At 44.4% G+C, this 72,089-nt stretch overlaps 1 long non-coding RNA gene across 1 annotated transcript; it reads left to right on the top strand.

Annotated features, from left to right (window-relative positions):
• Positions 1 to 25,143: 25,143 nt before the first annotated feature.
• Positions 25,144 to 36,891, top strand: LOC125927858 (uncharacterized). Its single transcript, XR_007459474.1, has 3 exons — positions 25,144 to 25,496; positions 31,994 to 32,174; positions 35,891 to 36,891. It is a non-coding gene; the product is annotated as an uncharacterized LOC125927858 (long non-coding RNA).
• Positions 36,892 to 72,089: the final 35,198 nt, after the last annotated feature.

The following is a 72,089-nucleotide window of genomic DNA, read 5'->3' on the forward strand; positions in this document are numbered from 1 at the left end:
TCACTCCCTCCTCCCTGACACTCTTCCTGATCTGCCTTCTAGGACATCTTGCACCTGTCTTCCTGCCACCTTGCTCTACGTTCCCCCTCAGTTTCCTCTACTGCCTCCTCTCTCCACCCCTCCCTCCCCTGTTTCTGTTTGAGTGACTTAGCAGTCAGCCCCTGATTCTCCTCTCTTCTCCATCCATACTCACCTCTTAAAGATCTCATCTGGTCTCATGTAACACCATGTATATGCCAATAACTCAAATTTAGATCTCCAGCCTAGACCTGTCTTTCAAATGCCAGATTCACATCTGAAAGTCTATATCTCTCCCTGAAAGTCTAATTGACAGCTCAAACTCAACATATCCAACACTAAAACTCTGGAGCCTTCCTACAAATCCTTCTCCATCCACTGCCTTCCCCATCCATCTCCGCTGAGGGCAGCCTAGTTCCTTTTTTTTTTTTTTTTTTTAATGTTTATTTATTTTTGAGAGACACAGAGAGACAGAGCATGAGCAGGGGAGGGGGAGAGGCAGAGAGGGAGACACAGAATCGGAAGTGGTCTCCAGGCTCTGAGCTGTCAGCACAAAGCCCAACGTGGGGCTCGAACACATGAACTGTGAGATCATGACCTGAGCCGAAGTCCAGTGCTTAACCGACTGAGCCACCCAGGTGCCCTCAGCCTGGTCCTTTTAACCACTCAGAACCAAAACCTTAAAGGCATCCTTACTTGCTCTCTTATTCAAGTACCCCACATCCAGTCTAGCAGGAAATCCCATGGGCTCCTCCATCTTGTCAACTGAGAACTTGATGGACTAAGGGTCAGGTAGCTCTATAAAGAAGCCAGAAATTCAAAAGAAACTTTGCACAACATATTTGCTTGATTAACTCTGGTTCCTCAATCATATAACTTGTCTTTTGCTCACTGCTTTCGACTGTGATGAACACTGCATTAGCCAGCTGGAGTGTTTAACCATCATGTGCCTATTTTGATAAAGGACAGGAATTGTGCATCTGTTTCCTCCCAGTCATCAGCAAGTGGACGAAAAAGTTAGCTACTGGTGGACTGCACAGATGTTGACATCCGTTTCCTGGCCATTGTGGCCTTAGTGGTGTCACGACTGGTTTGGGAACGAGAGAGGTACCAGTCAAGGCACAGGGGCCGTATCTCTATTCCTTTTCATCTTCTGAAATGTCATCTTCTAATTGCTATTGGCTAAGAACCAAGGATACTCTCCTGGTAACAGATGATCACTTACTAGGAGAAAGAGCAGAAGAGATGTATCCTTTTATTCCAAGAGCTAAATATTTGCATGTGTGTGTGTGCGTGAGTCTATGTGTGAAGCTCTTGAAAACAACCTTCCAATTATGATATCTACTGACTTATACAAAATAATTTATGAAACTCTTTCACCTACGTGATTTCATTTGCTTCTTAGAGCTATCTGGAGATAAAGGCAGAACGGTTATTACTATCTCCATCTCATGTCTGATTCCCTTTACTCTGCTTTGCATTCTCTTTTCTACAGCATACATCACTTCTAACATAACACATAATGTGCTTGTTTTTCACATGGTTTGCATTTTTCTTTCTTCCACTAGAATAAGAGTAGAAATCTTTATTTACCTCACTCAGTACTATCAAATATCTGCAACGGTCCCCAAGCACATAGTAGGTCCTCAACAAATATTTGCTGAATGGATAGGAGTATGTCTGTCCAGCACACATCAATATCCATGTCCTCATCACCAGACTGTAACTTCCTCTGTGTCTCTGTCCTCTCTTCCTGCCGCATGGCATTCTTTTCCAAACATGCTTGCTGCCATCCTTTTTTTTTTTTTTTAATGTGTATTTATTTTGAGAGAGAAGGGGAAGGAGAGAGAATCCCAAGCAGGCTCTGTGCTGTCAGTGCAGAGCCTGGCATGGGGCTCGATCCCACGAACTGTGACATCATGACATGAGCCGAAATCTAGAGTCAGATGCTTAACCAACTGAGCCACCCAGGCAGTCCTGCCATTTTAATATCCAGATGTCAGTTAAAAGGCTTAGTGTTTCTGAATACATGATAAGTCAAGTACTACTCAGACAATGAAGGTTTGCATTCATTGCAATCAGTGCATCATTTCCCTATTTTCTTTTGGTTCTCAGGAAGCTTGGAACTGGATGTATTACTTAGCTCATCAATGCCATTTCTCTTTTATTCTGTGTGCCTGTGTGCTTTCCTTATAAACTCATCTCTTTTTTAAAAAGTAGGCATGAATATTAATGAGATAAGTTCAGATTAAAAACAGAGAAATTTCCTTAGACCAAACTGTGATGCCCAACACATAATCCTAAAAAAAAAAAAAACTTAAAAATTTACAGAATTCATAATACGTATCAGACTTACCATCCCTCTCTGTTCATCATACCTGACCCACTTCCCCCCAGTTTATGGGACTTACCGGACTCCTGAAGGTCCTGGGGTTTTAAGTAACAGGTCTAGATGTCAGGTAACATTTGAGACTTGATTGTGTGAAATAATCTTTTTAGACTTAAAGGGCCATGAGTGGGACAGGAGCTTACACTCTGGTAAATACAAGACCTTAAAAAGCCATCTAATCCACTGTTACCTCGTGCTGACCCACCCAGACACACATAGGTATACTCCCAACTAGAACATGTACACCTTCAGTATGTCCCTTTATCCTGGTTGCCCGAAGGAGGCACTTACCTTCAAATGATGCAGTGAATTGTAATGCATCCAGGTTGTACAACTCAGTGCTCGTTGAAAAGCCAAGATCTGGCAATGGCTGATGCGATGCCTACTGTCTCCCAGCCTTTGTTATGTAGATGAGTTTCCACTTTATTTTTGGTGTATCCGTTGAATCCTGAGTATTTTAATAGTTGTGAAGCTTCACTGAACTCAAGAAGAGCTTAAGATCCGAGATGTTAAATCGGCTTGGCAGTAATATCTAGCAGAAAATGAGGACCTCATTCCTAGTTCTTTTCCTCCCTAATAATGAGGAGCTGATTTTTACTATTAATGTGACTCTTACATGAGGAACTCTGCAGTGGTCCAGGGTAATTCATCCTTAATTAATGTGCCATCTTTTCAACCTGTCCCCATTTAATTATAAGAGCTGGTGAATATCGGACCCAAGGACTGGCTGGTGGTTGGAATAATAGAAGGAAAATATTAACTCTTGGCATTTATCAGGGTGGGAATTTTTTTCTCTTAGAAAATCTTAAGGATGCAAAAAGTTGTTTGCAAGTATTCAGAGTCCCGTGGGATACCTTCTACCTATACTCTGCTACTCTGATCACTGGCTTCTTAGAGACTTTTTATTAAGCATCCTCAGCCTTCATATTTTTATTTCTTTTATATGGGACCGTATGTGCATCACTTTTGAACCTTATACGGTAATCCTTTCTCATTTTATTTTTTCTTATTTTTAAATGTTTATTTATTTTTTGAGAGATAGAAAGAAACCGAGCGCAGCAGGAGAGAGGCAGAGAGAGAGAGGGAAACAGAATCCGAAGCAGGCTCCAGGCCCTGAACTGTCAGCACAGAGCCCAGTGCGGGGCTTGAACTCGCAAACTGCAAGGTCATGACCTGAGCCGAAATCAGACGCTTAACCAACTGAGCCACCCAAGCGCCCCTATCTTTTCTCATTTTAAAGGATTTTTTTAAAGTTGTAGTAAAATATGCATAACAGAATTTGCCACGTTAGCCATTTAAAAGTGTACCTTTCAGTGACAGTAAGCCTATTCATATTGTGTATGTGTATGACTGTCACCATCACCTGCCTCCAGAATGTTTTCATCCTCCCAAACTGAAGCTGTATCTGTTAAACAATAGCTCCTCGTTCCTATTTGCCTTTGCCCCTGGTAACCACTCTTGTGTTTTCTATCTCTATGAATTTGATGAGTCTAGGTATCTCGTAAAAGTAGAATCATTTAATATTTATCCTTTTACGGCTGGCTTATCTCACGTAGCATGAGGTCTTCAAGCTGTACCCATGTTGTAGAACGAGTGAGAATTTTACTCTGTTTCCACTGTGTGTGTGCATGTGTGTGTGTGTGTGTCGCATTTTGCTTACCCATCTTCTATCAATACATGTTTGGGTTATTCCCACCTTTCTGGTGATCATAAATAAGGCTGCTGTGGATTTAGTGTACAGATGTCTGTTCGAGTCCTGGCTTTCAGTTCTTCTGTGTGTGTACCTACAAGTGGAACCAATGGATCGTATGATCACGTCGTGTTTAATTGTTTGAGGCACTGTTTTCCACAGAAGCTGCACCATTTTGGACCCCCCACCAGAAGTGCCCCAGCCATTTCTCCACATCCTCCATGCTTAGTTTTTGTGTTATTTGTTAATAGCCATCCCAATGGGTGTGGAGTGTTATCTCTCTGTGGTTTCGATTTGCATTTATGTAAATAATGGATGATATTAAACACCTCTTCATGCATTTATCAGCCAGTTGTGTAACTTTTTTGGAGGAATGTCTATTCAAATCCTTGGCCAATTCTTTAAGCGGGTTCTTGTTGGGCTTGAGTTGTAGGAAGTTTACATTTTCTGACTATGGATACTTTGTCAGGTGGATGGTTTGCAAATTCCTCTTCCCATTCCTGGGGTTGCCTTTCCACAGTCAAGAGTGTCCTTTGAAGCACAGAGCTTTCTAGTTTTGATAAAGTCCTGTTCTTTCCTTACCTCTGCTTTTAGTATCACACCTGAAAAACCATTGCCAAATCCAGGGTCATGAAGCTTTTCTTCTGTCTTTTCTTCCGGGAGTTTTGTAGCTTTCCCCCCTCTTATATTTATTCCTTTCACCCATTTTGAGTTCATTTTTGCATATGACATAAGGTCACGCTCCAGCTGCATTCCCTTGCATGTGGATATCCAGTTTTCGCAGCATCGTTTGTTGAAAAAACTGCCCTTTCGTCCCCTTTGAATGGTCTTGGTGTCCTTGTCAAAAATCACTTGACCATATAGGCAAGGGTCATTTTAGAGTTTTAACATAACTTTTGGGAACATCCTGCCTCAGGAAGATCCATGGGCTTTGTGTTCAGAGAAACCTGGGTTTAAAGCCCTACTTTGCTACTTAGTTGCTAGACAAGCTTGGGTGAGGGATTCATCCTCCCAGAGATTAATTTTTCTCATCTGTAAAATGGGTACGGAAATGCCCGTGTCTTAGGGTTACTGTAAAGATTACATGAATTGAAGCATTTGGCATATGGTAAGTGCTTACTGAGTGATTGCTACAGTTACAGCCTTGCTAAGCTCTTATTTCCTGTTTGTATACCCAGTTGAACCAGTGTAGACTTGGGCAGGATGCCCTGCTTCAGTGTTACCATTCACACAGAAGAATACATCAACAGTCCGCACTGTTTACAAGATACCAGGACCCAGTTTTCCAGGAGGCATAGTTTATTAAAAGTTGCCAATCTTTTCCGTCTATAAACTGCTAAGTATGACTGGTGACTCCGACAGTTACAATTTGTCAACAACTGTTTCCAGTGTCTTTCCTTCATTTTAAGTGTTGCACGTTTCATTATGAATGGTGAGCTAAACATATCTATAACTTTGATAACTCAATTCACTTTGTTAGTAATGGCTTCCCCAGCAGTTATAACATAACAATAACCATGCTGAGGATAAATATTTCATAAAGAATCCATTGTTATTTATTTATCATTTATAACATGTGTTCCAAAAGCATTACAGAATATTTATTAAACATTTATGGATAATTTTATGCCACTACTAGCATGTGATATAAATACATTATTAATTCTCTTGAATTGTTGATGGATCGGGCTCAAAATAAAGCCAACTGGGGTTCTTGCCAATAAAGTGAAAGAAAAAGGGAGCAGTCTACTGTGTTTGAAACTTTCAGAGGCACGATCTTGTTCCCTCAGAAGGTTTATTTGTTAATTGTGGTTGGAGGTTCCAGAAACCTCTTAGCCATCCAGAACAAATGCATGCCGATGAGAAGGAGATTAAAGAAATCTCAGTTCTTGAGGCGGCCACTTCTTGGTCGCTGCTGCTTTGAAAACTGCCTACAATTGCACATTAAGCCCATCAGCTCAAATTCACTTCAGGCATTCTCGCTGTTTGGGGAACAGATTCCCTCAAAGCAGGAGTTAGGTATCAGGGCTGTTCTGCATTTCTTCTCTTTGACCTTGATCTCATCTCTGCAGCAGCTTCTGGAAACCCTCCCTTGTCTCTCTTATTAAGTAGCGATGCCAGAGTTGAAGCCTCCTTCCACCATTTCCCTGAAGTGAGGCTGTCCTCGCTTTATTTCTCAAGCTTTATTGAGATAGAACGGACATGCAACTAAGTTTAAGGTATAGGGTGTGATGATTTGATATACGTATAGACTGCAAAATGAGCACCACACAACAGTTCATTAACACATCCATCACTTCCCATAGCTGCCATTTTTTAAGATTTTAAAATTTATTTATTTTGAGAGAGAAAGAGAGGCAGCATGTGTGAGCAGCGTAGGGGCAGAGAGAGAGAGAGGCGGGGTGGGGGGAGAGAGAGAATCCCAAGCAGGCTTCATGCTGTCAGCACAGAGCCCCACGCGGGGCTCAAGCCCGTGAACCATGAGACTATGACCTGTACTGAAGCCAAGAGTCAGCTGCTTGACAGACTGAGCCATCCGAGTGCCCTCACATAGCTGCCTTTTGTGTGTGTGTGTGTGTGTGGTGAGAACTTTGAATATCTACTCTCTCATTAGCAAACTGCAAGTGTACAAGGCAATGTTAACTACAGTGGCCATGCAACGGTCGCATTGCATCCCCAGAGTGTATTCATTGTGTAACTGGAAGTTTGTACCCTTTGACCACCTCCACCCATCCCCCTCCCTACGTCTCACCCATGGCAAGCACTAATCTACCCTCTGTTTCTGTGACCTCAGTTTTGTTTTTGTTTTTGTTTTTTTAGATTCCACATATAAGTGAGCTCATACAGTCTTGGTCTCACTCTCGCTGACTTATTTCACTCAGTGCAATGCCCTCAAATTCCATCCATGCTGTTGCAAATGGCAGGATTTCCTTCTGTTCTGTGGCTGAATAACTTTCACTGGGTATATATACCAAGTTTTCGTCATCCATTCACCAGTTGGCAAGCACTGAGGCTGCTTCTGTCTTGGCTGTTGTGAAGAACGCTGTGATGGGGGCGCCTGGGTGGCTCAGTCGGTTAAGCGGCCGACTTCGGCTCAGGTCATGATCTCGCGGTCCGTGGGTTCGAGCCCCGCGTCAGGCTCTGTGCTGACAGCTCAGAGCCTGGAGCCTGTTTCGGATTCTGTGTCTCCCTCTATCTGACCCTCCCCCATTCATGCTCTGTCTCTCTCTGTCTCAAAAATAAATAAACGTTAAAAAAAATTAAAAAAAAAAAGAACGCTGTGATGAACACGGGGTGCAGATACCTCTTTGAGATAGTTATTTCATTTCCTTCAAACATAGACCCAGAAGTGGGATGTTCTGAGGAACCTCCATATTGCTTTTCGTAGTGGCTGAACCCATTCACATTCCCACCAACAGTGCACAGGGTTCCATTTTCTCTACAGTTTCACTGGTATCTATCTCTTGTCTTCTTGATGACAGCCATTCTAACAGGTGTAGGTGATAACTCATGATTTGTCAAAACCACATTTCCTGATGATGAGTGATGTCGGGCCCCTTTTTATGTACTCGTTGGCCATTTGTGTGTCTTCATTGTTGATGTTCTTTTAAATTGATCTTGCATTTCTGCTACCTTCCATTGGATTGGAGGGCTTGGGTGTGAGTTTGGTGCTATATAGACTGGGAATAAAACCATTATTCATTTTTTCTGATGCCTCTTTATCTGCTGCTGTGTTGGCGATCCCTCCTCCTCCTCCTCCTCCTTTTTCCTTCTTTTTCTTTCCCTCCTCCTCCTTCTTTTTCTTTCCCTTCTCCCCTTTCTTGCAACTATGCTCTCCCTCCTCTTGTTAAATGGGGAGATTTAGCTCTATAAAAAAGAGAAATGAGCCTTGGTAAGGTTTCCAAGGTCTTAGGCTAGCACAGGTGAACACATAGGAAGGAAGTATTGTTCTTCACTAGCTGGATGGGTAATGCAAAGAGCTTTGCTCTGTGACCTGTAAGAGAGCTGGTTAGACCTGTTGTATGGACTTGTTTAGGCTAATTTCTGACACCAGCTAATACTGACATTAGCCGGGCAGTTTTGACAAATAAAAACCAAAATGCCCAGCAGAGGCTGAAACGGACAGACACCCTCTGATCATGTTCACAGCCAAAGACCTGGCAGTGGTCATATGCGTACCAGATGGGAAACCTCCTATTTGTACTCAAGATTACTTTGCCACCTTAAAGACTTTAAATGCTGGGGTCAAAAGAATAATGTCAATGTGATTTTTCAGAGCAATGTTTGAAGATGAAATCAAATGTAGGGAGAGTTTCTCACAAGTCACAGAAAAGCATCTTCTGGGTACAGGAATCTGCACACCAACAGGTGCAATCTTCACATATGCCAGTTGGATCCCACACCACATAATTTTTTTTTTTAATATTTATTTATTGTTGAGAGACAGCACAAGCAGGGGAGGGGGACACAGAGGGAGACACAGAATCTGAAGTAGGCTCCAGGCTCTGAGCTGTCAGCACAGAGCCCAATGCGGGGCTTGAACTCACAAACCGTGAGATCATGACCTGAGCCAAAGTCGGGTGTTTGACTGGGCCACCCAGACACCCCATCCAGGCACCATATAATAAGCATCCTGCCATCAAGACTCAGCAGGCAGTGTGGAACATGGGTGCTAATGTCAAGAGTGCAGAAAGTTGATTAACTGTGTTCAGTTTTACGAGAAGATGGTGAATCCCCACTATGTGCTACATGTTGAAAACACAAAGACAAATGAGAAGGTCCTGTCTCCTCCGCAAGGAACTGGTTATCTAATCGATTTTTTTCAGTCTCCGGTATTTTATGGTAGATCCCAGGAACTCACAACTAAGATTTCAAACTTGAACAGCAATGTGAGTTGCTGGGAAGCCCAGACAAAGAACAGAAATCTGTCACTAAGCAGCCATCATTGGTCTCTCCAAAGCTAATCCTTAGATTAGTGTCCCCTTCATGGCTTAGCGGTTTTTTATATGTATTGCTTATATGGCATTTTATTTCAGGGCCTTGGTCACAGAACCTCGAATTAATTAAGATTTGGTTGGGGAGCCACTTAATTGCTTGTACTTAGGATGTGGAAATTCAAGGGACGGATGGAAATGACGAGGCAAGTTATACATAATGCATTCCCCATACCCCTCGCTGAGTGACCATTATACTGATGGGTGTTATTTAGTTTTTTTTTTTTTTTTAAATCAGCACACAGTGCCAAGAACCTGGCATTTTCAAATACTCATTAGTGCTATCCTCTGGGGCTTAAGATAGCAGTTATTAAGGAATGAAGTCTCGAGAGACAGAGTGAAACCACAGCGCCTAACAATGACAGAAGTTCAGGTGTATCAGCCCCTCATCACTTACGGAGGCATCGCATGGCTAAATTAGCTTTCAAAGTCTTACACCGAACATGCAAGGCCCACAAATGTCATGTGGTATATTCTCCGGAGGTTAAATTTAGGTTTTCCCTGGCTCCTGCTGACAATTTGAAAGAAAGGAAAATGTCAGTGGGTGTGGAGTTGAAGTTGAGGGTAGGAGGCTGCCAACGTGGAGCCCACTGAGGCTGACATGGAACGGTCTCTGGAAATCCAAGCCACGGAGCGCTTCGGCTCTCCCCCAGACTTACCCGGATCGCTCGTTAGGTCTCCAGTTTGCTTCAGTTGGCTTTCCTGGCTGGGGGTTCCAACTGCCCACTTGCCCTGCTGATAATGGGGTGTGTTTACATGCAGGCGAAAGTCTGCTGGCTGGCTTCAAAAGGGTAAGGTAAGAAAGAAATCCCTCTCGCCAGACCACAGGCATGGCAGCAGAGGATGTGTGTGCACTGACGCCATGACCTAAGGACTTTGGAATGGAAGACCACACACTGAGAAGACCTTCCAACCCTGCTGTCCTGACAACCTAAGCAACTCAGGTTGCTTACCTTCCAACCCTGCTGTCCTATGAAATGATCTCTAATTCAAACTGACTTCATGTTGAGATTTGAATTTAAGTGACTGTGGGAAGGAGCCCACCCCCTCCCGGAGCTAGGAGTTGGGGGAGTCTTGGCTGTGCACCCTGCAGAAAGAGATGTTAAGCTGTTTTCTTGTATCAGTTATTGGCTTCATCCACAGAAAAGCCAGGAATATGGGTGCTTAAATGTGGTAGATTTTTCCCCCTCTTTTATGTGAAAAGTAAAGTTTGGCTCTACAAATTAAAACCACAATGAGATACGACCTCACACCTGTCAGAATGGCTACCATTAACAACTCAGGCAACAACAGATGTTGGCGAGGATCTCTTTTGCGCTGCTGGTGGGAATGCAAGCTGGTACAGCCACTCTGGAAAACAGTATGGAGGTTCCTCAAAAAATTAAAAACAGAACTACCCTACGACCCAGCCACTGCATTACTAGGGATATAGGGATGCTATTTCGAAGGGGCACATGCACCCCCATGTTTATAGCAGCACTATTGACAATAGCCAAAGTATGGAAAGAGCTCAAAGGTCCATCGATGGATGAATGGATAAAGAAGATGTGGTGTATACACACACACACACACACACACACACACACACACACACATAATGGAGTATTACTCGGCAATCAAAAAGAACAAAATCTTGCCATTTGCAACTACGTCAATGGAACCAGAGGGTATTATGCTAAGTGAAATTAGTCAGAGAAAGACAAATATCATATGACTTCACTCATATGAGGACTTTAAGAGACAAAACAGATGAACATAAGGGAAGGGAAACAAAAATAATATCAAAACAGGGAGGGGGACAAAACATTAGAGACTCATAAATATGGAGAACAAACAGAGGGTTACTGGAGGGGCTGTGGGAGGGGGGATGGGCTAAATGCGTAAGGGGAATTAAGGAGGACACTTGCTGGGATGAGCACTGGGTTTTATATGTATGGGATGAATCACTGGATTCTGCTCCTGAAATCATTATTGCAGTATATGCTAACAAACTTGGATGTGAATTTAAAAGATGAAATAAAATAAAACAAAAAATAAAATAATAAAGTTTGGCTCATAGAAGCAGAGAGTAGAATCGTGGTTACCAGGGGTCAGGGGAGGGGGAAATGGGAAGATGTTGGTTATTCAGTTATGCAAAATTAGTTAAGTTCTGGAGATCTAATGTGCAGCAATGTAACTATAGTTGACAATACTACATTATGTATTTGAAATTGGCTAAAAGGGTAGATCTTGTGTTTTCTCATTTATTTTTAAAAGAAAAAGAAGAGAGGGAGGTGGGGGTGGAAGAGGAAGGAAAGGAAAGGAAAGGAAAGGAAGAAGGGAGGAAGGAAAGGAAGAAGGAAGGAAGGAAAGGAAAGGAAGAATGAAAGAAGGAAGGAAAGGAAAGGAAGAATGAAGGAAGGAAGGAGGAAGGGAAGGAAGGAAGGAAACAAGGAGCGAGGGAGGGAGGAAGGGGAAAGAAAGGAAGGAGGAAGGAAGGAGAGGGGGAGAAAGGAAGGAAGAAAGAAAAAGAGAAAGAATGAAAAAGGAAATGGTAATTTTGTGAGGTGACAGATTTGTTAATTACTTGATTATGGTGATTATTTCACAATGGGTATGTATATCTAAACATCATGTTATACACCTTAAATATATACAGTTTATATTTGTCCACTATACCTCAGTCAAACTGAAAACAAAGTTTAGAGGTAGGCAGTTCAGGGCTGATAGAGTGGCTTAGGAATTCAGGCTTTCATCCTCAGCGTCACTTCATGGTCCAAGATCGCTGCCATCATGTCCCCATTCCAGTCCCCATTCCAGACAGCAGAAAAAGGGAAAGGCAAAAAGGATCCACTTCCCAATGAAGTCAGTTCCTTCTAAAAAGCTTTCTCATAGTCTTACTCATTTACACTGTTATATAGTTGAAGAGAACTAGACACATAACCCCACCTTGCCACAGGAAGGCAAGGCTGTGTGCCATGGTGGCTGATCACTCGGCCACAAGAGATGTAATCAGAGTTTTGCTACTAAGTAACCAGGTGAAAATAGACATTAGGTAGGCAATAGCAGTCTCTATAATTTCCATAAACATAGTCACTATAATCTAGAATGTAAAGACCCAGATCTTTAAGAGATTTTTTAAGAGAATATGCAGTGTGGAGGAAAGCATCTTGGATTAGGAGCCCAGCCATCTTGGATTCTTGCTAGATAGGTGGCCTTGGGAAATACATGGAGGTGATCTACCTCTCTATTTCTTCCTCTATAAAATGATTATCTCAGGGGCATCTGGATGGTTCAGTCGGTTGAGCCTCCAACTCGTGATGTTGGCTCGGGTCATGGGATCGAGCCCTGTGTCCATGCTGACAGCTTATAGCCTGCTTGGGTCTGTCTGTCTGTCTGTCTGTCTCTCCCTCCCCCCCACCCCCACACTCGTGCTCTCTCTTTTTCTCTCAAAAAAAAATAAATAAATATTTTGAAAAAATGATTATCTCAACCTTGTCTACACAAGGAAGGATCTGCTCAGATCATAAACCTGGAATCAATGTATCAAACAGTAAAGTGTGAAATAGATGCCAGGTATTAATTAACATTATTATAATTGATCCAAGCATTTATAGTCTTTAAGGCTGGTTCAAAAGCCCTTCATTCTTCATGGAATTATTATTTATTTTATGATAGGTGATCATGGTAGTACCTTCTGCATATACAACACTTCACGATACATACATCACTTTTAGGCATGGATTTCATTTCATCCCCACAAACTCCCCCCATGAGCAACACAGGAAAGGAATCACCACTTAACACAAATTGCCTGGTAATGCAGTCCAAGCCCAGAGAACCAAGTGGCATGGCCAAGCTCACACAGAGATATCTGGGAGTGAGAGTGGCTTCGAGTATGAGAACTTCTTAGAAGTGATACATGCTTTTGCAGATCTGGCACAAGCACCTGGAGCCCAACAGACATCTGATTCTCAACCTGCCCAAACTGAAAACCTTGTATTTCCTCCTCTGCCCACACTCCTCCTGGGCTCTCTCCCTCAAAGGAAGGTATCACCTTCACCTCTCAGCCAAACCAAGGACCTGGAAGCCATGTTGGACAGCTCACTGCCCTTCACACCCTCGCCACCCACCCCTGCTGCTCACCACACTGTAGGTTTCTTTCTACTTGCTGGTTCTCTATCTTCACAGCCTGGAGAGCAAGCTAGCCTCCCAACTAATCTTTTTCTGTTTTAGTTTTTGGTTTTTTTTTTTTTTTTTGCCCGTCCACAGGATATTCTCCACCCCTTGGCCATCAAGGACTTTAAAAATATAAGTGTAATTCTATCATTCCTCACTTTTTAAAACCCTCGATGGCTCCTATTGTCCCCAAGATAAACCCAATTATTTAAAAAGCCAAAAACTGTGTAAGGCTGTTTGTGGTTTCACCCCTGCTTGCCACCCCAGCCCATATTTCCCTCCTGTCTCATTTCCTGATGTCTCTTCCCAGAAGGCACCATGCTTTTTGTATTGTACGGGAGCCTTGGATGTGCTGCTCTACCTGGAATTTCTAAACTCTTCCTTATCTACCTGGAACCTCCTTGTCTTTTCAGCTCATTCAAGGTATCATTTCCTTCAGGAAGACTTTCCTGCTGCTCCAGGCTGGATAAGATAGATAGCCTGTCCAACTGCTCCAAAAATACCTGGTGTTTCCCTCCATCACAACACTGGATGTGCTGTGTTGTCATTTTCTATTTGTGTGTCAAACCTCTGTCTAGATCACAACTCCTCCAGGCCAGGGACAGCAACTCATTGAGCTCCGGCTGCATGCAGGGACTGTCTTGGGGCACTTCACATGCATGACCTCACACAGTCCGTGCAGGAATCTCTATGGCTTAGAGACTACTCTTGTATGCTTCACACAGATTAGGACACTGATGCACTTAGAAGTTAGGTCTCATGTACAAGGACTCTCAGCCAGTGTCAGACCTGAGCTCTGAGCATTGAGACAGTTGGCTTCAGAGAGGTGTGGGTCCTCCTACACTAAATTGTCTCTTTTATTTTAGAGATGCAATTTACATACCATAAAATTCACCCTTTTAAAGTGCATAATTCAGGGCACCTGGGTGGCTCAGTTGGTTAAGCATCCGACTCTTGATTTCAGCTCAGATCATGATCCCAGGGTTGTGGGATCAAGCCCCACATCAGGTTCTATGCTGAGCTTGGAACCTGCATAAGATTGTCTCTCTCTCTCTCCCTCTACCCTTCCTCCTCACTCCTGCTCGCTCTCTCTCTCTCTAAAATAAAAATAATAATGAAGTGCATAATTCACTGGTTTTTAGTATAGTCGCAGGTTGTACAACCGTCCCCACTTTCTAATTCCACAATATCTTCAATACCCCAAAAAACTCCATACCAATTAGCAGTCACTTCCCATTTTTCACTACTCCCGGCCTTTGGCAATAATCCACGTACTTTCTGCCCCTATGGGTGTGACTTCCTGGGCATGACAGGCAGAATCACAGGTGCGATTGTGTGTCTGACTTCTTTTACTTCGCATATTTTCACAGTTCATCCATGTCGTGGCACGCATCAATATTCCATCCCTTTCTATCACTGAATGATATTCCATTGCATAGACGTGTATTTTGTTTATCCACTTGTCAGCTGATAGACAAATGGATTGTTTCCACTAGGAAACCTGAGTCTGCCAACTTTGTTCTTCTTTTTCAAGATGGCTTTGGCTCCTTAAATTAATATTAATTTCCATATTAATTTCAGGATCAGCTTGCCAATTTCTGCAAAAAGAGCACCTGGAATTTGGATAGGAATGACATTAACTGTGTAGATGCGTTTAGGAAGTACTGCCATCGAAGTGGTATTAAGTCTTCCAATCCATGAACATGGGATGTCCTTCTGTTTTATCATCTTTAATTTCTTTCAACAATGCTTTGCAGCCTTCTGTGTACAAGTCTTGCATTTCTTTTGTTCATTTATTCCTAAGTGTTTCTTTTCCATGCTCTTAGAAACAAAATTGTTTCCTTAATTTCATTTTCAGATTGTGCATTGCTAATGTATGGAAATTGATTACATATATATATATATATATATATATATATATATATGACTATATATATATTATGTATACGCTGTGTATATACATATATACTATAATTATAATATATATCATAATTATATGTATATAATGTGTAATTATTATAATATATATTACAGTATATATGTTATATATAATATGTACATACATATATATATACATGCATACATACATATATATACATACTGCAAACTTACTGAACTCATTTATTCCCTCTAATAATTGTGTGTGTGTGTGTGTGGTGTTGGTGGATTCCTTACAATTTTCTCTAGACAAGATCATGTCATCTGAAAACAGATAGTTTTATCTTTCTTTTTAATCTGGGTGCCTTTTATTTCTTTCTCTTGACTAATTGCCTACACTATGTTTTCTTAATAATAACTGCCAGCATTTTTAGTGCTTGCTATGTGCCAATCAGTGTTTAAATCCATGTATGTCCTTAGTGAAAGTCTGAAGCATTTTATTTGTATTAAATATTCACAGAAGTTCTAAAAAGATGAGACTGCTTTCACAGATGAAAAACACCAAAGGTAAAAATATATCAAGAGTAATTCTACTTGGGGAGGCCCCGTTAAAGGGACAGAATGTGGACTTTGCACACTAAGAGCCTACACCATTCCCAGGGGCCTGTAGTGACGGTTAGGAAAAGGACAGAAAATGCTGAAGACCAGTGTTTAAGTGAATCCCCAATGCAGGTTATTTTTGTCATTTTCCCTTGTCCTTAAAAAGCCATGGCAGAAATTTATGATTTTCCTGACATTACAGTTTAATCTTTGTGTGCTTTAACAAAAGATATTACAATTCTCTGGGCCTGTGCGTTTGCATCTGTACAATGGGATGCCTGGGGCTGGCTGTGGGCATTGTGTTGGATGATGCTTGGGAAGTACCCCTCACCACCACCATCACATGTTTAGAGCACAGTGTAATTGACTCAAGGTCTTACAACCTACTGGCACACAGCCTAAAGTACTGTGACACCAAAGCCCTTGACTTTGAACATGATTTACCTTTCTGCCTATTCCTCTTACCCAGTACCTCTCCTATCCTCCCCCCCCTCCCGCTCCCGTTTGGAAATACAAGCAAGTATAACTCATGGAATAAGATACATGGTTTATTTAGTCATTCAATCAACCACCAAGGAATAATGAGATCCTCTTATGTAACAGGATCTAGAGAAGAGTGTCTGAGAATAAAGTTCTGAAGAAGACACATTCCCTGCTCTACATAACCTTAAAATTCAGGAAGCAGAGAGAAAGGCCCAGTGCAAAAATAACAACACACCATGATGCATCCTTTAGGAGTTTGGACTTTGTCCCACAGAACACTGTGTGTCTCTCCTTGGTGGAGCTGATCTCCATCGTGGAGGGACACTCGCCTGGGCTATTGGCTAAGCTGGGTCTCCCCCACCCGTCCTCTCTGGACTACAACCCCCATAAAGGCAGTGAGAGTGCGATTTTGGCCACTACCATGATCCTAAAGTATACTAAGTGCTTTGCACATAGTAGCTGCTGCATAGTTTCTGAATGGGCCATTTGAAAGGGAGAAGGAATGGAGGTTTTCATTCGAAGGAAGCATGGGAGATTTGCACTCTGGAAAGCTTCTCATTCTGACCAGAGGTAGGGATCCCTGTGGGGAGGCCATTAGGAAGATGATGCATCCTTGCCCTGTTCCACTCGGGCTGGGTCATGTGACTTGCTCTGGCCAATGACATGTGGAAGGCCATATGGACAACAGGCAGAAGTTTTCACAGCCGCACAAGTGGGTCACCAGGCGGTCTATTCCCTTGTCCACAATGGTCAGCAATGCTGTAGACAGACTGAAGATGTCATGGCACAGGAGACATTTGAGCCACAGGGAGCACGTACCATGATTGAGAGAGAGGCCTCTGTTATTGGCAGCCATGGACTCCAGGGTCCCTTGGTAGAGCAGCAATATTTCATCTATGCTGATTGATCAATAACATTATGGGTCTGCTATGCAGAGTCCATGAAATGAAACAGTATATATAAAACTATCCAGCACACAAGTTTCTATGAATATTACTTGCCCCCTTTACCTCAACATCCGGAGTATTTCTGTTATCATATGAAAAAAATTGCGTACGTTGTCTTTGTCCATTCTGGCAGCTTTGGAAGAACACTGTAGCCTGGGGTGGCTTATATACAATGGGAATTTATTCCCACAGTTCTGAAGGCTGGGAAGTCCAAGATAAGGTACCAGCAGATTCGGTATCTGGTGGGGGCCCGCTTCCTGGTTTGGAGCCCACCATCTTCTCCCCGTGTCCTCATGTGGTAGACGGGGCACTGACTTCACTCATGGGGGCTCCACCCTAATGATCTATTCACCTCCCAATGGCCCACCTCCAATTGCCATCACATTGGAGATTTGGTTTCAAAATGTGAATCTGGGGGAGACTGCATACACACACACACACACACACACACACACACACACACACACACATCCTAGCATATTCTCTGGCACATAGTAGGTGCACATCACACATCAGGTGCTTTCTTTCCTGCATTCTCCTGCCTCGCTGAAGTCTTCTTGTACAAGGAATGTCTTCCAGGAAAGTTTATCCATCTCTTTATTCCAATGGCTTCCCAGTTACTTATTTCTGTTTTTTGCCGTGAATCATAGCGTGTTTCGAGGCGTGCTTTATCTCCTGTTTCCTGCATAAATAATCGTCCCGGATCCAAGGGGCAATGTGTATGCAATGGTCCCAGGGCGGGCACCGGCACTTAGCTCAGCTCTTAATATGCAGTGTGGTGAAAAGGGGTGTCAGGTCGGGAGAGAAACCTCATCTAACATAGTTCGGGCCACTTACATTCATCTGAGAAGAGAGAAGGGATGCATTTGGACTGCAATTCTGCACCTTATAAATAGACATATATAGCTTGGCATACATTATTAATACGGGCTTTATTGCTAGGTTTATTGAATCCACGATGGTGCTTCTCTCGGGAAGCCATGGAACACAGGAAGATTGCACCGATGCTTGCATTAACCAGGACCACAGTCTACCAAGCAAATAAGGCTGTGCAAACAGCAGTATTCATGCTAGCCGCATCCTACAATTCAAATAACATAATAACAAATAATGTGCTCAAGCAAGCCCCACAGCCGCTACTGGAAGTATTTTATGCATGCCTCATCTATGCTGCTCATGCTAGCACAGAAGTAGGTAGGGCAAATGTATTTTAAAGAGGCTCCTTAACCTGACCTACAAAGCCACTGCCTTCCTCCACAACCTCACCTTGTCCCTCGACTCTCTCCTTCCCTCCCTCTCACCTGGACATGCCTTGAACAGGCAGAACCAGTTCCTACCCTTTGCCCCTTACCCTTGCAGTGCCCTCTGCTGAGGATGCATGCGTATGCATGCGTGAGCGTGCGCGCGCGCACACACACACACACACACACACACCCCTTCGTGTAACTGGTTTTTCTCTCTCCATGTCTTACCCTGTTTATGAGCTGCACTAATTTCTAGAGGTCCTTTTCTCATTTATACCTTTCCATCCTTATCGTCTGTCTCCCCATCTAGCACATAAACTCCATGGAAGCAGGGACTCTTTCTGTGTTGTTCATTGCTGGACCTCCAACACAGATAGTAGTGGCTGGCAGGGAGCAGGTTTGCAGTGAATATTTGATGAATTAATGAATGATTGAATGAATGGATGAGAAGAACACACACCTTAGTGGCTGGTAATTCCTCACCTTCTCTGTCCACCGTGAATCTCCCCTTGACACAAGCTCCATGAAGGGCGGTGATCAGTCTCATTGGCAACTCTAACCTCATGGTCTCAGGCTGGGAGTGGCACCTAGTCAGTTGTCAATAACTGGTGATTGAACTGAAAAGAACTAAAATCTGTTCTAGAAGTGCTGGCTGCAGCACTGTTTTGTCCCATTATCTCCCAGTATACTCTGTCTGGCATGGTGCCGGAGTACAGGCTTTCCTTCCCTCCCTTGACTAAGGGCATCACCCCCTGGTGAAAGTGACACAGGGAAGCCCCCACCTTTGATTGATGACAACAACTCTTTGAATCCAAATTGCCCCCAACATAGAAAAGTTTAAGGTTGGTAAGACATGTGGGGGTTATTTGTCCATAAACCACCACTCTTATAAGCCAACCACAATATAGAGATTCCCCTTTTTACAGGAATTGGGTTAGTAGAGGGCATGTAACCTCGTTCTGGCCTAGAAGATAAATAGAGAACTTACCGGGAAGTGGCTTCTGGGCACTAACTCCCCCACTCCCTGCAATGTTAGAACAAATGCACCTGTAGAAGGCCTTTGGTGGCCTCTTGCACCTCTCTTTGGAAGTCACTGTGTGAAGATGTAATGCCCAGAGCTGAGACATCTACCTTGTGGCCAGGAGGGAGATTTCCCCAATATAGAAGGTGGCCCACCGGAGGGACTGAAGAGGTCTGCATCTCAGATACTGAGAGGCCAAACCAACCCCAGGACCATGTTGCTCTGGACTCCCCAATATAGAAGGTAGCACAATGGAGGGACTGAAGAGGGCTGTATCTTAGATGCTCAGAGCCTGAACCAACCCTGGGGCCATCTTGCTCTGGACTCCCATTGAAGCAAACATGAGATGCTTCCTCTCAGTCACCTTTGCTCAGTTGTTACTTGCAGCCAAATGCACTCTAAGTTTACACATACCCTATGATGGATGTATTGCTAATTTGGGGGAATGAGACATGGATGAGTAAGATAATATCTGCCCTCAAAGACTTCCCCAGTCTAGCAGGAGCATTGGGAAATCAGTCCACAGTTGCAAGAAGGTGTAATCTGCCAGAACAGGAGCAGACACCAAAAGCTCTCAGAGCTTGGAGCAGAGATATACAACCGAGAGAGTCACAGAAGACTCCCTCCCTCCAAAAAAACCACAAATCCTGCGTTGAGATTTTAAGACTGAATAGGAGTTAGCCAGTTCAAGAGTTGTATTTCATAGAAAAGGGAGCAATGTGTTGAGATTCATGAGTCTCAGGGTAGCTGAATGAGGCTCTGTGTGTCTAGCATGAACATGTAGGAAAGGCTGTCAGACTCCAGAATGAGTTTGGGGATTATTATGGTGCTTTTCATCCAGGAGCACAGTGACAGCCAAATCCTGCCACGGGACGCTTCTCAGGTCCGAGTCTCCCAAGACAGCAAGCCCTACACACACTAGCCACTAAAACAAACACTTTCAGTGGCTTAGCCAGCATGCTTAAATCTGCTTTTGCGTAGCTCTGGTGAGACCAGAGGTGAAGAGCTAAGCAAACGCCTTCCCTTCCGAATCTGCAATAGTAGGACTGGCAGGAAAGGAGAGAACCTGTCTTGATTTGCCTGGCCAGGGAAGACGAGGGAAAATGGAACAGAAAGAAGATGAAGTAGGTATGAACCACCGGAGGGCAGTGATCTCGAGAGGTGATCCACACAGGGCTCTGCTCCCTCAAGGCACAGGAACCCCACCTGCCGATCCACATCAGCCTGGGCTCTGACTGGTCACGTCAGGAAGTCATCTGTTAGGCAAGAGAGACACATTGTAGTGGATGCTCAGACACACGGAAATGTGGCAGAGGGATAGAAGCCCTGTCCAAAGACAATATGTCAAGCACCGAGGCTAGGGAGATGTGAGTGGAGATGTTCATCAGAACCCCCTGAGGCCGTGTTGAAGAATCTGGATGTGACCATGAAGTAATGGGGGTCAGGGAAGGAATTTCAGCACGTGGGAGGAGTCAGGTGGGAGGGTTCCAAAAAAATCACTGGAACAGCAGTGTGAAAGCCAGGCCACTTGGGTTCGGAAGTAGAGTAGGTATGGACCCAGCTCTTCTATCAGATGCTTCCCTCTTCTGGACCACAGACTGCCCTCAGCTCTCAGCTGCTTCTGCATTCCATGAGATTTCGGGGGTCAGGCTCCCACAAAGACAGAACCTCAGATGTTGAAAAAAATAAGGACGGGGGTGAACACTGAGAGCTGTAGATGGGCTTAGCCAACTTTCCCTGCAAGGGGTCAGAAAGTAAATATTTTATGCTTTATGGACCCTATAGTCTGTTGGAACAACTAAACTCTGCCACAATTGCCTGAAAGCTGCCATAGATAGTACATACATGAATGGGCATGGCTGGGTTGCAATAAAACTTTATTTACAAAACCCGGTGGTGGGCCACATTTGGTCCCCTGGAGGTAGTCTGCAGTTTGCAGACCTCTGCTTACGAGCCACAATTCAATGTTGCTTCCACCTGTGTGCCCTTGGAAGAATGGCTGACCACCCTACGCTTACCTATCCTCTTCTGCAAATGGGATATAGTACCCACCACATAACTGTTGTAAAAAAGAGATGAGAGGGGCTTGTAAAACGCTTAGCACAATGCTTCACATACAGTGCCCAGCATTATGGCCATTGTGTACCTGTTGGTTGGATCATTCTTGCCGTCCCTATATGTGTGGTGGAAAATGAAGCCCAGTGTAAGAGCCGGGAGCACTGGAGAAAAACAAAATGTTTCACCAGCTTGAGTCAGGAATAGAGATGTTCTATTTGCAGCCGTGTTTTTCTTGAGCCGTGATGGCGGCTGCCTCTAATTCCTTAAGGACTTGCTGGGGCCATTTAAGTGGATTTGATTGGCGTGAATTATTAAAAACAATTATTTATTAATAAATAAGAACTCTAAGAATGCCTTGCGCTTGTTCAGTGCTTTATAGTTTTCTTTTATTTTTGCTTTATTCTTTTCAAAGGGCCTTTTTAAACTGGGACATATGATATACCTAGAGGCATATGAAAATACAGGGGGTGGGGAAAGACATCCTCCTAAGGTATCAGATGTACTCAATTTGGCGGGGGGGGGGGGGAACAACAATATTTTTTATTAAAACAAACTTAAATGTATTATGGAGAATATAGAATTGTGTGATTCTTTTTCTCAAGATAAAGTATAAGACTTCAAAGATATTTGAAGGTTGAGCTCCACCACTTTGGGCTGTACCCCAGACAGCCACCATATAAAGAGCACGGTTGTGTCTCTTCTGCACAACACCCCGCAGAGTGTGTGGGGAGGGAATTTTTACAAATTCTGCAGATGAAGAAACCCTGTCTCGCTCAGGTCCACTCAGAACTCAGCTGCAGACCAAGTCCTCAAATGGAGGATTTCTAGCTCCCTTGGCGCGTCCGTGAATGGCACCCACAGCTAGTCAGGGCAGGCAGGTAGGATGGTGATTATGCGTGCCAGGTGCTGTGCTTAGTGCTGGGGGGATGCAGTGGTGATTAAGACGGGGTCCCCAAAGATATAAAACCCTCAACTTCAGCATCAACATCTGGTGAGCCTGAAAAACACCTGGCACCGAGCCAACTTGGGTCACACCTTTCATTAACACTCTCGTCTCCAGTCGCATAATGATCCAGACCATTCACCTTAGTTTCTGCCTCGGTTTCCCCACATGGCAACAAGAATCTCCCACTAGAGTTCAAGCTCTACCATTTGCTTGCCTTGCTTGGACACGACTCCACACCCAGAAGAATAAATTGTACAGCCATTGCCTGCTGTGCAGCCAGCCCCCTTCCGCTGCACCCCCGAAACTCACCTGCTACCTGGACCTCCAGTTGCAGCACAAGCACGGCTGTTTGTAGCTGTATTGCTTCCCGCCCCATCAGGAGGGCCCTGACTCTTGCTGGAATCCCAGCTTCGCCTTGTCATCCCCTTAAAGGTTGTGGCTTATTTATTTTTCCTTCACAAGGGCCACATTTGTAGCCCTTAAGCCTCCCTGTCCTGGTAAGTCAGCTGCCATAAGTATGGGGAGTCTGGAGTCCAAACCCTGTCTGCAACTTGTGGGAACTTTGGAACACTCCTCGGCCTCTCCACCTCATCGGTTGTACCACCACCACCTATAAAACAAGAACAGGACACCTTCTCACGGTCTCAGCGGGAGGATGGAAATAGGTCATGCCAACTGCCAAGTGCAGGGGGTGGGCACGTAATGGGTGCTCAGGTTGCTTTGGTTCCCCCACCCTCCGTGAGCTGAGGTCCCAGCCCACAGATCATCATGTAGGACAGACCTGAATCCTTGAAAGAGCTGGCGTGGGGTGCAGGAGGGGCGGCTGTGGGGCTGGAGGGCTGTGGAGCTCCCGTCCAGCTGTGTGCTGTCGTGGCTCCCCACATGACTGTCTTTAACTTTTGCCTCCAAATAAAACGCTGTCGTGGGACCCCTGACCCGCTTTCTGGGGCAGATCCCTCCATTTCCCGCTCTGAGTGGGGCTATTCTGCCCCAGCCTTCAGAACGAGTCTATTTATAGCAACCATCATTAACTCTCCGTTACCAGTCCCCCAGAGTCTCACCTGTTCCCCGCTCCTCCCGGAGTTGACTTCAGAGGGTTTTCTGAGAGTTCTTTGTAATATTAGTTAACATGTACAGGAAAGCCCCAAGGTCATGTTCCACTCCTGGCACCCTTCACTTTAGATTTGAGAAATCCCCTAAAACTCTCATTAGCGCAGGCTGCCTCACACCTATGAAACTTTAAAAATACCTGGCTAATCAGGCACTTTGCACACCTCCACGCGGGCAGAGAGTCTGCTTGCCTGCTCATCCTTTCTCCCGGCATCGCATCCGTGCAGACAAGCGCTGTCAAAATCTGACTTCCTATGGTATTTAAAATAAAATGAAGGGAACTTCTCTGAAACCAGCATTACCACTTAAAGAGAAACTGGGCACGAGGAGCAGAAAGCATAGCCGGGAAATGGCATCCTAGAAGACCCTCCTTGTTCCGATTCATTTTTGACTGCGAGCTGATCATTGGGATTTAAAGGGGTATTAGCCACACCATGAAAATAAAATCACCAGTTACGGAGTGCCTCCCACACACTAGGCACCATGGAAACTACTCAATCACAGTGTCTCTGTGTCCATCAAAAACCCCGAAAAGCAAACCCCAGTACGCATATCAGGGGAGTGATGCCAAAAGGGATCAATTACGTAGTATTGTCCAACTAACATAGCCAGCACGTGGTCCAACCATGATTCTCACCAGCGTCCATCTGTGTCTAAAATCCAGGCCCATGAGGTGCCTAGGTGGCCCAGTCGGTTAAGCATCTGGCTCTTGAGCTCAGCTCAGGTCATGATCTCAACAGTTCGTGGGATGGAGCCCCGCGTCGGGTTCTGGGCTGACAACGCGGCCCCTGCTTGGGATTCTCTCTCTCCTTCTCTTTCTGCCCCTCGCCTGCTCGAGCTCTCTATCTCTCCACATAAATACATTTTTAAAAACTGTTTCAAAAACCAATAAAATAAAATACAATCCTTGCCCATGCCAGAATGTCCTGCCATCTCCCACGTGAAAGGTCAGTTTCCAAGATGGGCCATTCTCTACTCCACCTAGATAGAGCTACTCCATTTGTGAACTTGTGAGCTGTACAATCCTGTCAACATTATCTGGGTGTGTTCCTCAAACATAACATATTCCTGAACCCCACCTGAGAAGTATTGAATTTGAGCGTCTGAGGAGGACAATGGGAATCTGGTCCCACTGAGCACGTCTGGGTGATTCTTGTTCACACTCGTGTTTGAGGACCACTGTTCTGTGTCTAAGCCAGTTTGCAGGGATGCCCTAGAGTTGGGCTGTTTATAAATTTTTTAAATGTTTGTTAATTTTTGAGAGAGAGAGAGCGCAAGCAGGGGAGGGGCAGAGAGAGAAGGACACACAGAATCTGAAGCAGGCTCCAGGCTCCGAGCTGTTAACACAGAGCCCGATGCAGGGCTCCAACCCATGAACTGTGAGATCATGACCTGAGCCAAAGTCGGATGCTTAACCAACTGAGCCACCCAGGCGCCCCAAGAATCGATCTCTTAAAGTTAAAACGGCAGTAGATACCATTGGCAGTGTGGATGCTGGGAGCCCCAGATAGTGAACCGGTGGAATGGGGAAAGGGGAGGCCCTGGGATTAGGAGAGAGCTTGCTTAGGGCATAGGAAGGGACTTGAGAAAATAATTCGGGTGTGGAAGTGACCCACGAGAAAGACTAGTCAACCCAGGAGATAAGAACCAGCAGGAGGCTTACAGACGGCGAGGGGGTGTGACACAGAAAGAGGGAAGCGGGCATGACTGACACCCTGGTACAGAAAAGACCAAGGGTCAGGGCTCCGTCGGAAGCCTTCATCTGTGAATTCCATAATCACCGTAGAGACACGGCTATATTGTGCTATAAGACACAATCTCTCCATCTCTGGCCTTACAGATTTCCCAGCCTGGTTGAGGGACAGACTTAGAAACATACAAGCATGACATGATATAATAATCACCATGCTACAAACAGATGCAAGAGGAAGGCAGAGGAAGGACATCCAACCCAGAGAAGGTCAGTCAAGAAAGGCTTCCTGGAGAAGGTGATGTCTGAGCTATTTCTGTGTTGATTGGAGTTGGCTGAAAGGAAAAAAAGGGGGGGGGCAGATCCAAAGCCCTCATAAGATGGTAGAAATGAGACTTACATAAATGTCTCGCTTCAATCAAAATTGGCTTGGGTAGTGGGGGAGACTAACATAATTTTAGGAGGGGAGGGAAAGCCTCAGTGGGCCCACATGAAAAGAAATGGAGAAAGCAGGGTAATTCAAATACTGCAGTTGTTAACAGTTACCTAAGGACATGGACGGCATGCTCAGCAGGACTCAGAGGAGATTAACAGCAGGCAAAACATCAGCAAAGGTGCATCGGGCAGAACTCTGGTGAGGGACTAGTTTTTATATTGGTCAGGTTGCATCCAGAAGGCAACTTGCTCTGTGAAATGGTCAGTGTATCTGATCCCACTGTCTTGGATGCTGAGCCGCCTGGGAGGAGTTGGCTTCAAGGGGAGTTCGTATTATTAGGCACATAAAACCAGCACGTCCCAAATAGTCTTTCCTTGAGCAATGATTTCCTACAGGGTCAAGGTTTCTTTGAGCACAGAAGACACTATATAGGTTGGCTGCACACTAACTCCTTGATCAAAATATTTAATCAAAATAATCTTCCTGCTCCAAGTTAACGCTTCCAATGTTACCTAAAGGTAACCTTTAGAGGAGGTAACTTCCATGCATAGTATTTACTCTGAGTGACAAAGTGTGATTAATGAAATCCAGTCTACTATATGGAGTGAGAATACAAGATGAGTATTCAGATGATTATCAGCAACTTTAATAAACTTTTGATGTGGTTTGAACCATACGTAGAAAAGGGAGCAGTTTCTTAATCCATAGACATTTAGAAGGTCCATGAGTCCGCCCTAAAAATGCTCACAGTATTCCGAATACATGTACATATATACATTTCCCCTCTTAGGAAGTGAATCAGCTTCTATAAACACAGTCTCAAAGGTGTAAGTCGTGCACACCCATTCACACACATGCACACGCACACACAGCTAAAAGGTACGGATTTAAGGGAATGGGATTAAGTAATGCATTTGATGTTGACAGTCTGACAATGCCCCTACTTTGGTTTGTGTGCAAAAAGAATTATTTTTCTCCGAATCTTGTCTTGGAGGCGTCTCCTCTAAACCAGGGTTATTCTTCCAGTCCCTTTCGGCTAAGCAGGCTGGGATGGGATGGGATGGAGGTGCCACATCCAAGTGCTCCAGAGACAGTCAAGTTTGATAACTGCCCCATAGGGAGAAGTCCATAGGGACACCAGAGTTTGGCAGGGTGACCTAATGGAGCTGCTTCTGGGTAAGAAATAGAATTAAGTAGACATCAGTTGAAATGCAAAATATTTGATTTGCATCGGATGGAATACAAAGAGTCCTTTATGCACATTTGGTACCCTTGCACAAGTTGATGCTGATGGCAAACACATTTGGCATTTGCACACTCGGTGTTTGCAAAAAACAGAAGCATTCCCATTCTGCAAACAGCCCACAGATACATTAAATAACCCATTTCGTGATGGACATCTGGACTCCTCAAACCTGCCAAAAGTGGATGATGGGCTCACTGCTGCCTTCCAGCTTTATGGCGGGGAACGGTTCCCTCCAAACCTGAAAGGCGTCACTCCACAGCATGGCAGGTGGGGGTCTCATCTGTCCACACACAGTGCACACATTCGTTTTGATTTTAGCCTTGTCCAAGCCGCTGGCCGCATATATGGTAGCTCACACACCTGGGCAGGGATGAGCCTTGTTAATTAAAGCAGCAGGCTGTAAGGTGGCCTGACGCCTGTTTCTCTCTCACTGCGGTCGCTTGAATGGTGGCTATAAACGCCTGATGTCAGATACATGGGTAAACAGGAAGATCTGGAGGGATTCTTTAATTTAGTATTTCATGGGGAAAAAGAGAGAGAAACAGGGAAGGAAAAAGCAGGCTTGGCTGAACATACCATATCCTACCCAGTAGAATGGAAAGCAGAAATCATTTACTATGGAGTTAGCTCAAGCATCATTTCCAGCCCCCCACCCCCATCCACCCCCAACAAAGGAAGTGATAAAGTCCCTGGTCAGGTACGCTCAGGATAATTCACTCCAACTTGCTCTGGTCTATATGTCACTTCTCTTCCATCATCTTTTGTGTGCTAAACTGATCCCAGCCGCTGCGTTTGAACAGCAGAGAGAGCTTGCGTTCGCCACCTAGTGGCCATCAGCGTGGCTACCCGCCTCCCGTGTCGTCCCAAACCTGGGGCTGGAAATCGCCTTGCTCTCTGTGAGTCGTTACAGTCCCAGAGCTCAGATATCAAGGTTTCCTTCCCAAGTTTCAGTTCAAATAGAAAGGTTTAAAAAGGAAGAAGAAAACCTAGGATAACTATAAGTGATGGCCACTTGACCTCATCCTATCTAATGCACGGTGTACAAATGAAACACAAAACCCGATGCAGAGGAGAAGAGTAACGGTTATTCTTAGAGGCCCACAGTACGAAAAAAGTAGGCAGATGTGTGCGTGTGTGCGTGTGTGTGTGCAAGCATGCATCTAAAGTCACAGAGGCAAAGACTCTGTGACTACAATTAAGTTTCCTACTTCCCTCCTATGTAAACCTAATTTTTTAATTTTTGTGCACGTATGGGTGGCCTCCCAATGCATGTACTATGATAATCATGAAATTAGGGTAAGAAAGGTTGAGTACCTACCATGTGCTAGGTAATTTGCATTCATTATTCATCGCAGTACATATGACCCAGGCTTACTATAGACTTTAGGGTCTATACAGCCCAATCTCTACTTGCTATGGATTCCTCAATCAGAAAACCCCCTCAGTGATGCTTTTCAAACTCCCTATGGAGCAGGACTTCCTCTGTAATTATTTTATGCATCCGTAGACCAATGCTTGTATTTAAAAATAAAAGTTACCAGGAAAAATAAAATGTGCAATATATACAAGCCCACATAATATTATTATTAGATTTGACAGATGTAAAAATTACTATGTCAAATTCCTCTAAATTCTCTAAAAGCTTACTCACAATTTCTCTGTTTGCTACCCCTGTAGACTAGTAATAATGTGTAGGCAGGAACTGGTCCTCAGACTGCCTGCTGACTAGAGCTGATCCACACAGTCCCTGCCAAACATCCTCACTTTCTGAACATTTTTCATGACAGGGACGACCCACCTCACAAGACAACTCATGCCATTGCTGGACTGGTCTGACGACTAGAAACCAAGTCTGCTCCTCCATGTTCGTTGGCCAGGGTTCTACCTCTGACCCACACTCAACCAGACGTGTCTCTGTTCAATCATGGCTTTTTAGGAATCTGATGATAACCACTTTATGACCAAGTTCTGACTTCTCTTCTTGGTCTTGAGTATACACTGCCCACTTAGAGTCTAGACTTCAGGATCTTTCCACCAGAGGACAATGGTGGGAGTTTCCACCCCATCGACTTGCTTCTCTGCCCCCTAATCTCTGATTCCTCCAGAAGAGCAGGGAAGAGTGACCTGCTGGCTCAGGACACAGACATTGCTTGGCCACGTCTACGATGGACAAGCCCATTGTAGAGTTCAGAGGCAAGCATGCTGGAGTCACTATCATATGCTTTGCTCCCCTCTTGCTAATAGGAAATAGAAGGGTCAGGGACTGTCTGGTTTCACAAGGGCAGTCAGAATGGTACTGTTTTCTTCCATAAATGTGGAAGTCACTGCTCTGACCTCTTGTACCATGTAGATGGCCAGATATGGGAGGATCCATTGATTCATATTCATGTAGAGAACTTGCCTAGAATCCAAGTTGAAGCCAGATACTCCAAGACAGCTCTCCGGCAATCCTTCATGGAGGTTCCTTGGCCTGGACCTAGCCAGTGGCAAACTTGTAGTCGAGTTTTCACTTGTTCTGCCTCTTGCCCTACGATATTGTGCCAATTACTCAACATCTCTGTGCCTTCATTTCCTCCTCTGGGGTGAAAAAAAAAAAGATGGCACTAGAATAACTTACTCACAGGGGGCTATGGCAATTAAATGAGATTTAATAGGATAATACATACCATGCACTTTGAACTTCTCTTAGTCTCATGAATAAGTGCTTATGATGATTTTGATTTTAACATATTTCTATTGGCTTATGGTTTCCCAAGGAACTCTCAGAAAAGGGGTTTGAATGGAAAGGGTATGGATATTCTTGGAACTTCTCATCGAAATCAAGAAATACCATCATGATGACACTTACACCCCTAAAATTTAGACTGTGTTACAACCAGCAAGAAGTAGAAAAGGAAATTCACCTTTCTGGTTCTGAAGATGACCTTTTCTGTACAGTTAGCCCAAATGCATATTAGTTGACCATGGCGGTGGTGGTTGCAGAGGTGACTGGTAGTTGCTTGAGCTTATTCTCTTATGAAAACATGAGAGTTTTAATTCATACTGAGATTTCCACAAGCTAAACCACCCAAAGCTTTTGTGTTTTCCTAAGCGTATATCCTCATTCTGTAGCTGGATGCTGTTCTTGGAGGGATTCGGTGTGGAATCTTACGTGTATTCCTAATGAATTTTATCTGATTTGGCCCACTGCTTCCAAACATCATAATTACTATTGAAAAGACATGTCATCTAGTCTTGTTTTACACACCTTATTGGTTTAGCCACAACACTCGTTTTTTTAGCCATAAAACTCTTTTGTAAGTGAACTCCAAGAAGCTATAGAGATCATCATGGAGCTTTCTGGAAGGGGAGGGGAGCAAGGTCTTGCCCACTGGACTTCCCCATCAGCCACTGGAAGTACTTCATGAATCCCCCACAATCTGAGAAGAATTGTAACTAAGCTTCAAAGAAGCCTGGCTGTTATTTTACCGATGGAGAAACTGAGGCCAAGAGAGCATGTAAGGTTGTCCAAAATAATGCAGGTAATTTAGAGCATGCCTACATCTATTTTGTCTCTATCAAGAAAATGGAAAACGGAGTATCACCTTACCTTGGGCCAAACTCTTAAATGTCAGGATCTGTCAGCTCTGGAGATTTATCTACGAACATGGGGTCAGAGCCAAACTCTGAAAGGTTAAGCCTTTAATCAAATCACAGAGTTGATCCCTTGCAGGTCAAGTGGATTCCTATAAAATGTGCTCACGCGTCATTAACCACCTATCCAATTCTGTATATGTGCAATGCTGGTCATTTAAATGGGATTTGGTAACGAAACTACCGCAGAGAGGAATGGCTTGAGTTGGGACCTCAATGCAGTGGCAGTGTTTTCTTAGGTGTTTATGACTTATTCATAAAGGTCTTGTAACTCTAGCTTTGCTCTTACCCAGTATGTCTACTGCTTCCCAGCATGCTTGCTGGCTTATAAATAAGACAGTTAGCAAAGTGAGCAGGTGAGAGGCTAACACAAAGCCTTAACATATGCCACGTAATCACCTTAGGAGTTTGATATGAATCAATTCATACAACCTTTTCAACCACCCTTTGAGACTTTGAGGTGGGTACTTGTGGTGGTGGTATCTTAACTGTTATATATAATAAATACATTCTTTCCCCCATAATAAATTTCAGAGTCTGCAAAAATGTTTCAATTTCATTGAAAAACAGAAGAAAAAAATGAACATCTAGGTTGAGGAAACTGTCTGCCTATATAATATTAGTATCTTTGTCTTTATACCGACAGTCACCAAGTATGTTACCGAATAGTTTCGGTGGAGAAGGGGCCCACAAAAGTCACAGGTGACCTAGCACACACAGACAGGACTATGAGGTAGACGTGTGACCATGTTGTAGAACACAAAACCGGGGTCCAGGGAGCTGAGTCCCCATGTCCCAGTTCCCCACACTGCACTGACCAGCCTGCACTCACGTGGAAGGCTGCGAGCTCCAAGGTCAATGGCCTTTGCTACTGATGTCTCCCTGGACATGGCAGGAAGGTTCTGTTTTGGAGGTCCCTTCCAGGAGACACACATAAATGTGCCAACCCCAGCCCAAGACCCAAGAGCTCCAAGTGCCACCCGTTCATGAGATACAGGGGCAGGGAAGCACGCAAGCATCCACGGCTACAGTTTCGCTTCTACCGTCTGGAAAAGCAGGAAGAAAGGAAAGAGCTAGAACAGTTGTCCTTAGCAAGAAGCTTGGAGCTGAGCAAGCATTCCCCATCTTCAGGGTCTTTGTTTCTCTCAAGGAAAAAAATATATATATATTCTCTGCCCACACTCCAGCCCAGCTGTCTACAATGATAAATGATGGGCCTTTCTTTAAATTTCCTTTCTGCTCAGCATGAGGACTGGCCAGTGTGGATATGCACTCGACACGGATAAATGGCTTTGGCAAGCCCACCAGATTGTCCACGTGGCAACAGATGGTCCAGCTCAAAGCTTTTGTTGTGCTAATGTTGGAACTTGCTGCTACCTGAAGCAGGTTATCATTTCATAAACAATGATGCTGCCACTGCTCTGTGGATAAACTGTTCTTTCTACTTTGCAGGGCCCACCATGGGTGCTGACAGCTTCATGATGGGAGAGGAGAGCCCCTAGTCACTCAGCTGCCGTGGCAGGAGAGGAAAACTTAATGGGCTGAAGAAAGCGAGGATGCAGTCTGGCTTTGGCTTCTCAGCACGGCCACACGGACATCTGAGTGTCCACCCCGAACTGTGGTCAGTGAGAAGGTACCAAGTTTCCATTTTGTCTAAAGGTCAAAAGTGACCCTTGGGGCACCTGGGTGGCTCAGTCGGTTAAGCGTCTGAGTTCAGCTTGGGTCATGATCCCACGTCAGACTCTGTGCTGACAGCTCAGAGCCTGGAGCCTGCTTCAGATTCTGTGTCTCCCTCTGTCTCTGGCCTCCCCTGCTCATGCTCCGTCTGTCTCTCTCTCTCTCTCAAAAATAAATAAACGTTAAAAAAAAAAAAAGTGACCCTTAAAGACAAACTGCACCCTTGGAATTTACTTTTGCATAGATTCACTTTATAGTCCCTTTCCCAGAAGACGTAATCATGAACGGCTAGGAAAGAGATTAAGATGTTCAAGTACCTGCTATGTCCAAAGCACTATAATAACATTATTATTACTTAATTCTTGTTGGTGGTAGCAGTAGTAAATAACTTTAATAAGGAGCTTGTTAAATTCCAGGCACTGTGCTGAGCTCTTTACATAAATTATCTCGTAATTATTTCGAGGAACCCTTGAGGAACTGTGCAGCGGTGTGCTGGTAAACCCGTTCTCACAAGGGGGCAGTGGAGGGCGGAGGCCCGCTTTGTAATGTTTGCTGATTTCTGTGATGTCGCTATTCCCACCATAGCCAAGTTGAAGCTACCAACTATTTAACCACCTGCTCACAAAACTCCCGAGTATTCAACCATCAGCTCTCGTGAGCCAGTGCAGGTCGGTTCCAGAACATTGCTGGGACAGAGGTGCAGAGAGGTGGCTTGCCCAAGGTCACCCAGCTGCTAAGGGACAGAGCTGATGGGTCCACCCAAGAACACGGACTCCCACCCATCTCTTGCGTGTTCCACTCTACAGACACATGCCGTTATTGCACTTCACTTTGCTGCTCTTAACAGATACTGTGGAGTTTTCTGGTTTTGGGTGTGTGTGCGCGTGTGTGTGTCTGTTTTACAAATTGAACTTTTGTGATCATTCTGTGCCGAACAAGTCTATCGGCACCATTGTTCCGACAGCATTTGCTCACTTCCTGTCTCTCTGTGTCACATTTTGGCAATTCTCACCATATTTCAAAACAACTTCATTATTATTATATTTGCTACATTGATCTGTGATCGGTGGGTACAACTTGCTGAAAGCTCAGGGGATGGTTAGAATTTTTTAGCAATAAGGCATTTTTAAATGAAGGTATATACATTTTTTTATACCTAATTCCCCCTTGACAGACTACAGCATAGCATAAACGTAGCTTTTATAAGTACTGGGAAGCCACACAATTCATCAACTCATTTCACAGTGATACTGACTTTATTGCAATAGTCTGGAGCCAACCCCACCATGCCTCCTAGGTAGGTCAGTACTACCCTAAGGCCGTGAGTCCATGAGCGATTTTAACCCACATGACAACTTTATGAAGCAGGCATCACTGGAGACCATCGACCTTCAGAAGTTAAGGAACCTACCTGGTGTCACGCCCCTACTCAGGGACCATACTAGAACTCAGACCTGTCTTGTCTGAGCCCACAGCAGAGGCTCTGGGCCAACTGACTGCTTCTGGTGCCAGCTGACAACACATTTAAAAAGCTGGAGTGAATATTTTTCACATCTTAGTTTGCCCTTGGGTGGAGAACCTCAGAAACAAAGACAATAAATATCCCAAAGAAATCCCCATCTATCGCTGGAATTTTAGGCGTTGGTCATCACGGGTGATATTTTAAGGGCCAGCAACCTCACTCGCTGCCTCAAATCTGACCACAAATGTCCCTCAAGAAAGCGGATCAGAAATATTTGCTGGTATACAAGAGACAGAGGTATAGAAAAAAAATCCTAATTTTGTAAGGACTTTCTGGGCAGAAGAAAAAAGGGAGGACAGAATACATTTCATTTCCATGAGTCCCGAGTGATTTTCAGTGGAATCAATAATAAAAACATCATTTTGCTCATGCTAATGCAATCATTCCTAATGAAACCATACAAACTTCCTCCCACCACTGAAAGCCAAACCCCTATTTTATATATGGTTGATTCTCCGTACTCCATTCAAACCGTGGCACCTTGGAGGAGGAGTAATTTTTAGGTACTTGTTTAAAAGCCTCAAAAACACCTGCAAGTACAGTGCCCAATATTTAAGAGATACTCTTAAGAGTGCCCAAACTCTCCCATTATTTGAACCTTTTTTTTTTTCCCCTCAGAGGAGAGCACAGTTTCCCCAAACACAAGGTCCACACCTGGGCTTGTTTTTGTCCGCTTTGCTTTGTCTCCCCACCCCAACTGCAACCATGAAATCATCAGATCTGCCCCTGAAACACTTATCCCCCCCACCAGTTCCCCACGTGCCACACCTTCCAATGATGGGCCTGAAGCGAAGGAGGCAGGGTTGTTAGGGATGAGGCTCCACCCCCTGGGACTGTTCCCCAGGATGCAGGCCCCACGTTACAGGTACTATCAGAAAGTAGCAGGCTGCAATGGAGGGCTTGTGAGTTATGGCCGTGGTCACCAGATCTTTTTCTGTAGCATCCTGCATGTGTAGGTGATAAATCTTAGGGACCTGGGGGAACACAGCCGGGTTTCTCTCCTCTGGCCCATTATTTTTCTCCTACATCATTTAGAAAAGTGCAGGTCTGGACCTTCTTTGTTTGTTTGTTTGTTCATGAATGTTTTCTTCAGCTTCATGCCAATTTTTGGGCATGTTCAGTTTTTGCAATGGAGCATGCTTTTAGAACCTGACTGACATAATAGAAGACGAAGGGAATGAGTCAAATACATCCCTTTGTTCTCTGGGAAAATGACAGTGAGGAAGTCCAACCGTATACAGTTCATGCTTGCAAAGGAAGCAGGAGGAAAAGAAAGGAACCTACCATGAGCCAAGATCTACACTTTGCTCTGCAAAGGCTGAAGCACATCATGGGGGTCTAATGCCTCTACACAGCTGGTCAGGTGTCTGGGCTCTGATCCCAGCTCCTTTGCCATTGGGGGCCTTGGGCTCCTGATTTGATTTCTTCAGCTGTCAAATGGGTGTAATACTAATCCCTACTTCACAGGAGTATTTTTAGTGAGACAGAGTTCACACAACATGCAATTACCCATTAAAAAAAAACCAAAACAGTGGCATTAAGTACGTTGAGAATGTCGTGCAAACATTCATCACCTCTGTTTAGCTCCAAAACATCTTCATTACCCTCAAAAGGAAAACCCAGACCCATTAAATAGTCGCTCCCCGTTTCCTCCTCCCTCAGCCTCTGCCAACCACTAATCGACTTTCTGTCTCGATGGATGTACCTACTCTGGACATTTCATATAAATAGAATCATACAGTATGTGACCTTTTGTGTCTGGCTTCCTTCACTTAACTATAAAATGTTTTCCAGGTTCACGCACGTTGTGATGCACAAAGTATCGGCACTTTGTTCCTTTTTACGGCCAACTAATATTCTGTTATATGAATATACCACATTTTGTTCGCCTACTCATCCGTTATGGGTATTTGAGGTCTTCCATATTTCTGCTACTGTAAACATTTGTGTACAAGTATTTAGATACATCTTTTCGATTCTTTCGGGTTTATACAATCAATTCACATTACGTGCTTTAGTTGTAATCTATGAAGTCACAGCAAACACTGAATTAGCAAATACTGAGTCCTTTTCCTAGGCGAAATATATAGATACCTATCACACTGATTACAGTTTGTCATGGTAGATCCTATTTTCTTTATTTTACACAGGAGAAGATGGGTCTCAGAGGTGCTAAGTGACTTCCCCGAGGCCACCCCACTGTCCCCAGTCGACTGGCCCCAGAACCGGAGCTTCCGGCTTTCCGAGGCACTGCCCTTACCACCTGCATCCACTGGTCATCTTCGTAGATGACCAGAAGACACAGCAGTGTCACCTTGTTTGAACTCAGCTGGGAATATACCAGGTGCGCAATTTAAATTTTTGTCACTACACGAGTGTCAGCATGCCTGACCCCCAAATTACCAGGAGCGTTGATTTGGGGCTTACAGATTAACTTTAGTGAATAGGCAAATTTGCAAACACAGAATTTGCACATAAAAAGGATCAACCATACCCAAGAGTGGAACCACTGGGTCACATGGTAATTTGTGTAGCTTTCTGAAGAACCACCAAACTGGGTTCCACGGTGGTGGCACCATTTTGCAAGCCTGGAGGATTTTTAAACTCAGATTTCTGTTTATTATAAATAACAGAACGATGAAAAGCTTTGTGCGTGAAGATTTATGTAAATCAATGATTACTTCCGAAAAACTTGATTGAAACGGAATTGCTGAATCAAAGGAGTTTTTAATACTTTGAGGACAGGTCAATACGTTAATATTTGTAAGGCACCGAGAACAGGGACCTGGTGAATAGTGTTATTATTTAGTGCTAATTAAAGAAATTAAATATTAAATAAATCACGCCAGGTTCAACTCTTTCCCACTCCCGGGAGAGGAGCACACACATAGCACAGGTCATTCGGGGAGACAGGCACACCGGGCAGGGGGAAGGGGGTGTTGGGGGGTCTGATACGGAAGAGAAGACGGTCAGCCGTGTTCCAAGGCCAAAACTGCCCTCAGCCAGAGAGGACACTTCATCTTTCCCATTTGTACACAGACACCTGGTGTGTGTCCACCCACTCAACATTTACTCCAGAACTGAATCTCTCCTCTGTTTAAAAATTCATCATTTTGTTTTATAATGAACTAATAATACGGGTTCGTTGCAGAAATCTGGGGAAACACAGTAAGTGCAGTAAAGATAATATGACTCACCTGTGATCCCACACCGTTTTCTTCTGTTCCACTCCTTTTCTCTGTTTAATGCAATTAAATTCATAATATGTGCAAGTTTCTGGTACAGCCAGTCTCCACTTGACAGTGTATTAGCACATAATCTGTGTCACGTAAAGTCTTCAAAATCCTGATTGGTAAGTAAGGCCTGGAGTTTCCCCGTGCGTTTATACCACACCTCGAGTGTTCTCCCACTGCTGAATATTGTTTCCAAATGTCTGTTATTATAAACAACGCAATGATGAATCTCCCCATGTAAAAGGGTTGATGTAAATCAATGATTATTTCCAAAAATGTTACTGAAATGGAGTCACTAGACCTAAGGTATATGTTTTAAAATTTTTTAGCGTTTATTCATTTTTGAGAGGCAGAGACAGAGCAAGAGGGGGCAGGGCAGAGAGAGAGGGAGACACAGAATCCGAAGCAGGCTCCAGGCTCTGAGCTGTCAGCACAGAGGCTGATGTGGGGCTTGAAACCACAAACTGTGAGATCATGACCTGAGCTGAAGTCAGACGCTGCTTAACCGACTGAGCCACCCAGGCGCCCCCCAAGGTGTATGTTTTAATATGCGTATATGGTGCTCAGGGAATAGTTTTCTTTTTAATGTTTCTAAATGCTTTTATTTTCTCTAGCCTAGACCAGGCTTCTTTGTATACTCACATTTGATACATGCCTCTTTTTTGAACAACTCTTACTTTGTCATTCTATAGTCACTAGTGAAATATTCCAATTAATACCTCTCTCCCCAAGTGGAGTATAGACTCCACAAGGGTAGGAACTGGATCCATTCACTCCCATGGATTTCAGCATCCAGTAAAGTCTGGCACATCGTAGTGCCCAGGAAATAGTAGAGGCATGAATGGATACATCACCCACTGACTTTTTATCACTTTTCACTCCCACTATTGGTGACGAAGATAAATGTTTATCAGTCCCAACATCTTCACTTTCAATATAGCCGGGCTTATGAGTAGAAAAATAAGGTTCTTTTAATCACTGAACATTGACATCCTATTATTTTATTGTGCATTTCTTTAAATACTAGAAATGTGACAAAATTCCCTATTCTTGTTTGTTATTACTTTTTCTTTGGTAAATACTAGTTTGTGTTCTTTGCCCTATTTGTTTTGGTTCTTTGCCCAATCACCTTAACACAAATTCAGTCCATATCTACAGAGTATCTTTATATTGAGTCCCACACTCTTCCTGATGCCTTTATAAAATCCATTCATCAGGCTCCCTGTGGGTAAGGTGCAAACATTGTGCTATTAGCATAGGAATCCCATATCAATCCTCTCTTTGTTTCTCAAATACGCGTTTCACAAGGCTGGGGGGTGGGGGGTCTCAGGGAGCAGTCAGCTGGTGCTCTGTGAGCCTTGAGTGTCAATCTCTTGGGATGAACATGGAAAAAGAAAAGTTGGGAGAAGCAGGCAACCAACTGTGTTCCACTTTTGTGTCTCACACTCCAATGTGACCTGGGCTCAAATCCTAACTACCACATCGCAAGCGGTAGGACCCCAACAAGGAAGTTAGTGCTTTTCCCTCACATTTGTAAAATGCGGAATAATAGGCACTCATAGATTGTTATGAGGATTCAATGAGAAAAGATGAGGGAAGGAGGAAGAGAAGAGGGAGGAAGGAAGAAGGGAGGGAGGAAGAAAAGGGAGGAAGAAGGAAGGAAAGAAGGAAGGGAGAGAGGGAAGGAGGGAGGGAGGGAAGGAAGGAAGGAAGGAAGGAAGGAAGGAAGGAAGGAAGGAAAAGGAAAGAGAGCATATTCTCCTCCTCATCAGTGGCTAGTGTTTGAACGCTTTTCATGTGCTCAGTGAGTTGCCTCACTTCTAGGGCAGTCTATAATCCATCACTGTTGTCTTCCTTTGGAAGCTGTTATGAGGAGTTTTAACAGTCTCGGTTCTCTGTTTGCTGGAAGCTGATGGAAGAACTCTCCTTATCTCCAATATTAGAACTTGTAGAAAATCGATATGAGGGTATAACATCCTTCACCATCATACTTGGTAATAAAGCCTAACTAGAAAATGTGCAGAAACTTCATGCGTCTGGTGCGTTTTGCCGGTTTGTGAAAATCAACCCGGTGTAGCCAGGAATGATTCCCCTCATTGATTGATCAAAGCATAAAGAGGAAGGGGCTGTACATCAGCCCTCATTAAAAATGGAAACCTGGTCTCCAACTTCCAACTTGAAAACCTGACCATACAGAAGTAGAAAGTAGAGGAACAGGCCTGAATTTTGTTTTTGTTTTTGTTTTCTTTCCTCTCGCGTCTTTTAAGAAATATGCTCTAAAGACAGACCTCTTAATGCCAGCGGAAAGCCTTGCAGTTCTGAGCCTTTTATAAATGACATTTGTCCAATAGTCTGATTTACTAAGCATGATTGAAAACAACACTCGGACCACAAGTGATACCCGGGAAAACACACACACACACACACACACACACACACACACACACAACAAAAGCATTAAGAAACAAGACAGCTTTCCAAGGCTATGAAAACTTATCCAAAAGGAAATATATCACTCAGATATTTACAAAATTGCCAGTGCAATTCAGCCTTCTCAGTAGCAACGATTTTTATGTCCTAAAGAGAGTTTGTATCTAGAGGTAATTGTGCTCTGCCGCAGTTCGTAAGCCTGGGCATTTACGCTGGCAATTCCAGATTTATAGGAACAGAAAAAATTTCCGTGCATGATATACTGTACAAATTGTATGTAATAACCACAATAAAAAATTTCATTAGGCTTGCTATCACCAACCACCAATTCCCTGGGGAGAATTTATGTGCAAACTTCAGTTCCGTTTACCATCTGGGATATTCTTTGGAGGATGCATAGCCCCAGGTTCCTCAGAAAAGATAAGGGGGCATATATATATCCTCTCCTCTTCTTGCCTTTGGGACAAGCGTTTTAGAAAAAGAAGGCCTTTGTGTCTGGGGGAGCAGAAGTCTGCAGATACCCTTCTGTGGATTTGCTCACATCCCCCACCTACCCTGAGATCCCTTTAGCAGCTGTCCCTAAATTCCGCAGTTCTCAGATCTGAGCACTAAGTCCTGATGCATATTTTATGTAGTCCATCACTGAGATGTGGATGCAGATTTCCATAGTTATAGGAGAGGAGGCAGGAATGGGAAAGACAAATTGGGTCATCTTCTAGTTTGCAGCTGTGAAATCCATTTCAAAATTGCAGGCTTGCAGACCTGAGAGGCTTCCCTGGACTCGATGGAGATATAATCATGGTGTCGCCAAGGAATAGCATTCGGGCCTGGCAGTGTTTCTGGGCATGAAGCATATGTCCTCATAAAACGTCCTCTTTATGGCCAAAGCTTCTGTGCATATGCTGCAAACAGCAACAACCTGGGTCCTGCCTTGGGGAAGGGACTAGGAGATTGAACATCTCACGGCTGCGTTGCGGTTGATAACAAGGGCCTCCTCCCCACTGCGTCCGCCCCAGCCCCTCTCCGCCCGTGTCATGCCGACAGGCACACGCCAGGGTCTGGCATCGCCCTTGCCACTGGGTCCGTAGGATGGGGCAGGCATGGGTCCGAGTACATCCTAGTGATCTCCTTGGTGGCTCCAAAAGGGAGGGGTACATACAAGGGAGGTGGTATCGAATGAGGGCTTTTAAAAAGCACGTGGGGAATCTTCTCTAACGGGTTCACTGTGGATAGTCACCTCAATCCGGTTTGTGTAAAGTTGCATACAAGGTTCCCATCCCCACACTCCCGACTTTGTGCAGGGGACCTCATTTCACTCCGGTGGTAGGTAGGATTGCCCCGCTTTAAAAATCAGGAAAACAGGGGCGCCTGGGTGGCTCAGTCGGTTAAGTGTCCAACTTCGGCTCAGGTCATGATCTCACAGCTTGTGAGTTCGAGCCCCGTGTTGGGCTCTGTGCTGACATCTCGGAGCCTGGAGCCTGCTTGGGATGCTGTGTCTCCCTCTCTCTCTCTGCCCTTCACCAATCATGAACTCTCTCTCTCTCTGTCTCTCTCAAATATAAATAGTTTTAAAAAATTAAAAATCAGGAAAATAAAGTTTGGGGCCTGCAGACTTTCCCAAAGATAGCAGAGTACCTGTCTCACACCAGGTCTGGTGCTAGGCAGTGAGGAAGTAGATGCAGACAGGATGGAGTCTCTGGGGCCTACGGGGATGATGATCTGGGCACGTGTATCACCAAAAGTAGAGATCTATGCATTACTATTTACGGCTTCTGTCTGCACAGGACTCCTTTGTGCCGAGTACTTTATTGGGAATGTTTTGTCCATTTTCACTCTTAATCCTCACAACTCGATGCTTCTGTGTGTTGAAAAAGACCAAGTCAAGGCTAGTGTGCTGGGGTGGCTTGTCAAAGGTCACAGAGCTACAAAGGGGCAAAGCCATGATTTGAGGGCCGAGCCCTCCCCCCCCCCAGGCTGGGCTCTTCTTCCTGTGTCACAATGCACTGCCTTCATGTCCAGGGAGCACCGAGTCTCAGCATCAGCCAGGATGGATCAAAAAGGCTCCAAAAACAGTATCTCATTTTAGGAAGAGCTAAGGTAAGTGGTAAGTAATCTCTCAATGTGGAATTAAAGAATGCACACACACACCCCAAGATAGCCAAGTTCCTGGCATCAAATGGTCTAGATTCCAATCTGAGCCCTGCTGTGTCGCATCATGCAAATTACTTAACCTCTCTGGATTATACTTCCTGTTTGTATAATGCAGCTAATGATAGTATCCATCTAGGACTGCTGTGTGTATTAAATGGACATTTTCAACAAGGTAAAGCATATGTAAATTATTTTGTCTTCAAAAAGTTACTAATTTTAAATAATCAAGACTTCCAGGAAGGAGCCTAGTGTTTAAAGATCTAGCCTAAACAAACACTTAGGTTGCCACTGAAGCCCTGAAATAGGATGTCTGAGGGAAGAGAAACAGAGGCAAAGGTAGCTTTCTCAAAAGGTTCACCAAATATGGGGTTTGTATACAGTGGTCTGAGCACGGTCACTGTGTAAGAGAAGACCCTTGAAATGCAGAATCTGGGTAAGTTCTGCCACGATTTACTCCACACCTACCGCTGTGCAAGAATCAGTATTTGACTATGAGGACAACAGAAGTGAAGTGAGATACTGGCCCCCTCTCCATTTAATGGAGCTGACATTCAAGGGGGGAGGACAGGCTCACGCATGAGTCACCACAGCCCAGGGCAGCGTGAACATGGCCATGGGAAAACCTACGTTACACCTGGAGAAAGGCCAGCGCGTCATACCAGGTAACACGGGGTGGGGGTGGCGAACAGAGGCAGGGAGGCAGGTAAAGGATGTGACCCAGCTGTCAAGTTGGAAATGTACAGTGGGTCTCAAACCAGAAAAGGAACTGAAAGCCATGCTGACAGATTTCAGCTTTACTCTGTAGATAAATGTGGTTGAAAAGCGGAGGTGCTTCCTCTACCGTGATTAAGAAAAATAAATATTAGTTAACATTTTTCTATTGCAAATGACGAGAAACTTAGCCAAAAAAAAAAATTTTTTTTTTTAAGAAAGTTACTTGTTAGGATCACCAGAAAACAAGAATGCTCTGAATCAGAATGCTTCAATAATATTATCACAAACTTGTCTCTCTCCGTATCTCAGCTCTTACTTCTCTATATAGCCTTTATCTTCAGAGGGGCTCATCCCAAGTGGCAGTAAAAATAGCCACAGTACCTCTAGGCTTATGTTCTACCTGCTTAATTAATCCCCTTGTGGAAAGAGAGAGCTTCGTTCTTAACTGGGGACTGAATCTCATTTGCCTGGCTTGGATCATTTGCCTATTTGTGAACCAATCATCAAGGACAGGACGATGGAATGTTTTGTTTGGCCAGGATGGGGTTAAGTAATCACCTCTGAAGTAGAAAGGGAGAGGCAGTTTATCACTCTTCCCCCAACCACAGCGAAAGGAGGTAGAGCAGGGTTGGTTCCATAAAAGGGGAATAAATGAAAGGACGTGTATTGGTCAGCTAGGATGTGTCATGGCTTAGTAACAAGTGACTCCAAACCTCAGTAGCTTAAAATAACACCTGTTTATTGCTCATCACACATGCCTGCTGTGGTTGGGGGTAAGGGACTCTGCATGATGTTATCTTCACTCAAGCTGAAGGAGACTGCATCTCCAAACTTACGCGATTGCTAAGCTACGAAAAAAAGGGGTAGTTTATGGTGAATTTCACACTGGCTGTGAAAAGCTTCACCTTGGAGGCCACATGTATTACTTACACTTCAATTTTCTTTCCAAAGAGAATTCCATGCCCACACCTAACTTCAAGGGGTAGGAATATGCACCCTGCCATGATCCTAGAATGGTGGGATTCTGGAAATACTTGTATGAAAAGCACCAAAAGCTAACACAGGCAGATAAAGACAACATTTAAGTCCACTGCAGGAAGACAACTGGTTACAGTAATGTATCAATGCAAGCATCATACTTCTAAAAAGAATTATGGTGTGTCTGTGTATATGATTGTGTGTGAGAGATAGAGACATAGTGATGAGCCCATGTATTCAAGCTCATGCTGATTTGAATCATTCCTCATTGAGCTAATACTGCCTTTGACAGTATGAGTTTATTGACAACATAGAAATCCATCGGGTTATTAGAACTTTTTGACAACCTCTATTTCAGAGACACAGGAATGTTGTGGCAATGATTCATTATGAAGGAATTAGCCAGGAAAAATTCTTTCTCTAAAATAATAGCATGTTTCTCTTTTTATAAAAATAAAAAACAATCATTTGACATTTTGCCTGTTTTAAATTTTTTTTATGTTTATTTATTTTTGAGAGAGAGAGAGAGAGAGAGAGAGAGAGAGGGAAATAGAGCATGAGCAATGGAAAGGTAGAGAGAGAGGGAAACACAGAATCCAAAGCAGGCTCCAGGCTCTGAGCTGTCAGCACAGAGCCCGACATGGGGCTCAAACCCACAAACTGTGAGATCATGACCTGAGCTGAAGCCGGACATTTAACCGACTGAGCCACTCAGGCGCCCCAACATTTGCCTGTTTTAAAAAATGTCTGCTCTCTCCATGCAAAACTATTTAAAGTCAAGTGGTGTCTACCCTTATTCAGCCAACCACTGTCAAAGGGGGAGCGGCCTATTCACTCAGAATTTATAAAATTCAACCACATCGCAAATTTTAATAGTAAGACTACTTTGCCCTTAACCTGTTTATGACTTGTAAGTATGTAATATTTAAATATTGGTATTAAATCTGGAGATAATATTAATTTCTGCTCAATCCACTGGTGACATGTAGTTAAGAAATGGTGGAGAGGGGCGTCTGGGTGGCTCAGTTGGTTAAGCATCCAACTCTTGATTTCAGCTCAGGTCATGATCTCATGGTTCATGGGATCAAGCCTCGCATCAGGCTCCATGTGGACAGCGTAAAGCCTGCTTGGGATTCTCTCTCTCCGCCCCTGCCCCGCTTGTGCATGTGCTCCCTCTCTCTCAAACCAATAAACTTTTTTAAAAAAGAAAAGAAAGAAATGGTGTCAAAATGTATACAAGTCAAGTTTTCCTCATGTTGGCCCAAGCGTACTATGAGCATCCTCACTGCTGCCCATGAGGCCTAGTTTTACTCATGGTCGGGACCCTCACAGCTTCCTCTTAGGACCCATCTTGCTGTCCATCAAGGCAGACACTGCCTCCCGTCAGAGTGAAGCTGCCTCCTCCAGAATTCCACACCCAGTTTTAACAGGACCCATTGGGAAAATTACAAAATGGCACCCCATGCTTAGTACTCTTTACTGCCATCTCTTGGAAGTTGCTATAATGATGCAAATCTGTAACAGCCATGGTGGGGAATGGACCCTGGTGTTGAGCTATACTTAATCTGCCCAACCAGAAACACATAGTCCTGAGGCTACCCTGGACCTACTTCTGGTTGGCCCCATCAGAAGGAAGCCATATTCCTCATCACTCCACAGCACAGCCAGCCTGTGCTGTCACTTGTCTGATACCCCAATCCCTGACATCTGATTCACCTTCCAGTGACTCTGACTTCAAACCCAGTTGACCTGTGGTAGTGTTCCTGAGACCTTAGCCCCTCGACACAAAGTCCCTAAAAAGCACTTGCTCTTTCCTTATCAGTGAATGAATGAATGATAGAAGCAGGTACAAGCGAATGAGCACTCATCCGTGTGAAGGAGTAAGTAGATAGTGGCTTGGGCACACCAGATTCAAAACTCCACAAATATTTCAGCCTCATTTCTCCATGTGTTTGCTCTACCCTGGTTCTGCTATTTCCATCTTCGTTTCCATTTCACCTGTGATTCCTCAACTAAGGCTCCAACCTCCTGGCCAGACCTCTGAGCCCTACTAAGGAGAGCCCTGCTCAGCAGAGGCCGGGCCCTCCATGCTAGTGGCTGTATGCTGCCCCTCTCTGGCACCAGACGGTACCACAAGCTTCCTCCAAAATGTGGGTCTGACATTAACCCTTTAGGTTATAACATCTCAGCCCTAGTGTTAAAAGAGCTCCCGAATGGGTCTGGCATTCGCAGCCAATAAACCCAAGATGAGGACTTAAAGAATGATGGAGAACCATGGTCGGGGGGAATAGGCCAGCCCCCATGGCCAGGGGCATGTACTGTACCAATGAATAAAATCACTAAAAGTTAACATTTATTGAGCACTTATTCTTTGGATGACCCTCTGATAAAACTTTCCCATATGTGATCTTGCATAGGCCTTCCAACAAGCCTATGGGTACAGTGATTATTCCCATTTTATAGATGAGAACATGGTAGGTCCAAAGAGGTTAAGGGAATCACCTGAGTTCACGCCTTTGAAATCTGGCAACACCTAGACTCCAATCTCACACTCTCAGTCCCAAATCCCAGTCTCCCAACCTGTGGTTAAGACTAATTTAGGGTCACCTGGGTGGCTCAGTTGGTTAAGAATCTGACTTCAGCCCAAGTCATGATCTCATGGTTCGTGAGTTCGAGCCCCACGTCGGGTTCTGTGCTAACAGCTCAGAGGCTGGAGCCTGCTTTGGATTCTGTCTCTCCCTCTCTCTCTACCTTTCCTCTGCTCATGCTCTGTTTCCCTCTCTCTCTCTCTCTCTGTCTCAAAAATAAACATTAAAAAAAATTTTTTAAGACTAATTTTATTTTTTTTTTAAATTTTTTTTAACGTGTATTTATTTTTGAGACAGGGAGAGACAGAGCATGAACAGGGGAGGGTCAGAGAGGAGACACAGAATCTAAAGCAGGCTCCAGGCTCTGAGCTGTCAGCACAGAGCCCAACGCGGGGCTCGAACACATGGACCGCGAGATCATGACCTGAGCCGAAGTTGGCTGCTTAACTGACTAAGCCACCCAGGCGCCCCTTAGAAGACTAATTTTAAACAGGATATGAAATCTTGTGGCAAAACCAGCATAACAATTTTCCACCTTTTGTTAGAAATAGGATTAAGCTGTAAAAGATCTATTGTTCTAACACAGAGCTAAAACATTGTATCTTTTCTGCAGAGATAAGTTGCACATTTGCACATAAAGAAGATATCATTCAAAAAAAAAAAAAGTTAAGGGGGAAACCCGTAATTCCTCTAAGGACCTTGTGTTTTAGAAATCTCTCTTCCTTCTTTGTTAAAGCTACATAATATCCCACTGTATCTATAATCCACATTTGGTTTATCTATTTACCTGTTGATGGACATATAGGTTGTTTCCATATCTTAGCTACTGTGAATAATGTTACAATGAACTTGGGAGGAGAGAGGAGAGAGAGAGAGAGGACACAAGTGAGTGAGGGGCAGAGAAAGAGAGAGAGAGAAAGCAGCAGGGCTCACCTGAAACAGGACTCGAGCTCACCTGATGTGAGACTCAAACTCATGAATTGTGAGATCATGACCTGAGCCGAAATCAGATGCTTAATGACTGAACCACCCAGGTGCCCTTCCTTGTGATTTTCTTAATCACATTTTCTTTTCTCTAGCTGACCTTATTGTACGAATATGGTATATAGTATGTAGAACATACAACATATGTGTTAAACGACGGTTCATGTTGTTGGTAAGGATTCCAGTCAAAAGTAGGCTATTGTTCGTTAGGCTCTGGGGGGAGTCCAGAGTTACACATGGATTTTCACCCGCTCAATTGGCACCCCAACCCTTGCGTTGTTCAAAGGTCAGCTGTACCTGCCCAAAGGTCCCGCCTCCAAATACCATCACATTGGGGGTTGGGACCGCAACAGATGAATTTTGGGAGGATGCAGTTAAATGCATACCAGTCCCTCAAGCACACTAGCTCTTTCTAGTCCCAGAGCTTCTGTATCTCGTGTTCCTGGAATCCCCTTCTTTTCTCCCGTGGATTCACATGCTTCGAGTCCCACCTACAGTGTCACCTTCACAGAGAAGCCTTCTCTGGCCACGCAGTCTAGTGACACCCCATCCGTCCCCTACTTTGCTTGCAAAGCAAATCGGAAGATCTCTGCGCTCACTTTTGTCAAACCAGCCCCAGTCTTGTCTGTTTTACATAGTGATGTCCTGCCTTAGGTTTTATCTGGGAGAAAAGGGGGTTCCATGGCTGGGTTGAGGGGAGGTTGGGATGGAGAACACAGGTTTAGAGCAATGATTTTCGGGTTATCATCAAATTCACTCAGGGAGGCTTTTAAAAATGTCTAGGGGCACCTGGGTGGCTCAGTTCATTAAGCGTTGGACTCTTGGTTTTGGTTTAGGTCATGATCTCACAGTCGTGAGATCGAGCACCACAGTGGGCTCCATTCTGGATGTGGAACCTGCTTAAAATTCTCTCTCTCCATCTCCCACTTGCTCTCTCTCACAAAATATATATATTTTTATATTAATATGAAAATAAATGCACTTACATATAATGGACAAATATATATAGATAATATATAAATATATGCTATATATATGTGTATAAATGTCTAGGCTTAATCCCAAACGGCTGAAATTACAACCTCTAGAGCACTGCTCAAAGAATGTTTATTTTTAAAAATCCTCCCAGGCGATACTGATGCCACCTGCCCAAGGGTTTGAGTTTGGGAAGTAAGTAATCTCTGAAGTCCCTTCTCAGCCAGAGATTCCAGGATTACAAAACTCCCAAGATAAAAGAACTTTGGCCACTTTGAATAGAACCTAACTATCCAAGGCAGACTGCCTCTATTCTGTTGATCTGGAAAATGGCTTTATCTTGCCAAGTCGGTCCTCTCTCTGGGGCCTCTGTGTCCTTGGGGCTCCTTAATACCTAGGGTGCTCTTAGGCGCACATATTGGAAACCCAGATGAAACTGACTTGAACAGTACAGAAATATGTTATCTCCCATAACAGGAAGGCCAGAGACAGAACCAGGCCATGGATCAGAGGCTCAGTGATGTCATCAGACACCCAGGGCCTTTGCACGTCTCTGCTTTAGCATCTTCGCTGTTTCATCAGCACTGGCTGGTGGAAACATGGCTGAGAATCTTCTGGCATCACACCCTAATAGAATGGCATCCAGAGGAAGAAAGACTTTTTTTTCTTCCTGCGCTTATCTCTTAGGAGAGAGGGAAACTTACCCAAAGGACCCCAGCATACTTCCCAGCATCCAATCCCTTAGAATTAGACCACCCAGTTGTCCCTAAACTAACCATTGGCAAAGGGATAGGGCTGCACTTAGGGACTCAGGTCCATCCAAGACGGAGAGTGAGGTCAGCTGACCAAGAGGTGCATGCTGTGTGGGGGAAGGATAGATACCAGAAGAAACTGAGTTTCTGTTGAGCCAGAGGAAGAAGGAATGTTTTCTATCCACCACGGGCTCTGACCTGAGAGAGAGTGTGCACTTATAACTATTATTGCAATCGTCCAAAGGAAGAAGGGTGTGAGGAGATAGTTATACTTAAAACAAAATAAAAGCTTGCAATAATTCCTCAGGCTCCAGATGCTCTTTATTACATAATGGTGGTCATAAAAGGCCTTAATGGGTACGAGTCTCACAGAACCTCCACTCCCTCTCAGGAAGGGGGCTGGGGAGGTCCTTGCATGCTAATGAGCAGGTGATTAGAACCACAAAGTAAAAATATGGTACAGTGACTTCCTGGCTCAGCTCTTGCAGGAGGGAAAAACCCAAAGGAAGCTCTAAAGATGCCCAGGTCCCTGTGGACTAAACACATACATCCACAATGAAGGAGAAGTCAAGCCTGCCAGGGCGTTAAGCCCCCCAGTGGTTTATCTTCTTTATTTCTCCAATCTTTCCATTTATTCATTCAGTCACTAATTCCCCGACCTTCGTGGAGCCCCATTTAGCTAGTGATTGTTCAAGGGATTGGCAATACCCAATAAGACATAAATAAGACAGTGTTGATCTCTCTCAGTCTCTCTCCCTCTCTCTCACCTTGACCCTCTTTTCACTCCAGAAACTGGGGGAAAAAATGCCAATCCCATTGGGTTACCAGGAGGAAGACATGAGATAATGCAAATGCAGGGTGCATCTGAGTATTCCCTGGCAAACAACAGGTGCTCAATACATGCTTGCTAGTGTTATGATTATCAGTGTTATGGTTATGATGATTAAGTTGTATCCCTAGCCTTCCTGGAGTGACAGTCTAATAGTGCACGAACATATCCAGGACTAGACTGTTTGAAATGGCAAATCAATGGCACTCTTTTGGGGGGACAGTCTCTCCATTATTGAAAATTTAAGTGAAAGCTACCATTTATTGAGCAACTACTTTCTGCCCATCTGTATGAAAGGGGCTTTGCAATGGTATTTCACTGACTGCTTACAGCAACCCAGTGGGGTGGGGTCTTCTTATCCTCCTTTTCAGACTGGAAAACAGACTCAGCACAGCTAAGCACTGTCCCCTCCCTCCAACTTTACACGGTTTTTATCTTGTAGATTTGAGACGTAAAGTTATTTCTTCCCTTCTGTTGCAAATATATCTCTGCGGTCTATAGCTATGCTCACACGCCCACTTTCTCTATTGTTCTTTTTTCCTGTGAACCAAAAAATATGGTGAAAACACCATCATGTTGGATGGTAAATTCTAGAAATTCCTTGCTAATTGTATGCTCGCATTGCGAAGGTCAAAAGCTGTGAGCATTTCCTTGAAGGAGATACTTGTATCTTGAAAATAATAGCAATCTCCTACCACAAAGTGCAGAGGATTGATATTCCAGAAAATACTTTTAGGGGCGCCTGGGTGGCGCATTCGGTTAAGCGTCCGACTTCAGCCAGGTCACGATCTCGCGGTCCGTGAGTTCGAGCCCCGCGTCAGGCTCTGGGCTGATGGCTCAGAGCCTGGAGCCTGTTTCCGATTCTGTGTCTCCCTCTCTCTCTGCCCCTCCCCCGTTCATGCTCTGTCTCTCTCTGTCCCAAAAATAAATAAAAAACGCTGAAAAAAAAATTTTTAAAAAAGAAAATACTTTTAGATTGTTACCTCCTGAAGAAGATAAATTGTATCTCTAAGGACTAAACTGTCCAAGTTCCTGTTAAAATTATGTTATTGCCAATCTTCAAACCCTATAGGTTCCTGGCTACATTCTGACAGAATATTTACCAGGAGTCGAGTGGATGAACACAACGTTGTCAAGACCCCTACCTTTTCCACTCCTCTTGGAGCCTATAGAGTATATGGCATGAGTATATGGAAGGGACAAGCCCCACCAGTTCACTATCTTAAGTAGAATCACATCTTAATAGCTTAGCCTGGGTTTGCAACAGAGATGGGCCATCTGAGATGACCACTAGAGAGTTCAAAAAGGGCAGATGTCTCCCTTTACTCCAGACTTGTACAGTCAACCACCTATTGGCTGTTGACCAACTGGACATTCTACAGCTAATTCCAATTCAGCAAACCCAAGTCTGAGTTCCCCATGTCCCACCCTGCATGTCTCTTTGACCTCCTGTGTTCCCTGCCCCGTGAAGCACAATCCATCACCCACCCTGTCCCCCCAAAGCAGAGACCTGGGGGGCATCCTGGTCTCCTCCCCCCTTTTACCTCCCAAAACCCAGGTCTGATCCATTTCATCCTCCTGATAACTAAAGTCCTGGAGAGTACAGGTGATGGGTCTGGGGGAAGTTTTTTGTTTTTTGTTTTTTGCCATAGGCATGGAAGTTTAGGGTTCAAACGAAAGAGGTGAATAAGAAATAAAGTACCCAAACATTCAGGAAGTGAGGACGTAGTCAGAGATTCATACATGCTGAGTATTAATTGCTAAAGACAGAGATGAATGATGGTGTTACGAATTTCACTGGGGCTTTAAGGCAGGGATCAGGTGAGGGGACAGGCAGGGTGACTGCTGTGCTGTCTGTCAGCCTTGTATTGTCACTTGAACTAGGGCTCTCCTCCTGTGCTCCCATAACCCCAGGGCTAACCCTGATCGCAGTGGTTAACAGAGAAGATTTTAGGTGTCTGTGGGCTGCCTGGCCCCTGGCTGCCAACAAGAGTCTGAGCTCCTTGAAGGCCGGGTCTCAGTCTAATGCCTTCCTCCCTCAGGAACTCCTGGCACGGTTTCTAACACTTAGTCACTTAGCAGGTGCATTTGTTTCCTGGGACCTGCCATAACAAACAACCACTTGGCGGGTGGCTTAAAAACAACAGAAATATATTCTCTCACAGTTCTGGCGTTCAGTTGTCGAAAATCAAGGTACCAGGAAGGCCAGGTCCAAAGGCTTTAAGGAAGAGCACTTCCTTGTCTCTTCTAGATTTGTTGGCTCTAGCATCCTTGGCTTGTGGCCACATCGCTCCAATGTCTGCCCCTGTCTCCATGTGGCCTTCTTCCCTCTTGTTCTTATAAGGACATGAGTCTCTGCAATCATTGGATTTAGGACCCACCCTAAATTCAGTACAATATCATCTTAAGATCTTTAACTAGTGCCATCTTCAATAAAAAAATAAAAATAAAAACAAAACAAAACAAAACAAAACTCTACTCCAGACAAGGTCACATCCTGAGCTGAGCTTTCTGGATGGGCATGGATTTGAGGGGACACTGTTCAACCCACTACAATAAGAGGATGATAGTTAGGAACTGTTATAATTATTCCATAATCCGCTTGCCTGGTCAGATTCCTTCACTATATGCTCTCGCTGAACCGTGATCCTTTCTCTCAGAGCATTTAGTTCCATTTGTGATTACTGATCCCTACTGGTGTCACTCATTAGACTAGATGCTTCCTGGGAGTAGAGGCAAATTGTGCACGTTGTTCATCATTTTATCCCCAACTGAACACAGTGCCCTTCACTTAGTGGACACTCCATAAATACCTGTTGAATGGATGGATGGATGGATGGATGGATGGACGGACAGATGGTCAATGACAAACGTGCCACAGGGGGTTCCTTCCCAGGGACTAGACCCTCTCAACCAGGGCCATGAGGCTCCTGCTGCAGAGCCAGTCTCCACACACAGTTCAGCTGGCTGTCTCTGGAACTGTTTGAGTTTGTTTAATCATATTATACAGTGTGCGTGTTTTACATGATCAATATATGTCACCCTAAGTGAACATGTCACCTAGCCTAATGGCTTCTGCAGGAACAGATTATTGGGGTTGGCAATCTCCTTTTTTGATGCCTGCTCCAGTGAGGGCAGTGACAATGGGCCCAGGACCCTTGGTGCCACTTGCCTTCCTGCGCCATGGTGTGCTAAATGAAATATGACAAGAGAGTGGCTTCCAGTAATTGCAATAATTGACTGTGGGGAGTCCATGATTATGCCATTAGCTCCTCTATGGGTAACGCATCATGAGTGTGGCCATGTCTCACTGCTTTGGAGACCATCAGATTGCATGAAGGGACAGCAGAATGGTCCATTCCTACCCACCGATCTCCACTATCTCTCAAGTTTTCTAATGCTTAGTGTCTGAAAAGTAAGGGCCAGAGTAAGTACTCGGGTTTTCTGATCTCCACCTCTAAGGCTGGGGGTGTTGGGGAGTTGGAGATAATCCCTCCTCTACTGTGATGGTTAATTTTATGTGTCAGCTCCTCTGGACCACAGGATGCCCAGATCAAACAAACATAATTTCTGGGTATGCCTGTGAAGGTGTTTCCAGACAAGATTAGCCCTTGAATCAGTGCGCTCCGTGAAGCAGATGGCCCTCCCGGTGTGGGTGGGCACCATCCAATCTGTTGAAGAACTAAATAGAACAAAAGGCAGAGGCAGGAGGAATTCACTCTTTTGGGACATCTCACCTCATCTTCTCCTGCCTGCAGACTGGGACTCAGACCATCAGCTTCCCTGGTCCTCCGGCCTTCGGGCTCAGACTGCAACGCACTGCTGGCTTTGCTGGGTGTCCAGCTTGCAGATGGCAGGTCATGGGATCTCTCAGCTCCCATAATAGTAAGAGCCAGTTGCTCACGTAAACAAATGTATAAAATATCTTATTGGTCCTATTCCTCTGGAGCGCCCTCCTAACCTCCCTACCACGCATGGTGCTTGTGGTTGAGAGGGTCTAGGATTATTCATACGACACACTTCCCAGCATGCACATTACTTACAATTCTTGCATTCTGTCCATTCAGAGAAAGGGGGAAATGGCCCGTTATTCCTAATGAGCCTATCTGAGTATTAGCCAGCTCCTAGTTTCTTGAGCAATTTTTAAGAAACCGAGATGAGGCAACATGGCCAGCAGACGATACACTGGGCTTTCGTATGCCTTTTATTTTAGAGACAGAACCCGCGCTCGCAACCTTTCCTCCAACTCAGTAAATTCTTCCTCCTGAAAATGCAGCCAGTCCATGAATGTTGGCGCAGGGAGGGTGACAGAGATCAACTACCCAGAAATGGCAAATATACACTAGTCACTCATTCGTCCACATCCTCTTCCTGGGACTTTCCCAGGTACTGCAATAAATTTCGGTCCTCTTTCCCACAGAGCTTTGCAATTAACAGTGCAATGAATGGCAAGTATTAAACGGCTTGCTCTTGGGGTGCAGGGTGGGGGGAGAGAGACCCAGTGTGTAACACGTGCCTATATCCATGGTGTAAATACTCCCAGCACGGTTGACTTCAGCATGACATCACTTGATGCACTGCCCGTGAGAGATGGACACAGCCAGCTGTCCTGAGCCTGGGGGAACTCCATCCCACACACCTGTGAAAATTTTCTCAAAACGAAGCCTTGGAGGTCCACGCCCAGAATTGGCAGAGATAACGAATCACAACTTTTTGCTCTCGCTTTATCCCCTAGTTCTACAGATAAATGAAGTCCCAGAGAAAAGGAAAAAAACCCAAAAAACAAACAAACAAAAAAACCATGTACAAGACAATACAGCAAAGTAGAGTTGGAACATCAGTGTCCAGAATCCTAGCTCTTGCCTCTGCTCAACACCCCTCCAGAGGCCGCATGGGAAGGGCTGGATTCCAGGTGATTCCGCAGCCACTTGGCCAGCACTGGTTTGGAGCCACAACCAGGACTACTGTCCTGGTACTTAACATCTCTTTACTTATTAACCCTAACAATGACTATGTGAAGTAGGTACTATTATTATACCCATATGACACATGAGAAAAAGGAAGGTGCTTAGCTTTCCGGAGGTTATGGAGCCTGTAAGTGGTGGAGACGGGAAAACCCTACTTCAAGGCACAGGCTCATGACATCTTGCGTGGGCAACTCCTGACACGGCCCCAGTGTCCACACCACCTGTATTTATGGTCTTGTGTAATCCCCCGCCCTCGAGTACAGACTGGATCTAGTGATTTGCTTCTAAAAACCAAAATACAGCAAAGATGATGACATACCATTTCCATGATAAGGTTACAAAAGACCAAGACCTCCACCTTGTTGGTATTCTCTGCCCTGCACTCACTCTGGCTCACTCTGACAAAGCCGCCATGTTTTAAGATACTCTGTGGGGCTGCCCACATGGCCAGGGACTGAGAAGATCTCCGGCCAACAGTTCCTGAGGAACTGAGAGTTTAGCCCAACCGCCTGTAAGGAACTGAACGGCCAAGAAGCACATCAGTGAACTTACAAGTGGGTCCTCTGGTCAAACCTTCAGGTGAGACAGAAGGATCAGTCTAACCCTGGCTAACCTACGGATTCCTGATCCAGTGAAACTGTGAACTAATAAATGCTGCTGTCTTAGTGGCTGCAGTATAAGGTAATTTGTTAGTGCTGGATAACTAATATACTACCACTCTCTCTAGCGTGAGCCATCAGGTAGGATAACTTAGATGATCATGTTACTTAACTACCCTAAAACCAATCTTCTCTTCTTGGGGGGAAAATGGGAGGTCACAAGAGAATCTGCCATACAGGGTTGTTGGGAAATAAGATGAAGTGATACAGAGAGAAAAAAAATGTGCTTAGCTGAGGAAACAAAAGCACCAGAAATATGAGTGGAGACCAATTCTGTCTGGCTCCAAACCCTTGAATTTTCTAGTGTGCCGTAGTGTATAAACAGAATGGGGAATAAGAAGTAAGGCAGACATGAGGTGAGAGGAACCAAGAGGGATTTGTTCTTTTTGTGAACAGGACAGTGATGAGTGAATAGCGTTTGGCAGGACTTAAGGCAGAGGGCCAGAGCCAACCCTGCACTGTGTGAAGATATCGGGAGGGTGTGGGGATATACAGTATTTATAATGCAGTCAAGGACAGATCTGCTCATTCTTAAAAATCTCAGCAGGCTGTGCACTTTTGCTTCAAAAAATAAAACTAACTGGTAAATAGATATAATTATACCTGCCATGTAACCCCAGGATATAAATATTGACCTGTTCATCCACATATCACAAGAGGAAATGGAAATTATTTGGGCACAAACTTCTCAGCCCACCAAGCTTGAAAGTGAACTCGGTTTGTTTCTTCTGATGCCACTGGCTGACAGTCTGACTTGCGTATGCCCTAGAAATGTTGCGATCCCTTGGTCAGCATAGCTCAGCTGAAATAAAGGGTGTGATCACAAATTTTTCAAAATCAGAATTTATGGGTTTTCTGGTTAGCTAAGGAGCGGAAGACTACCTTTTGGTTCCCAGACTGTAACAGCCTGCTGGCTACAAGGACATACTCCAGAGTGGACTATCTGGGTTTGAACCTGACTGGTTCCTTTTACTATTGGTATAACGCTGGACAAGCCACTCAGCGTCTCTGAGCCTCAGTTTCCTTCTCTGAAAAATTGATAATATTCTTTGCTTTGGAGACTAAAATGAGCTCAGGTATACAAAGAGTGCCTAGTACAATGAATGACACACAGGTGGGGCTCAATGAATAATCATCCTGCTTCCTTTTGTTTGGATTATTTTAACCGTGAGCACAAAATGGAGCACATTGGAGAAAAGTTTCTCAAGGTCCATGTTTCACAAACTCTGATTTGCAGGAATGTTTTTTTTTAAGTTTTTTAATGTGTATTTATTTTTAAGAGAGAGAGAGAAAAAGAGTGTGAATGGGGGAGGGGCAGAGACAGAGGGAGACACAGAATCCAAATGAAGCAGGCTCCAGGCTCTGAGCTGTCAGCACAGAGCCCGACACAGGGCTCAAACCCACGAACCATGAGATTATAACCTAAGCTAAAGTTGGATGCTTAACCGACGGAGCCACCCAGGCACCCCAAATGATTTGCAGGAATGTTAAATGGCACTGAACAAAATTAGAAAGAAAGGAGGGAAGCGAGAGGAAGTTTCTTCCTTAGTGAAATAAGATAGGACAATTTAGATGAAAAACCGTGAAATGTTTTTTCTTTACATGACTTTTCAGAGCCTTTAATACGCAAATATGCATGTGACTCTCCATAAAGTCATATTCCATAAAGTATGTGATGTTTTCATAATTTATTTCTACACAGACTTTTTTTTTCCCTCCCCAGAATTCTTGTTACTATGTTCTAGGAAACTGCTTTTGAGAATACACTTTAGAAAATCATGCTATAGGATTATCACAGCTCAATGAGACACATTCCACTAGAAATTTCTAGTCATCTGAGGCAGTGTTCCACACAACCAGAGCAATGAGTAGAATCCATTCTGTGATTTGTTTTATTCTCTTTCTCTACTTTTTTCGGTTTTCTGGAAGCATCTAAATATGGGGACCACCAGATAGTCTATTTTTGTTGGGTGTTTCCTGACTCTGCTACAGAAAAGTGAATTTTCCCTTTGACTCCTGCATTCTCTGTATTTGATCTGTCACCATAGCAGAGCTTTCGGCACTAAGCATCGGCCTTTCTGGTCTCTGCCCCTTTGTCGTGCAATAAAACTCAAAACACAGAGTCCCCATGTCTGTAGTCCTTCTGGATATTGGTCCGAGCCCCTGGGGCGGCAGATCCCAAGTATGTCAAGCTCTGGGTCCTAAAGCATAGTGACTGACCAGTGGCCCAGGCTGAAACTTTTATCTGCACAAAGATAAAAAATCATTCCTCCACCCAGCTGTCTCTCCTCCAGATTAAATCTGGAAACCTCAGCATGTCAACTGCTCTAACTCTAACCAGCAGTGGGAAGCAGACATTGCCCCCGCGAAGAACAAGGAAATGGCCAAAGCCAAGGAATGTCCCTGCTACAGTCTCAGATTCCCCTTCTTTTCTCCTGAAGCATTTCTCTCTCTGTATTCTGATCCATCCTGAGTTGTTGTCCCACGTCTTCTCTCAGCTGACTGTCAGCTAATCCCTTAAAACAGCAATTTGTTCAGGGTGCCTGGGTGGCTCAGTCGGTTAAGGATCTGACTCTTGATCTCAACTCAGGTTATGATCTCACAGCTCATGGGCTCAAGCCCCACGATGGGCTCTGTGCTGGCAATGTGGAACCTGCTTGAGATTCTCTCTCTCTGTCTGCCCTCCCCTGCTGTCTCTCTGTCTGTCTCTCTCTCAAAATAAATAAATAAATACTCTTAAAAATATTCTTTTTAAATGCTAAGTTCCTCACTTGAGTGTAAAGTGATGAAAAGACGCTCGCTAACCAGACTAAACACGATCAGGGAATTGAGCATTTTAGGTAGGATTCTTCAAAAGAGCTAAGCCCCGAATCTCCGATAACTCCATGATTGTGGCAGGGGAGGAAGAGAGGAAAGAGTGGAAAGCTGAAATCCTGGCTCATGCTCTGTGCAGGGCACTGCGTAAAGTGCCCAGAAAAGGGTGGAGAATAAAACATCAGCCTCCGATGCTGTATCAGAGACCTCATTAAGCTAAAAAAAACTATTACATGATTATAAATTGTAATAAAGGCTGCAATGGAAAAGAACAGGATTCTGTGACAGAAAATTTGCAGAATGACCTGATTCAGACCCAACAGTAAGGTCAGTTTTCTCTAAGGAGGGAAGAGTCAGGCTGAGCTCTGCAGGAAGAGAATGAAGGGCTCTGCAAGGCAGTGAGGAGGGGAGCCTCCCAGGCAAAGCAGCACATTCGCAAAGGGACTGGGGAGAGAAAGGACGTGGTTTGTCTGAGGGACTGAAGGACACCGTGTGGATGTAGTGCACTGAGGCACAGAGCACCACAGGATGAGGTTAGCGTGTCAGCCATCTTTGTCGCAAAGACACCGCATCACAAACAACTGCAGACTTCAGTGGGTCGCAGCAAGACGTCTACCGCTCGTGTATGAGGTCAGGGTCATGATCAAGGTCAGCAACGAAGCTTTGCTGCACTTGTCTCTCCTTTTCCAGCAGCCCAGCCCAGACGTGCTCTCACGACAATGGCAAAGGTGCATGTATGCCTGAAAGCATGTGATACCCTTTGAAGGGGGGGTGGGGCTCAGAACTGTCCCAACATTATTAGTCACAGCAAGACATGTGGCCAAGTTCAGAGCCGGAGCACGAGGGTGCTGAGAAAGGTATGGTAGAGGTGCTGGGTGGTTCAGTCGATTAAGCATCCGACTCTTGACTTCAGCTCAGGTCATGATCTCATGCTCTGTGGGATCAAGCCCCGCATCAGGCTCTGTGCTATTAGCACAGAGATTTGAGATTTTCTCTCCCTCTCTCTCTCTTTGCCCCTCCCTTGCTCCTCTCTCTCTCTAAATAAATAAATGAACATTAAAAAAAAGTATATGGTAAAGGGTTTGAATACCAAGAGGGGTGGAGAATGGGAGGCATTTTTCCAACCTTCCACAATTAGAGGGACAGATAGATAGAAATCAATTCAGATAGGTCCTTGAAAGCCGATATATGTATTTAGATTTTATTCTAAGTACCATAGAAAACTACTAAGCTGACCATTTCTTATTTTTAAACATGTACTTATTTTTGAGAGAGACAGTATGAGCAGGGGAGGGGCAGAGAAAGAAAGGGAGACACAGAATCAGAAGCAGGCTCGAGGATCTGAGCTGTCAGCACAGAGCCTGACATGGGGCTCGAACTCATGAACCATGAGATCATGGCCTGAGCTGAAGCTGGACACTTAACCAACTGAGCCACCCAGGCGCCCCTAAGCTGTCGATTTCAATAAAGGTGACCTTGAGCAAATCAGGTGACCTCTTGAACGTTTCCTCATCTATAGAATGTGTATGTAGTGGGTGCCAGGGAAGGGTTGTTTCTTGAGTAAGCTACTCAAACTCTCTGAACCTTGTGTATTTATTTATAAAAATGAGCTGACGAGACATCCCTGGTAGGACTGTTAGGGGAATGAAGCAGGATAGTGAATGTGAAAGTGGTTTGTAAACTGTGAAGTTCTCGACAGTCATCGTTTCATGTATGTTTACGGCAATGCTGAAAAGTCGGGGACAGGACTATCATTCCAGAGGTGAGAAAGCTGTGCCCCAGAAATGCTGAGTTACTTGGATTTGTTCCACAGCCAGGAAGGAGGGGGGGTATCACCAGGAGGTGAAGCCCTCATCTGTCTGATCCTAAAGCTCTAAGCCTTCAATTAACTATAAATTAAATAAGTTGCTTTCCCCCTGTGAGGAATTGCCTGTGGTAGTGCCTTCAACAGAGATCACTGGTGTTACAGGAAGTGATGGACATGATTTAGACCTTCCCCTAAATATGCTGCTGAGCCTAGCATAGGTCCTCATTCTAGGCCAGCCAGTGGCCAACAGCTAATTCACCAGGGGCCATCCCAGCTGATTAGTTCATCAATAACCCATTATCTCTGCCATTGTAAATATCTCAGAAGGAATGTGACTTTTGGGGAGGAATACCCAAGCACACCCAGCCTGCAGCCGGTGCAAAGCCTGGATCCATGGGAAAGAAAAAAAAATACCCCTCCAGCTTTCACTGGAAAATGTTAAAAATCCCCCTGCAGTCCTTGACAAAGAGGGAACTGGCTGCAACAGTCTGAAGACACGGTCCTTCCATAAGGAGTGTGCCACATTGGCCACTCACAGGACGCTGCTGGGACAAAGAACCATAGTGTAGGTAAAACGATGGCTTCCACACCCCAGACCACAGAGTAGTAAGTGGAGGGCTGGGTGCTTCAGAACCTACCAGGGATCTTCTCCAAACAGCTGAGTCTCACACGTGTCCCCTAGAGGTTCTGATTTCAATCCAGAATAAAGCCGGGTGGATGCAGGGTTTGGTTTTAATCTAGTGATTCTGCTGCACAGCCAGGTTTGGGACCATTGCTGTCATTTAACACCTGTGGCGTCAGCACCTACTGTGCGCCAGACCCTTCTGCTGAGTGCTGACGTTGACATCAATAAAATGCAGCCCCTGACCTTGAGAGCCTCAACAGCAATCGTGATATGCGAGAAGGAATCATCCGAGCTTACCCAGCCTTTTTACACCAACAAGACACCCTGGCTGCACAAAGTAGCCCCCCTGGTGCACTGTTTCCCCACAAACTCCCCAAAATACTCAGCTTCCAGTTTCATTACTCACTGTCTTCTTACAGCTTTGTCTCACCCTTCATGCCTGGCTCCATGGTTTTGACCATGGACTGTCTCCTTCATAACAATTCACAAGGCTGTTATATCTCATTCTGGCTCATCGGGATAGACTCTGCCTAGTCATGATCATACAGAGGAATGTTCTACTACCCTACTCCCTCTGCTATAGGTGGAGAAAGTCCTAAATATCCTTAGCCTCTCAAACATGTAGGAATAAATGTGATGCAAGCACACAAGAGGAGTTGGTTCTGCTTGATCTGGTTGTAAAGAAAGCCATCATCCCTTCTCAACCAAAAGAGGATTATGGACCTGGAAAGAATCATTCCCAGGAGGCAGAAAGAGGATGGTGATAATGATCCATCTTATTATGTTAAAGAGATTTTGTTGTCTCCAAACTGGAAGAGAATTCGGGAGATCGGGTGCAAAACTTTCTTTGGAAGTAAATGGATATCCATCCTGGGCAGTCAGAGTTCTCTGAAAGTAGGATCTTGACAACCTCTTAAATCTTGCCTATGCTAAGTTGCCGTGCAGGAGCAAGGCAGACAGGAATATGGTCTGGATGCCAAATCCCAAGCCAAGCTGGAGAAGCCATTGAAGTCATTCCCTTGACTCCTCTTGGGTTTCCACCTGATGCAAAGCATAATTGCAAGAATGCTTATTACATGGCTTTCCAGTAGTAAAAATGTGGAAGGAATTAGTCTAAAGCAGATTAATTAAAATATGCTACATATAAAGCATGAGATAGTATGTAGTCATTTAAAAAGAATGGGATCTCTAAGATTTATTAAGTGGAAAGGAGATTCAAAACACTGAATAGGATGTTTCTGTCTCTTTATAAGAAGACACACACTCTTTATAAAAAGACTCACTCACTCACTCACTCACTCACTCCTGTTGACAGTAATTACTGAGAATGACTACAGGAAGGGGTTAAAGGAAGTCTTTACTTTTTATTCTAAATCTTCCATTTTCATTTCTTACTTTTATTTAAAAATAACGGACATGGGCCTTTAGTGGTGGGGTTATGGATTTTTGTTTTTAACTTTATATGTATATTCTCTATTGATATATATATATATATTAATTATATGTGCATTATTACATAAATATATACAAAACAAAAATATCTGCCTATATATACTCATATATTACACACCAAACTATGTTAAAATTTTCAGCTTGTTTATCTTATTCATTGGTGAGTAGAGTACCTATCACAATTCTAGGATTTAGCAGATTACTTAATACATGACAGTAAATGTCCACTACTATTGAATTAAGGAAACAGTGGTTCCATTATTTTTTTACAGGCCAACTCTCAATATCATTTTTACCAAGCAAGATTCTGATTTCTTTATGTGCTTTATCTACCATTTCAAACAGGCAAGACCTTTATTCAATGATTCATTCACCCATCCAACAAACATTCAACATGCTATTCAAGAACAAAGAGAAAAGACGGATAAAGTCAGTCTCATTAAGCCTGCTGCCTTGTCCTAATCTAATCTTGGTCTTCTGGGACTGTGTCCTTTTTTGGGGAGAAAGGACTTTGTGGAAGGAGATTGTGTGTCATTATCAAAGTGACCCAAGAGCCAGAGAAAACCTCACACTGACCCAAGTCTGGCATCGCCATTGCCGATTCCTGCTTCACATGGGCACATCAAAGGGAGTTCTCTTAAGATGAAAGATAAATACTTAAAAGTTATTTGTGGGGAAATGGCCAATTGAGCATACACACCTATTCTTTCCACTCAAAACAAAAACAAAAACAAAAAACACACCACCATACCCAATGACAGTAGAATAGGACAAGGTATTAGCCGGAAGGACAGAGAATATGGGATAGAAATCTCCTATTTCCAACAGGAGGTGGGAAATAAACGTGGAGGAAGTTACAAGCCGTGTTGCAGGGGGCATAAGAATGAGATGTGAGGAGCTATCTCCTCCTACAGAAGCTCTGAGTGCTCCCCACTGGGAGGAGTGAGGATCCAGGCTGAAAGGAAGCTGATTTCCTACAGCACACTTAGATCCTCTGGTTTCCTCCTTAGACCCTCGTGGCCCCCACAAGAGCTTGTAGGTTCATTTTCTGAAGAAATTGTCACCGTGAGCCTAAGACTCGGGACTTGAGGCCAAGTTGAGGTTCTCTATGCCCAGAATGCCAGCGACCAGGCACTTACATTCCCAGGAGGAGAAATGGAGGCTTTATCTCTGTTATTTCTGGAGAGCCCCAGGGAGGCAAATTCTAGGTCTCCATTATTAACACTTCGGGTTCTTTGATGTTAAGGATGCAACGTTGGATGATTATTTTCTTAAGTTTATTTATTTATTTATTTATTTATTTATTTATTTGGAGAGAGGGAGAGAGAGATTGAGAGAGGAGACAACATGAGCTGGGAAGAAGCAGAGAGAGAGGGAGGGAGAGAATCCCAAACAGGCTCCATGCTATCAGTGCAGAGCCTGACACAGGGCTGAACCCATGAACTGTGAGGTCAAGACCTGAGCCAAAATCAAGAGTTGGACTCTTAATTGACTGAGCCACCCAGGCGTCCCTGGATGATTATTTTTTTAATTTTTAAATGTTTATTTACTTTTTGAGAGAGAGACAGACAGAGCACAAGCCAGGGGAGGGGCAGAGAGAGAGAGAGAGAGGAAGATACAGAATCCGAAACAGGCTCCAGGCTCCAAGCTGTCAGCACAGAGCCCATTGCGGGGCTTGAACCTACAAACCTTGAGATCATGACCTGAGCTGAAGTTGGATGCTTAACAGACTGAGCCACCCAGGCACCCCCTTTTTATAGGTTTTTAAAAAAAATTTTTTTAATGGATGATTATTTTAAAGTGAAACATACCAGATAACAGTCACTATCTACCCACTATGCACATAGAAATGTTTAGTGTGTTCCTAAATATATAAACTGTCCATCAAGGACCACCAGTCATTAGAGAAAAGCCCTTAGAATGAAGAGTGAGACCCAGAAATAAGAAAGAGCAAATAACCCAGGGAAAAGAAGAGAATTACAAGAAAACCTAAAATGCATCACCTAAAAAAAAAAAAAACACCAAAAAACAGGAAAACAAAACAAAAGCCACTGCATTTGTAAAGCAAGAGAAAAGGAGGTGATAGGGAGTCAATGTAAATAAGCTGAAAAAAAGCAAAAGTAATATAAAAACAGGGAGGAGGACAAAACATAAGAGACTCTTAAATATAGAGAACAAACAGAGGGTTGCTGGAGGGGTTGTGGTATAGGGGATGGGCTAAATGGGTAAGGGGAATTAAGGAAGACAGTTGCTGGGATGAGCACTGCGTGTTATACATAGGGGATGAACCACTGGAATCTACTCCTAAAATCATTGTTGCACTATATGCTAACTTGGATATAAATTTTAAATTTAATCAATTAAGAGATATTATAGCAAATTTCTTTGAAAATCAAGAGTATTTAGTGAATAAAGTAGAATGAATTTTTACAATGTAAAACAAAAAGACAATTTGACTTAGGTATATTTTTTAAAAATCTTATGAAAGTCTAATGTCCACATAGTAAATATTCCAGAAATAAGGAACAGAAAATAAGAACAGGAGGGAACTGTCCAAAAATAATAGTAAAGACACTTTGTAGAACTGAAGGATGTATGATTTCATATCAAGTGTGTCCTTCTTAAGCTAAGGAAGAAAGAAAAGGAGAGAGGGAGGGAAGGAAGAAGAGAGACAGAGAAACAGAGAAGGAATTCCCCACCAAGATGCATCAGAGTGAAATTTCAGAACATCTGAGACACAAGATGGTCCCTAGAAGACTTTAGGTTGGGATACAAGTGGGGAAAGGGGCTGTATGCCATATGCAAAGGAATAAGAATCAGAATAACACTGAAATCACAACAGAAACAGCAAATGCTAGAGGCTGTGGATCCACATCATCAAAATTTTTAATAAAAATGATTTTCAACAACGGGGCACCTGGGTGGCTCAGTCGGTTAAGCATTTGACTTCACCTCAGATCATGATCTTGCAACTCCTGAGTTCGAGCCCTATCTCAGGTTCTGTGTTGACAGCTCAGAGCCTGGGGTCTGCTTCGGATTCTGTGTCTCCCTCTCTCTCTGCCCCTCCCCCACTCGTTCTCTCTCTCTCTCTCTCTCTCCCTCCCTCCCTCCCTCCCTCCCTCCCTCAAGAATAAATAAACATTAAAAAAAAATGATTTTCAACTTACTATACCTAGCCAAACTATCAATCAAGTGTAAAGGTAAAATAAAATTTTCAGACATGCAAGCATGGGGGAAAAAAAAACCCAACCCTAATCATGTACCTTTATTCAGAGGAGATTTAATAAAATGAGAAAATAGCACCTGGGTAGCTTAGTCAGTTAAACGTCTGACTTCAGTGCAGGTCATGATCTTGCAGTGAGTTCAAGCCCCACGTTGCGCTCTGTGCTGACAGCTTAGAGCCTGGAGCCTGCTTTGGATTCTGTATCTCACTCTCTCTCTGCCCTCCCCCGCTCACCCTGTGTCTCTGTCTCTGTCTCTCTCTCAAAAATAAATAAACATTTAAAAAAATTTTTTTTTAAATAAAATGAGAAAGTATGTCAAGAAAGAGAAATGTATGGAACCCAGTAAACAAGAGACCAAATACAGAATAGAGGAAGAAGAAAACAGCTGTGCCCCAGACCTAGAGCCTGAAAAGAAGGGAAAGAGGGTTGATAAATTTTATGTGTGTGTTCAAGCATCGGGTAGAAATGTTTATGGTTGACATACTGGTTGGAAGCATGTATCAGGGATTATGTTAATCACTGAAATTATACTATTATATTGTTAAGTAATATAAAATTATATTATTATACAATTATGCTATTGTGCAATTATTATTTATATTATTATTATCCATTTATTGTTGCCTCGCCAGAGGAAAACATCTGAATGGCTACCCACCAAACTTTAAAGACACTGACTAAAAATGCAAGCTATTGGTCAACAGCAACGTTACTTTGAAGTCCAAGGTACAGGCATCAGATGAAACAGGTATACAACGACAGCTGCATGTGGCTGTCACTTAAGAGAGATACACCACGAAGGAAAAGGCAGACCAAACAAACTCGGGCTTCAAATATGTGTCCCAAGTCAAAGGTGCCAGGAAAGATGATCCAAACTAGGCAACTGATTTATGGCCAGGCAGCTTCACACAAGGGCGACTCTAGCTGTCCCCGTGTGAGTGGCATTAGTGTTGCATTAGTAACATTAATGGCAGGCATTAATGGGTAGACTAAGGGCTGACAGTCCTCCCCAGCAATGCCAGCATTCCTGGGCTGTGAGGAGCTTCCGGGGGGGGGGGGGGGGGGGAGGGACAGACCCCTAAACAGAAATATGAGACAAATACAGAACTAGAAGCCTATTGACTTGTTGTACACAATGGAAGCCTCTTCACTCTCCCTGAACAACCCGAATCTTTCCATTGAAGGAATTTTGTGGGAAGAGAAGAAATTGGCCAGGTGGGAGGAGGTGAAATGGCATTTTTGGCAGATGGAAGTACACGTTCAAAGCAGTGTGCTCAGAGAACAACAAAGGCGGGAGGAGGAGACGTTAATCAAGCCCTAGAGAGATCGAAAAGGATCTCGCCCTTCCATGTTTTACGGCGGTAACTGCTAACATTTATTCCAGTCTTGTGATATGTCAGGGACTGTGCTAAGCACTCACGTTACTTGAATACTCACCTCTGAGTCAAGTACTTACAGCCACTTTACAGGTGGAGAGAATGTGACGCAGAGGCGACACATACGTACTCTCTCTGGGGGAAGGGGAGCAGAGCAATGCCTGAATGCAGGATGAGTTATTCTGGAGAGCAGGGCTTTGAAAACAGATTTCAGGAAGGCCAAGCGCACCCTTGATGTCACTGTCAGAAGCAGAGTTGGGCGTGTGTAGTCCTGCGTGGCATTTCACCATCCTGTCACCATCCTGATATTTGTTAATTAGCCTGCAAGTTAATATCATCTTATCCCCTGACATAGAGGGAAACGGACACAGCGCTCATTTTCACAAACACAGCTTGGTGTTGGGCTTCCCAATGGACCGTGCGCTGCAAGGCGGAGAGGGGATAGATTGACTTCCTGGGCTGTGGAAGCCGGAGAAAGTTCAATAAGTCAGCTGTCAGCGTAGGGACCCTGGCAGGCTCAGGAATTTCAATTTCAAAGTACAAGAGATTGAAGTCTCGAAACACGAGATCATCAAACACTAATGATTCCTGAATTCTGCCACGGGCGTGGAAACAGGTCAGAAACAGTGGCTTTCGGAAGGGTGCGCACAGCAGCGGCCGCCTCTCCCACTGGATTAATTCTGTAGGCGCTGAGGAGAGGAGGGAGCCTGGCTGTGAGGGGTGGTACCTGAGATGAGAGGGGAGATATTTCAAAGACCTGAGAAGGGCCGCATCATCAAGCCTGCTCTCATCTCTTTTGCTACACGGCCAAATGAGTGAATCTCCAAAGAGAAGGCAGAATCCCTGAAAAGGCGGGTGACCCCCCAGCGGGAAAAGAGCCTAAGTGGTCTTTGTATTGAAAGAACAAAGCCTTGTTTCATGAGGTTGGGCTTCTCAGACACTCTACCTGAGCTGTACCAAGAGGCTTCCTTGCTCTAAAGATCAGGTGTCCATTCATCCTCATTCCGCAGAACAGACCTCTCATGCCCGCTGTCCCCACGGGTGTCACTAGTGGTTCTTTCATTCTGCAACGAACTGCGTTTGATTTCACTCAATATGCTTATCGTGAGTCGTTTGTCCTTTGTTATTCTTGAGTGGACAGAAAAGAGTACCTACGGCAGGCTGCCATTCAGATGTAGTTCATAAGTCAGCAAAATTGGGTGGCAAAAGCAATCACAGCAGTCACCCTGGTGGAGGACACGGAAGGCGACCAGGTGACGGTGGAGCCTGCTGGGGTGAGGAGCATTTTTTCTGTATTCATCTGGGTGGTGGTTACACGGATGAAAATGTACAAAAAAAATTTATCGAGATGCACAATCGAGATCTGTACATTTACTCCATAGAAATTTCACCTTCATGACAAGTATCTAAGAGTGGTTTAGAGAAGCAAATTGTGTGGTCACCCTCTTCAATGGAAACGCTTTTCAACCAGAAAGCCATTCAACCCAGAATAGGGTTGAAACTCTTCTTCAACCCAGAGGGTGGAGTTTTTCCCCATTCTTTTTTTTTTTTTTTTTATGTTTATTTTTGAGAGAGAGAGAGAGAGAGAGACAAAGGAAGGGACAGAGAGAGAGGGAGACACAGAATCCTTAGCAGGCTCCAGATGTCAGCACATCATGACGTGAGGTGAAACCCAGAGCCCGACGCTCAGCTGACTGAGCCCCACCCAGGCACCCATCCCATCCCTTACTTCATGGGCTGTGCGGTGCCTCAAGGGTTCAGACACAGTGTCTTCAGTTCCAGCTGGAAGCTGGCGGCACATGGCCTGATTTCACTTTCAAGTTATTTAAACAAGCAGGTAAAAAGTACTGTGTATACAGCCTATTGCTTGACCAAAAACTTGCAGAAAGGATTTTTAGTTTTGTCCTTCAGGGCAAAGCCTCTGGTGCCATAAACCTGTCGCACTGCGGTGTCCCCCTAATCCTCTTTCCCTAAATGCCGAGAAAATGCTACATGGAACCAAAGATGCCTCAGGCCCAACCTCGGAGCATGGAGTGCTGTCAGGACCCCACATCTGGACTGAATGAGTGTCAAATGTCATCTTATGCGCATTCATAGGATGAGCTGACATCTCCCCAGATCAGAATCAGAGGCAGCTGCTGAAACAGGCAAAGTAATAAATTTCAGTCAATAAATTTCCCTTGGGGGTAAAAAAAAAAAAAAAAAAAGCCAGCCCTTCCATTTCCAGATCCCCGTGCCTACTCTCTTCCACGTGCTGAAGTCAGGTAGCATCCTCCCTGCAGGTTGAGGGAAAGCCAGGTATTGGGATGAACCAGAGACTCACATTGTCAGTAAGAGGAAAGGAGACACCCATTTCCTCTGCACCTAAGCGGGCACGAGAGGAAGATTGGAGACTTTTCAATTCAAGAAGGAGACAGAGGAACAGAAGAAAGTCAGGTTGAGCAAACCGTGCGGGCAGCTGAGGAGGAGAGGGTAGAAGGTGGCAAGACCCTTCAAAGAGGCTGAAACAGGAAGAAGAGAGCAGATCGAAAGCAAACTAGAATGTCTGCCTCCATTTCGGGTCGGGAGTCTGCTAAGTTAGTTAAAGTCATCCTTAGGCACTGGGAAAATTCAATTTTCATCACAGGTCCTGATGACATTTCCTTTAAACGCCAGATTCAATAGCGAGATACACCTTCAGGGGGAAAATATTCTCTACAGTAAAAAGGTGAGATAGGGAAACGAGTTAAAAGCTCTTTTTCCTGCTATGCAAATATTCTCCAGGAACACTAACAAGATAAATATATTTCTGTGAGATACTAAGCTTTCTCAGTCACAGGTTTATTTCTGCAGGTTTCTCTTCACTCTTTGCCTCTAAATTGAACACTTTGTGGCTGAAATTTTAAAGCCGTGTTCCTCCCCCCAGAAAAGCCTATGTTCCATGTTCAAAAACTAAGGGAGCAAGGGACAGAGGTGGGGAAAGTTCCCCCCGCCCCCGACACACACACCCCGTTTGTGGCCATAATGCTGGATGAACTGGAAATATCATGCCGGAGTGTCACAAGAATGAAAGGAGGAATAAGTGTCACTTTATCCACACCCTTCTTCCGGGTGGGTAAGAAGACTGCAGCCAAGACAAGGAGGGACAGTCAAAAGGTCACCCAACCAAGGACAATACCCGATTATCCATCATCTGGTCCCACAGCCTTTCCCCATTCCCACACCACCAGTCAAGAGCAATGGAGATATCTGGTAATGTCCAATTGGACAATGTCTGGTTCTGGGCAAACCACTCAGGACTGAGACTGCCTCTTCCCTTTCAGAATCTCAAAATCCTCATCCATAAAATGGAAATACTAATTCCTTACTGGTCAGGCACTTGTGAAGATACATCAGATATCACACGTTATACAGTGTCCAGAACATAGCAAGGGCTGGTTACTTGTTACCCACTGTATTCGTTTCCTGTAGCTTCCGTGATGGGTCACCACACATCTAGTGGCTCACATCAGCACATATTTATCATCTGCAAGTCCCAGACGTCAGAGGTCTGCAGTGGGGTTCACTCAGCTATAATCAAGTTGCTGGAGTGGCTATTTTCCTTTCGGAGGCTCTAGGAGGGGAATCCGTGTCTCTGTCTTCTCCAGCCTCCAGAGGCTACTTGAATCCGTTGGCTCATGGCCCCGTCCATTTGCAAAGTCAGTAGCGAAGTATCTTCAAATCTCCGTTCATCTCTCTCTCCCCTCTGGTTCCACTATCACATCTCCTTTCCTCAATCCTTGGCCCTCCTCTTCCCTTTCTCTTTCTGTGATTAACACTGAGATCCACCCAGATAATCCAGGATGGTCTCCCCATCTTGAGATCCTTAACTTAACATAGCTCCACATTCCTCTGTGCCTTGTAAAGAAATGTATTCACAGGTTCAGGGGATAGGAATCTGGTCGTATTTGAGGGAGGTCATTATTCAGCCCACCACAGCTGCTATTATTTGTATTGAGGTTGTCGACTTTATCCAAGTGGTACTACTCAAGAGATTGGAGATCATTATGCCAGGATTATTTTTCAGATTTCTATTTTAAAATTTTACCTCCACCTTTTAATCAATGATAGTGTTACTTTTTTAGTCTGTTAGTGAGCCATCTAAAAGAGAGAGTTCTGTTAATGGTCCATGGGCAACAGTTGGGGGGAACATCCATATTCATACCCATGTTCATAGTCCAGAACTTCAGACCCCAGACTCTTCAAATTTGGAGAGAAGGGTTGGATGACGTATAATAGGGTGGTTGTGAAGAGGTAGAAACCAGTGGATTAGGGTAAGAAAAGCAGCAGATCCCAGAGAGTCCTTGTCAAAAACCAGTGACTTGGTCACAAACAATCAGAAGTGCCACATTGCCCCCCCACCCCTGATCGCTTAGCTGGCCTACAGTAGTTTCTAATAAAGGGCTATAATAACATATCACTGCCATCCTCCCCACGTTGAGCTTGAAGAAGAAAAAAATCATCTCTCTCTCCCTGCTGCATCTTCAGCCTTCACACCGGCTGCCTCTTCCAAAGATAATTTCGTAAGGATAGCCTCAAACCCAAAGAAAGTGAAGGCACATTGCTAGGGTTCACTTTCCCTTAGGGGGCTTGCACACCCACCATACTTCCAGATTTCTGTTCAGAGCTGTAAGTAAGTGAGCCGCCTCACCTGTTCCCCTCCTCAAAAAAGAAAGAAGGTCTATACCATGAACAGAAGAAGGAAGCATAAAGGGAACCCTAGGTTTTGGAATCCAGGGAACAAATAGGCTTTGTGTTAATGGTGTCTTCCCTTAAACAAAGGTTTGGCTATTTTTTTTTTTTTTTCCACAAAGGGCCAGAGAGTAAGTGCTTTAGAGTTTACAGTTCATGTGGTCTCTGTCACAACCACTCAACTCCGGGGTGTGCAGCCTGAAAGCAGTCATTGACAATGTGTAAATGGCCGGGGTGGCTGTGTTCCAATAAAATTTTATTTACAAAACACACAGCCTATGGATTTAGCCTGAAGGTTGTTATTTGCCCATTCCTTCTTTAAATTTTCCAGTACTTGGGGACAGAAGAGGAGATCCGCACGGAAAAGGAATGAGGACATTCATCGCCCTCCCCAGGAGCCACAAGAAGTGAACGACAAAGTGGGCAGATCTCCTTCGTGTCCTCCTAGCTCAGGGCTGGCCCCAGGCAAAGTCATAGAGCAGGAGTAGGTCACTTCCGCGTCCTGCTCCAGCCTTCCAAATCATACTGTGTTCCCTGATGCTCATGGAGTTTTACATTCAGTAGAGCCTAAGAGTTCATTTCTACCTGAAGGAAGAATCCTCTCTATCAGGTGGCCACTAAGCCACTGCAGGGACACAGCCAGCCACAGGGTCCCACTGTTCCAGGAAGTGGCTTATTCCAGGAAGTGGGATTTGTCATCAAAGAAAGAGTCAAGACTTTGGAGGAAAAAGAAAACAAAACAGAATCCTAGGTCTGGAACTGTTCATCTTGTCACTTAGCCCAACTGCTTAACCTGGAAGCCTCAAACTTTTTACCAGCTTAGGCCTGATGAAATATCTTAACCATGACAATTCGACCCCCCAGAAGAACAACTCTGTAGGGTCACTGAAATTTCAATTTAAAAACACAGCAACAAGGGGCACCTGGGTGGCTCAGTCAGTTGAGCATCCAACTCTTGATTTAGGCTCAAGTCATGATCTTACAGTTCACGGGATTGAGCCCTGAGTCGGGCTCTATGTGGACAGTGTGGTGCCTGCTTGGGATTCGCTCTCTCCCTCTCTCTCTGCCTCTCTCTCTCTCT

This window comes from Panthera uncia, chromosome E3, assembly GCF_023721935.1.
Source record: "Panthera uncia isolate 11264 chromosome E3, Puncia_PCG_1.0, whole genome shotgun sequence".
Taxonomy (NCBI): domain Eukaryota; kingdom Metazoa; phylum Chordata; class Mammalia; order Carnivora; family Felidae; genus Panthera; species Panthera uncia.